This window comes from Vicia villosa, unplaced genomic scaffold (assembly GCF_029867415.1).
Source record: "Vicia villosa cultivar HV-30 ecotype Madison, WI unplaced genomic scaffold, Vvil1.0 ctg.001413F_1_1, whole genome shotgun sequence".
Classification (NCBI taxonomy): Eukaryota; Viridiplantae; Streptophyta; class Magnoliopsida; order Fabales; family Fabaceae; genus Vicia; species Vicia villosa.
The window spans coordinates 243664-315752 of record NW_026705608.1 but is presented as its reverse complement, the minus strand read 5'-3'; the positions used below and the strand labels follow the sequence as shown (position 1 = coordinate 315752).

Below are 72089 nucleotides of genomic sequence, written 5' to 3'. Positions count from 1 at the left end.
AAAGTCAAAGCTTAGTCCTCATTTTTTCAACTAATGAACACATAATTTCAAATGAAACAATCTTAGTTATTACACAGCCAAAATTGATGAAGTCAATAAACTAAAAGAATTAAGAGAATCCAAATACTCAACTTGATATTAAAAAATATCATTGTTTACCTGTAACTGATTTGTTAGATTTAGCAATAACAACCACCTTTTCAATTTCTATACCTTCAGGGAGTATATACTTCATCTGCGCTAGTTCAGCAAGTGAGAAATTTCTGTAAAAAAAAACACACTGCAGTCATTTTCTTAATCCATCAATCAAAATAAATGGATCATCTAGTCTAGAAGTTAGCTGCATACGGTGCACTTCAGTGCAGTCAACTATTCCACTACGCTATATGTGTGTTTGGTTTTGTGGGGAAAAAATTGATTATGAGTAAATTGAGTCTGGTAAATTCATTTATGTTTGGATAAAGTCATTTATGTTTGAAACTTACTTCTCTTTCAAACTTATATAAAGACCTTGAGGACAAATGAAGATGAATCCATATACCTGGTTTTCCAAGTATGCCTTGTGTCCATTTAGAGAAGCCTAAGTCACCAGAATTATTACTATCACCATTACTACCTATTTCCAAATCTGAAGCAAACAAACTTAACTAATAACGATCCATAAATTGCACGACAATCACACTCTCGCGCGCGATACAAACGAGGGGAAGGAAAGCCTCTGATACACTTAAACATGGCTTCTATAACACAGTATAATTAGTACTATTGATGAAATAGAAGACACTTTCTATGTGTTAGAAACTCAGCCAAAACACTCACCTCAAAATGTGATGCTAAAGATGCAGGGGTTGGTTGAAAGAAGAAGGAGCTTTAATCAAAATACAATTTGTTTGGACCTATACAATGAATCCGCACCATTTCAAACAAAATTGTAGTATTTCCTGCAGTAATATCATACATCAGTAATATCATACATAAGTAACATGAATAAAACAGATTGAACTAGGTGAAAAGAAAGAAGAAAAAATAGGAAAACTAAACCTTTCCAATGGCAGCAGTTGTGTTTCCTGCAGCATCAAGAGCATCGGTTCTCTCACGAATTCTGTGACTCATTCCAGCCATCTCACCAATACCTCCGGCATTGTTACTGATTGGACCGTATGCATCAATGGCTAATCTAGTTGCTATGGTACTCAACATTCCAAAAGCGGCAACAGCAACACCATACATGGCAGCAAAACTGAAACTAACAGAAATAATAATTGCAATGGCAAAAATTGGAATGATAACAGACTTGTATCCCAAGGCAAGGCCAAAGATAACATTGGTAGCAGCACCAGTCCTGCAGGAATCAGCAACATCTTGTACAGGGCTGCAAAAACCAGAAAGAAAATGCAAGTCCTGTTAGTATCTAACCAATTAGATGAATGAAGGTGAAATTGCAAAATATGATTCATAATTGCTTACCTATATGCATTACTGGTATAGTATTCAATAACAAATCCAATGATAAGACCTGCCCAAAGACCAACAGACACACACAAGAATAGCTGCCTGCAAAGCCAAAACCAATCCATTAAGTATCAAGACTGTTCAAAATTTATCATTTAAATCATTATTTAGTAAATAGACTGGGCCCTAACAATAAGTTATGAAACTAACCAGTTCTTGACAACTTTCTGCTCTCCAAAATCGAAGCTGGTGAAGGAAGATGGGAGTGTTATCCAACTAACAATTGCAATTCCAATAGTCATCAATACTGTTGAAATAACAAGCTGTTTTTTCAATGCTGACTCAATTTCCTTTACAAGCTTGATCTCAAAAAAGTCAGTTGCAAATAAGGTGGTGAGCAAACAAACAAGGAGGCCCACATAACTGATGATGAGAGGGAACAACATGGCAGTGAACTGATGATCGATCCCAAAAGAAGAGATGGAGGCAACAACAAGGGCAACACAAGATGCCTCTGCATATGAACCAAATAGATCGGATCCCATGCCAGCAATATCCCCAACATTGTCACCAGAATTATTACTATCACCCTTACTACCTATTTCCAAATCTGAAGCAAACAACAAACTTAACTAATAAGGATCCATAAATTGCACAACAATCACACTCTCGCGCGCGATACAAACGAGAGGAAGGAAAGCCTCTAATACACTTAAACATGGCTTCTATAACACAGTATAATTAGTACTATTGATGAAATAGAAGACACTTTCTATGTGTTAGAAACTTAGCCAAAACACTCACCTCAAAATGTGATGCTAAAGATGCAGGGGTTGGTTGAAAGAAGAAGGAGCTTTAATCGATACAATTTGTCTGGACCTAAACAATGAATCCGCACCATTTCAAACAAAATTCAGCAACCAATGTCATTTCAGATGTGTGAGTGTAAAATAAATTCATTTCAAACAAAATTACACATAGCAATAGGAACTAGTTTGTGAGTATAAAACCCTAATTCTTCAGCTACCAATGTGCTCAAAGTATAAAACCCTAATTCTTCCTTATCAACGTCGTCACTGTGAAATGGTTTCCTCTCAGCTTCGTTGTCGTCATTGCGGAATGGTTTCCTCTCAGCTTCGTTGTCGTCACTGCAATAGTTTCCTCTCAGCTTCGTTGTCGTAAATGTTTTGGTGAAATGAGAGTGAGCGAAGAAGAGATCTTCGTTTTTCAGTGAGCGAATGGTGTCGTCACAGCAAGGGTATTGTTCGACCGAGTGTGGTTTAGAGAAAGGATTTCGTGAAGCCCGAAATCAAACTTCGCAGAAATCCGAAATCAACCTCTTTTTCCAATCAAACTCGCTGAATCCCGAAATTGCCATGACCGCGCGTGAAATGCATGAGTGTAACAGAGTTAGATTGAAAAATGGGTTTTCTGAAAGAGTTGAAAATGAGTTTCGTGAAAGAGTTGAATAGAAAATAGAGAAAGTATTTTATTATGTTAATAAATTTAAAGAATTATGTTTAAAGGATAATGTTTCATCTAATAAAGAGTTTTTTAATAATGTTTAAACTATTTTATTCACCTAATAAATAAATTTAGACCCATTAATATTCATTCATTAATTTAATAATAATATTTAAATTATTTATTAATATGCTACATAGATTATATATTTTGAGTTATAAATTTAAACAATTTTTTTTCATATAAATTTACACCCGTTTTTTGTTTAAAGTGAGTAATTGAACTTTGATTATAATAATATTTTTAATTTAAACCCGTTTTTAGAAAATAGGGTGTATATTGTCACCTGATAATGTTTAAAATGATATGTTATTTACAAAATTGCCACCGCATTTCTGATTTACACCCGTTTTTAGTATATTGGGTGTAAATTTTAAAATTATATTGATGTTTTTGTACTAGTGATTATATATATATATATATATATATATATATATATATGTGTGTGTGTGTGTGTGTGTGTGTGTGTGTGTGTGTGTGTGTGTGTGTGTGTGTGCGCGTGTGTGTGTGCGTGTGCGTGTGCGTGTGTGTGTGTGTGTGTGTGTGTGCGCGCGCGTGTGCGTGTGTGTGTGTGTGTGTGTGTGTGTGAGAGAGAGAGAGAGAGAGAGAGAGAGAGAGAGAGAGAGAGAGAGAGAGAGAGAGAGAGAGAGAGAGAGAGAGATTTACTTCAAAAGTAAGTTATCATAACTTACTCCACATCTTGACCATTTATTCTTTTCAATATAATGATTAAAAATAATAAGTAATTAAATGTGAAAAGAGAAAAGTATTCTTTATTATTTTTAACCATTAGATTAAAAAGAATTAATGGTCAAGATGTGGAGTAAGTTATAATAACTTACTCTTGAAGTAAATATATCCCTCCACACACACGCACACGCACATATATAAGATAAGTGAAATGCTATTTTTATACTAAATATAACATCTACACGGTATAATAATACGGTTTTGTTTTTCTAAAATATTTAATAATTATTTTTTATTTTTGCTGACTCAAACAATTGCTTGGGGCAATGTGTATGGGATACGGTGTACACACATGGGTGTTATATTTTGGTGTAAGTATAGCACCTCCCAAAAGATAAATAGATTGTTTAGTGTTGTTAGGTAGGCACGTTGGTTTGTTAGGTAAGCCACATGCATTCTGAAGTATAGGGTGAATAACAGCTATAAATATGCCTCATTCTTATTCGTAAAACTTATCATTCACATTTCAATACTCCTTCTTATGATATTAATCCTTCTTCCAATATGACAAAAGCTTATTTCCTCTTTGTTATCACTTTTCTCCTATTTTCTTCCATGGCCTTGCTTGAAGCTGGTGGTGGATGTGTCTGTAACTGCCCATGTGTGCATCCTCCATGTGCTCCTCCTGCTTCAACTGCCGTTACCACCACCACCACCACTAATGCTGAAGCCACCGCTCCCATCATCGTTGTCGTCTTCGAAACTTCAATTGCTGTCACCACCATGGACGACAATTAAAATATGAATTTGTAATATGTATTATTAATATTGTACGTTCCTATAATGAGTACATTAATAAATAATATTTATTAATATGAGTTATTATTTTCATGCTTATCTTTTTATCCATCTCTGTACTCACTTGTATATACTTGTTCATATGACCATCCATTCTCACTTTAAAACATTGAAGAAAAAAACCGCATGATTCTCATTCACTTGATGGACTCCGTCTAAAAATATTTGCAGCACCATCTGAAATTTGATTTAACTAGTTACTAAAAGATTAAAGCTTTAACTATAATAACCAATAAAAATAAACTGGATTTGAAAGTTCATATGTTATTTTTTTGGCAGTTGTTCTCTTTAGTCTTTCTGATCTTGAGTTCATATTCACTTTTAGTTTTCCCATTTTTAATTGAACACTAAACCTTATATTTAAGTGCTATTAACCATGAATAATTGTTTTTTTATATAATATAACTTAAAATTTAAAGGAGAATTGTTTGTATTTTTCTGATTATTTTATCACATCTGGTCCCAAAATCAGCACAAGAAATCTTAAAAGATAGTCTGCAGGTTCCATAAAACAATTCTCATCATACGTTTTTTACATGGTTCATTAACTTCGTTTCAAATCTCTCCCTTGTACATGCAAACTGCAATTTCAATTTAATTCTCACCAAATTTATTCAAACAAAGGTACTTTATACGAAACTATGAGTAGCAAAAAGCTTAGTGAGAAAAAAATAAATATTTAATAAACTTTAAGTACTTTTTATAATTATTTATTTCCTACCCTTTGAATCAGACTTGAAATTAAGCGGAAAAAAAATTCTTTATAATTATAAAATAATGAATAATTATATTACTTTTTCATTCACATGGCCACTTTCTTCAACAATACACATATACTAGTAATTGTATAACTTTAATTACTTTTTCATTCACGTGATTGAACAAGACATATATCACTAAATGTATTTGGTTCATTTATAAGGTAAAGCAAAATATGTCTTCTTCTAAGAGAACAAGACCTTAATTTGAGTAAATTGTTAAAAGATCCCCAGACTTATTCAAACAAAGGTACTCTTTGGTATCATAAAAGTAAATGTACTATGCACTTATAAGGTAAGAATGAGAGTTACACAAACTCCATTATTTTTTACTCTCCATCGTTCTTCGTGAAACTAGCTACGCACTTTGAAATTAACAGTTATTTTTTATTTAATTATGTGAATTATTATTATTTTTTATCGATTTGTGTTTGTCCTTACCCATTTAGTTTAACGGTCAAATAAGTAAACTAGTAACAAATTCGTGCATACGCACGCATTCTGTTTGGTTACGCGCATTTGGATACATCATTTATTTTAAATAATATGTTTAAAAAAATATTTTGATAAATAAGTGATTATTACGTATATAAAAATATTTAAATCAATAATACATTTTTTCCCGTATACCATTTTTGGATCAAAAATATTTAATCATAAATATCATTTCTCATATATAAAAATATTTAGATCAATAATATATTTTTTTCCGTATGCAACTTTCATTTTTGTTTAGGTATCATTTACAAAAATATTTGGATCAATAGTAAATTTCGTATATAAAAATATTTAGATCAATAATAGAACTTTTTCTGTATACCATTTTTGAATAAAAAATATTTGGATCATAAATTCCATTTTTTTTGTAGATAATAGATTTTTTCCGTATACAAATATTATTTTTGTTTAGGTATCATTTACAAAAACATTTGGATCAATATTAAACTTTCGTATATAAAAATATTTAGATCGATAATAGATTTTTTCCCGTATACCATTTTTGAATAAAAAATATTTGATCATAAATACCATTTCTTATATATATAAATATTTAGATCAATAATGGATTTTTTCCCGTATACATACTTCATTTTTGTTTAGGTATCATTTACAAAAATATTTGGATCAATAGTAACTTTCGTATCTAAAAATATTTCGATCAATAGTAGAATTTTTTCCCGTATACCATTTTTGAATAAAAATATTTGGATCATAAATACCATTTTTCGTAAATAATAGATTTTTTTCCGTATATAAATATTATTTTTGTTTAGGTATCATTTACAAAAATATTTGGATCAGTATTAAATTTTCCTATTTAAAAATATTTAGATCAATAATATATTTTTTGGCCTATGCCATTTTTAAATAAAAAATTTTTGGATCATAAATAACATTTTTCGTATATAAAAATATTTAGATGAATAATTGATTTTTTTTCCGTATACAGACTTCGTTTTTGTTTAGGTATTATTTACAAAAATATTTGAATCAATAGCAAATTTCGTATATAAAAATATTTAGATCAATAGTAGATTTTTTCCCGTATACCATTTTTGAATAAAATATATTTGGATCATAAATTCCATTTTTCGTAAATAATATATTTTTTTCCGTATACAAATATTATTTTTATTTAGGTATCATTTACAGAAATATTTGGATCAATATTAAATTTTCGTATATAAAAATATTTAGATCAACAATAGATTTTTTCCGTATGCCATTTTTGGATAAAAAATATTTGATCATAAATACAATTTCTCGTATATAAAAATATTTAGATCAATAATAGATTTTTTTTCCATATACAAACTTCATTTTTGTTTAGGTATATCATTTAGAAAAATATTTGGATCAATAGTAAATTTCGTATATAAAAAAATTTAGATCAATAGTAGATTTTTTTCCTTATACTATTTTTGAATAAAATTATTTGGATCATAAATACCATTTTTCGTAAATAATAAATTTTTTTCCGTATTCAAATATTATTTTTATTTAGGTATCATTCACAAAAATATTTGGATCAATATTAAATTTTCGTATATAAAAATATTTAGATCAATAATAGATTTTTTAGCCTATGCCATTTTTGATAAAAAAATATTTGAATCATAAATAACATTTTTCGTATATAAAAATATTTATATCAATATTAGATTTTTTACCCATATACAGACTTCATTTTTTTTAGGTATCATTTACAAAAATATTTGGATCAACTGTAATACCCTACCAATATGTGTCTAGAATCATATCAGCGGAATACTAATAACTGGTACTGAGTACATACAAAGTCAGGAATAATAACATAAGATGTATACATTTCAAAATCATCTTGAAGATGGATACAATGAATATATCTACACAATGATAAAGTTTATAGCGGAAGAAAAGCTCATGCACGATCTTCACAACATCCGATCAAAAGCTCTTGATCCAAGCATCTGGTAAAACTCGATCTTACACGGTACCTAAAAAAATAAAATGAATGGGGTGAGAATACTAAATCTCAACGAGTTCCCCTATCTTATGAGTCCTCTCGGCTCTACAGGATACATAGAATAAACTACAGATCGATCTCAGATCCTAAGGTTTCCTCACTATCTAGTACAAGAAAGCCTATCAACTCGTAGCACCACGATTGAGTGTCCACTGACCACCCAATTGGATTCTTTGAGAACATATCACATGTTCGAATATTAGGTACATGTTTCCTCCAGAATAGGTCTTCCGAATTTACCTGCCAACCTTCTGTCGGGAGCTACCCTCAAGGTCTGGTCTTTCGGGTTTACCTGCCTATCTGCTCTCGAAACAAGACCCCAAAACATACCTTTTCAATCTACATGGTAAGTAACTCATATGACTGTAGAGAACCATGGAATCGACATTGAATCGCATCGCGTGATTCAACTCATCCAATATCCTAGGGTCTGAATCTCACATAGAAATTCACCCTCAAGGAGATAACAAAAGGAGAAGGTGTGGCCCACATCTCCAGGAGTTCATCCCCGAAGAATAGCTCCTGAACTACGGAGCACGGCCCATTCCTGAGATCACACACTCGAGGAATGCCTGCAATATATGTGGCACAAGGGCATCCTTGGAATTAATTCACAAGAAATAGCCAACATATATGTAACATGCCTACTTGCAGTTACTATCCTTATGTTTGTTCTCTAACCCCTCATCTCATACTTACTACACCATCAGATTGTAGGATTTTGAAAGTAGTCGTGTGATAGGAAAAGGAATATTAGGCTAGAATCCGTTCATATCTCTTGGTCTAGGTATCCTAAGGCTCACCTTACCCAATCCATATTTTGTTAATCGATGTACACAAGTTACACCAAGTTGTAAGACATTCTTGCCTCTAGGTTCACATGCTTAGCTTCACAAGCTATAAGACCTCAACATCTTTAGTGTACATGGATAACTTTGATTTCCATTACCACTCATTCCATGATCTGTACAACCCAGTTGAAGGAACACTTGGGCACCAAGGCATTTAGAATGATTAACAATACGATTATCCAAGCATTATCTTTTAGTAATCAAGGTAAAAGGATATTTATATGGATTTGATTAGTACTTAAGATTATGCTAAGGTTATGGAATCTCAAGCATCTCATATCTCTTTCCTTTAGCTTTCCAATGCCTCTGACGGCGCCAAATTCTGAGTTACGGAACTCCAGTTATGGTCGAAACAGTAAAGGGAAGATTTTTCGTCAGGTGCAATCGATTTGCACTGGTGTGCAATCGATTGCTCACTGAACCAGAAGCGTAGAATGTCAATTTTTCACAGTGCAATCGATCTGCACTAGTATGCAATCGATTGCTCACTGAACCAGAGCCAAAAATGACATTTTTCCCGCATAAGATCAATTCTAACACATTCTAATCCATCCAAATCTGAACCCTAACATATAATAACGATCCAATACATACATCATCATCACGGGAACACATGTTTCAGCAATTAATCAACATGCAAAGGATTTATCACAGTATAATCCCTTATTCCCAAATCATGTATTGTTCCCAAAATCCTACCCAAGGTTCTAGCTAATGGAACTCACCTTGAATTGAGAGAACTCCTGATCTTGCATGATTGAGTGATGAAGATGATAGTGATGATCAAAACAAGAACTTGCCCTTTGTTCTTCATCTAAAACCATTAGAGCTTCATGCATGCACACCCAAGGTTGATGAAGAAGATTAATTTTTCCTTATTCTCTTCTCTACTAGTGACATTATAAGGTGCTCACAAAGGAAAATCCATTTTTATCCTCCATCTTATATCCTTATTCCAATGAATGCCATCTTACTCACACCAAGACATAACTTCTAATTATGTCATTCTTGGTTAGTCAAAGTAATTAGAATCACTAACCCACCATTAACTCCTTTAGCATTGTAACTAATCAAAGCGACTTCTTCGAATTTCTAAAAAAAAGGTGATAAACAAGCTTTGGTGAAAAAGGGGTATTACATCAACAGTAAATTTCGTATATAAAAATATTTAGATCAATAGTAGATTTTTTCCCGTATACCATTTTTGAATAAAAAATATTTAAATTATAAATATCATTTTTTGTAAATAATATATTTTTTTCCGTATACAAATATTATTTTTATTTATGTATCATTTACAAAAATGTTTGAATCAATATTAAATTTTCGTATATAAAAATATTTAGATCAATAATAAATTTTTTGAATAAATTTTTCCCGTATACCATTTTTTTACTAAAAAATATTTCGATCATAAGTATCATTTTTCGTATATATATATATATATATATATATATATATATATATATATATATATATATATATATATATATATATATATATATATATATATATATATATATATATATATATATATATATATATATATATATATATATATAATTGATTTTTTTTTGTGGAAGAAAGAAGTGAAAAAGTGATGAAAGAGGAAAAAAACAGAGAATGGAGAGATATTTGGTAAGTTTGATAAAATATGAGAACTTTATGGTGCAAAGACCAAATAATCACAATTTTAATGTGGTGACAAAAAATCAAATAAGGATAATTTTGACTTTTCCACAACCATTAATTTTTTTATATTATTATAGATATAGATATGTGGAGAGGTTACATGTTTTCGTAATTGTCTGAATAAATTTAGACAATACAGTTAAGCTTATAATAAGTGTGGCATTTTTTTAATTGCCTAGCAGTTCTGTATGCCGACACAAAATTGGTTTTTTAAAGCTAGAGTGGATTTTTTTTTTGGTGAATTAGATAGACCATACAACCTATTGATGATTGGTATATATTTAGATAAATAATAATTATACTAATTAGCAGAAAAATATTTGTTTTTAATAATGAATTTTTTTATAGATATGTAAGTAAAAAATACCATCATCTTTATAATCTCTACTACATAATACAATTCATCAAGAATTTGTATGTTAATTGTCGACCCGAGACACATTATTTTTATTATATACGCGAAACAAATAAAATTAATGTAATTATTAATTGAAGGATAATTTTTCTTGTAATTCCATGCAATGAGTACCACCCATTTTAAACATAATTTTTATGAATAATCACCATGAGAAGTTTAAATGCTCTACTAAAGAAAATTAAAACAATGGGGGTGCATCTTTCCAATGCAATCTTTCTTCTTCTCTCCAAGTTCAATAAATCCACTGCTTCTCTTTCCTTACTTCTTCCAACCTATAAATATGGTGAAATCATAAATAAATCCAACAAAAAATTTGCACAATCATTTTTTTAATCCTCTGTGTTGTATGTTATTGATATAAAATCTTCTTATTTATTATATACACATCATTATTCATATCAAATCTTTTTATTTTTTATGTACATATCATTATTGATGTCAAATGTTCTTATTTCTTACGTACATATCGTAGATTAATTTGTGTTTTCTTCGTTTGAATTCAATTTTTTTAGGTTACTTCCTAATTCCAATGGCCAAACTTTTGTGTGTGTTAAAGACATCTGCGGCGACAAGAAATTGCTGTTAAAATTCATCATAAGTGGGATGTCAGCTCCAACACCATAGAGCACTTTGAGATGATGGTCGTTGAAAAGAAGTGAGTAGATACATGTTAACAATTTTTTGTGTTTAATTCTTTTGTGTCATCTCCATGAATTTTGCAACATACATACTCTTGGTAACTTCTCATTATCTGTACTCAATTTGTGTCTGGTCAAGATGACTTTCAGATTTGTTTGGCATTGATAATTGCGACTATGAAAACGATGCCATAAAATATGAATAGTCCTCCAAACCTTTTCATTTCCTGAACAGGTTGAGTGATCTAATGATGCTTCCTTTTGAAATGCTCGCAGACATATCTATGAGAAAAGAGGTTTGATTATTTTTTGACTTGTGTCTTTCATCTTATTCCTCACAAATCAAATTTTTTTATTTTGATTATACAAATTTTTTCATTTTGACATGGGAAAATATTTTCTATTTTGTTTTTATTGGGATAACACTACTACTGCAAATTAGCAATTATACTTTTTAGATAAGATTGTTTTCAATGACTTCGGAGTTTAGATTTATTAAGATTAGGCTAACAGGATTACTAAACAAATGGTGATGTTCTGGCCATTTTCACTGTTTGTTTAAAATTAATAATTTCTGACCATTTTTAATTTGTTATTGGTCGGTGAATTTGAGAATTATAAAAAGGTATTAGTAGAAGCAGATGACTTTAAATTGATGGCTATGTTCTTTTATACTATTTGTGTAGAATTTTTTGTTCTTTTCTAATGTTGGTTCAGATGTAATGTTGGTTCAGATTTATCAGTATAGTGGAAAAATTATCATAGTATGGAATATGTTTACAGACAATTTTTATCACATAAGATCTTATATGTAATGTTGGTTCAGATTTATCAGTATAATTATATACGGTTTACTGACTTACTCATACACCACCTTTAAACAACTAATCAATAGAGAAGAATATTTTTTTAAATGGTTTACTATAATTTTACAACTTATATTTTCCTCTTTTAATAATAATTATTTTTATTTCCTCTTCAAAAAATAATTTTTTTTTAATTTTTGTAAGAATAATTTCTAAAATTCGAGCTTATATTAAATTTATATTATTTTTATTCAGTATTTATTTATTTTTTTACTTCGTGGATATGAAACCGTGGATCTTAAGTTATAAGAGTAATTATGTCCTTTTAATGAAAATATCACTATCCTATTCGACTTCTACTATCTACCCAATATTAATAAATTGACCAAAGTGACCATTTAACCCTTCTATTAAAATAAACTACCACAGCCAAAAGGATGTTTCTGTAAATAACAAATTCAAAATTACATTTGGCCAAACGTGCTCTTTTGATTGGTCACACTTCCTATTTCTCTGTACTTTTCAACAACACTTTTTGTACTTCACTCAACCTTTTTCCCTCCTTCCAAATACATGCTTATACACGCTTATGCAAGTTTATAGAAGCACAACTTTCTCACTCTTCCTTCTCAACAATCTGCAGAACTCTCAAGCACCGTGGTCAACCGAACTCCATCGTTTTCAAACGCTCAGGTATCATTTTTCCACCTCCTATCTTCGCCGTATTTCAACTCACCCTAAACCGCTGAGCATGTCCTTCAAAATCTTGCGAAGTTAGCCGTATCTTTCTTCGTTTCCATACCGCAACATGTTATACCGTTTATTTGATTTGCTCTTCCTTCAAAGTCTTGCGAAGCATACCGTACCTTCAAAGTTGTGGTTTTTCTGAATGTTTGTGCTGTTGTAAAGTTGTTCGTTTCATGTTTACATTTGATTTCCTCTTCCTTTTCACTCTCAAACCTGTTTGGTGTCTTAAAGTTGTGGTTTTTCTGAAATATTTCTTGAATGTGTGTGTTGTTCCTTTCCACTCTCATACCGGTTTTCTGTCTTTAAAGTTGTGATTTTTATGTATTTTTTATGATAAGCCACACTTTCCATTTAACGCAGGAACCATGTCAAGGGCTCCGATCCTCATCAAAGATCTGGTCAAGGGAAACCAGATATGGAAAATGGCTATTAGGGTTGTTGATTTGTGGTTTGTTACTGAAAAAAATGGTTATCAGCACATTAAAATGGTCATTCAAAATGGTTATCAGCACATTAAAAGGGGCGTCGTTTGTTAATGTTGTTTATGGTTTTCTTTACTTCATACATTATACTGATTTGTGTGAAACTAATATATTACTTTGTTCATCCTTTTAACAGGGTGATAAGATTCATGTCACCACCAGGAACAGAGACTTCAACGATTGGGATTGGGTTCAACAGGTCAAGGAGCATGACACTTTTTTTCTTTATAATGGAGAACCTGTTGACAACGACCCCCCTTTGAAAGTTTGAGATGGAGTGATTCTTCTTATCACCGAGACTTGGATCAATGGGGATTCACCGAGTTTCGTCGACCGCCTGGTGAGTTTCTACTCCTCTTTGCCGTTTTGTGTCGTTATCTGTGATTGTTTAGTCTTTAAGGAAAATTAAGGGAATAACTCGATGAATTATTGCTAGGCTTTGCTTTTCTGTTTTTTTTAATTATATCGGGTTTCATCTTTAACTTCCTTCTTTGATTCATGGATTTACTCATCTACTGCATTTTTTCATTATATCGGGTTCAACATTCTTCTTTTTTATGGACTGCTTTTGAAATGTATTCCTTCTTTTTTGTGTTGTATTGACATGAAATAGTTTAATGGGAGTTTTTTCTGTGTTGTTTAGACATGAAATGGTTTTATGGGGTTTTTTCTGTCCAATGTACACAAGAAATGTGTTTCGAATGGACAGTTGCTTGTATTTCTTGAGTGTTTTATTTTTTGATTTCATAGGTTTCACATCAGTAAAACATTTACTGGACTTGGTTGCAGGTTATTCATTCGAATTTGATTTCTCACAACGGCAAGATTTGAAAGAATGTCTTGAAACACATGGTTTCACAATCATGTCATCCTTAACAAACCTAAAGACATGTTTGTTGATCTACAGATCACTGGCTGGTCTGCACATGATTCTTCCATTAGTTCTATTCTTTTTGGACCAAATGAGACTATCATTTTTATCTTCAGCTCAGATGGAAGGGCAAGTGCTATAAATTTGATGTTATTCTAGATTTTTAAACTGCACTTGGTTGCAATTAGTTCTTTGTTAACAGATTTCTGAGTGGAACTATGTTTAAGGCAGGAACTTTGTTTTGCTAACTATGGTTAATGTTCTACCTCCACAACTAATGGGAACTATTTTGCAAAGTACGCGACTAATGGATTTTGATGACACTTACCATTAAAATATTTTGCAAACTTGAAACTTCCAATCAAGCTTTGATAATTGTGTTGAAAGCTTATCTGCCAACTAATCACAATACAACTGTTGACCGACGGTGTTATCCATAAACTGCTGTGGGAACTACAACATATCAGACTTATTTTAATAGCTGCAGTAGAAGTACCGTGAAATGATTTCCTTTTCCAGCTACATCCAAAGTTTGCCATGCTACGGTACCGTAGGTTTCAAGTAAAAACTTATATTTCTCTATAACAAATGAATTGTCTGCATCGATAGTTACCCATTGGCAAATTGGTCTCTATCATCCTTCATGGCACTACCAACATAAAGTTTCTGTCATTACACCAAAATAGACATGGCATGTCATAATTTGATTTTTTTTGTAACTGATCTAACTACCAATTCAAATTGAACTGAGTTGGTTTTGTATTTAATTCCAAGTTTATGTTGTTAATTGAATTAAAAATAATGTCACATTTGAATTGACTTTTTTTGTTTCGAACATGAAAGTCGACGGTATTGTTCGTACTCTCATAACCAAACAAGGTGAATATCAACTGATAATGTCACATACTCTCATGTTTAGCATTAGAACCACTTTATTGCTTGGTATACGAATCAACCGTTCATGCATTCTTTTTAAAACATGGCTGGTGAATTTGAAATATATCAATAAATATGTTTATTGACTTTAACTTTATATGTATAACACAATGTTGGCTCTTCAAAACAATCTACTTCTAACTGTATATGACATCCTTCATATGACATAACATCCTTCATATGACATCCTTCATATGGCATTCTTTACATCCTTCATTTGAAAAAGAGTTACAAAAACAACTTTTATAATATGACACAAATTTCAGTTAGAGAAATGAATCATAAATAGATTTCATATGACATAACAATAAATTTCTTCTAAATGTATGTAGAAAGATTTACATCATAGTTTCTTATTTTGTAATTTTTTTACCAACTCATTTTATAATTTGTAATGCAACTTTTATGAATTTTATTAGTAAAACTAGCAATTTATTATTGTATTATAAAAAAACAATGAAAATGATATTTATAAATTTTATCAACACTTATGAATTTTATCACTGAAATTCACTATTTTCACGGATCACTATTACCATAAATCTTTTTTTATGTCTATTTTATCATTGAAACTCACTATTTTACGGGTCACTATCACCATAATACATTTTTTATTTTAATCAACAAAATATTTTTAGTTATTAATGATATTTGTAAATATTTATAATTATTAGACATATTAGATTTATCATGTTAGTGATTTATTACATATTTATTTTTAAATATTTATAATTATTTGTGATTTTATAATAACAATTATATATTAACAAGGAACAAACCTTATTCATGACAAAGACAAGGAACCTATGATCTCTACCACCAATGTTGTATTCAAGGAAGTCTTCCATAACATTTGAAAGGTGTGAATTTACCCTTAATACTTATCATGTCATAAACAATTATAATTGACCACTTTGAATTTACAAATGTCTAGAATATAATTTTGTTTATGTTATTTTGCTATTTCAAGATGATTTCATTCACTTCATTGAGGAACGTGTGCGATACATTAAAACTCCTTCACAAACCTTTTTGGAGAATTGTTTTTTTTGGTTTCGGTGTAACCCTTTGTAACACGTTTTGTATTGTACTACTAATTTAAAAATAATTTTTTTGATTCATACCTTAAATCTCCTTCATTTGTATGACATTTAACAATACTAATGATATATCATTTTGTCCGTTGATTTCTTGGTGTTGTACACAACATCAATAAAAAATTACCCGTGCGACAGCACGGGTCTCTGACTAGTAATGTGATGAAAATGTAATGGAATAAAGATTTTGAGATTATTTTAAAGGATTTGATGCTATAATAAATATGACGTTCGTAATTTATAAATATCAATTCAATAAATTTAATTTATGCATATTTTATCTTTATATTTATGTGCCTATTATAATTTTAATTTCTTTATATGTATTTTATTTTAAATTCCCTTCAATTCATTGAAAATAAAGATTTTATTTAATAGTTTTTAATATACGTGATTCATTCAATTATTATTAGTAAATAAATTTTAATCAATTATATTCATTAATTATTACTAATTGAAATATATAATTTGCTTGAATATTTCGTGTAAAAATGATCAAATTTATAATAATTTTTTATGTATTAATTATTATTACTAAATATCTTAGCAATAATCTTTTGTTTTCATGTTAAAAAATTATATAATATAAAATGACAATATTATTATTTTTAGTGATTCAACGCAATTAAAATATTAATAGACTTATTATGCAAATTAAATATATTTAATAATTAATTTAAAATATATTAACAAATATATTTGATATAATTGTAAAAAATAAATCACAAGAAAACATCACAGATATTTGAAGTTAATAGTATAAAGAAATACACTATACAAATACTTATGTTACTATTCCTTTTTACAAATGTAATTCATTTATGTAAATAAGAGAAACTATATATCTACAGGAATAATGTAATACTAATTCAAATATAAAAATATGTCTCTTATAAATTAGTTTAAAATATCTTCACCCCAATAGGTGAATCTTAGTTTGTTTTTATTATTTTGTAAATTTTGTGATGAAAAATAATGCAATTTCAATAGTGTTTGTCGTCTCAGTTAAAATTAGATTATCGTTTTTTGGGAAGTTGATACAACTTACATGTATATTAAATCGCACGGGAAAATGAGTTATTGGTCCAAACATAAAAAAAAAACGAGTTACTTAAAATGCATGTTACTAATATATAACTAAAACAATAATTGCATTAATGTATTTACGGGAAATTATTTGTCATTTATAAGCGAATTAAAAATATTTTTTATTAGAGTGAAAATGAAATTCTGATATCAGATATGTGATGTCGAATGAGATGTCACGATACAATATCTGTTGATAACGATTATGGAACAAGACGACAGCAGTAATGAAAATAGTGCAGAAAGATAAATAACACACGGAATTGTTAACCCAGTTCGGAACAACCTTCCTATTTTGAGGTCTACCAAGCCAGGGATGAAATCAACATCCCATAGTATCAATTCAAAGCTAAACTTCACCGTTTACAACTTCTCACTTAATCACTACCCTTCCTATGACTTCTACCTAAGACTCACCTAGGTATGACTCCTCAAACCCCTTCAATCACAACACCCTGTGACAAAACAACACAAACATTAAATCATAGAAGGCACTCTTCCAAGACACACAATTCTCAATGCTTAAAAGCTTATGAGAACGAAACTACTCTCCTTACTTAACAGCTTCGGAGATCACACAACATTCAACACCTACAGGTTTGTGAATGCACACATATGGAACTTACAACAAATAAGGATTCCCATAACCCTAAAAACACAAATATCAGTTCCACCTAAAACTAGTTTACAACCCTTCTATTTATAAGTTTAATATCAACTGGACTAGGCTTCAAAACGTAGCAAAGAGGCTGCCAAAAACCTGCTACTTGTTCTCCTAGAAAATAGGTCTTCAATCCAAACTTTCATATAATATCTCCAATTATAGAAAGTGTGGAAATCTATTGATTGAATCAATCTTGGATAACATATCAGTTAATTGATTATTCCCGAATATTCTATAGCTGAAACATGAGATTCCTGTAGCAATAAAAACACCTGATTCACTTGACAGATCAGCTTCTGTAGTTAGGATATCATACTAGACAAGTTATGACATCTTGTTTGACATGTTAAAATCTGAACGCTAGGACATCTTGCATTTCTTTCAACATGTTCTTGCTAAGATTGTTTTACCAAAATGCATGCCAACCTCAGGGAAACTACAATCTCCCTCTTTGGTACATTTTGGCTAAAACAACCAAATAAACCTATCATCAGAAATACAACAGCGAAAAAAATTTCAACTAGCAGGGGTTAGCACAACATATAGAATCTTCATATCAGCTCCCCTCAAAACCATCACACACACCAGAAAGAGAGAACATAGAATTCTCCCCCTCAACACAAGCACCTCCTGTATACTTAACTTCTACTCCCACTTTTTAGCCACAAAATGACAAAGGTAGTAGAACCAAGAAAGGTACATGTTCAACATTTTTTTGTTTTGTTTTTTTGTTTTTTTTCAGCCAAGAAAACTAAAGAGAATATCCTGTGCATTTAACCCTTACAAAATCATAAACTAAAATAAACAAAATCAAAATGCAAAGCAAAATAAAATCACAGGACCAACAGTCACGCACCATCAACCACAATAGAAGCTCCATTATTTTTAGCTCTTCCACTTGCAGATGCCACTCTTGAAGTGATTGATATAACTCTTCATGAATACCTATCCCAAGATTTTCCTCAAGATGAGTATTGTTCAATCCTTTTGAGAGATTAATAGCAAGCTTCCTTTCATTATCCCCATACTCCAGAGTCACAATCCTTATTTCCCCAGTATTTTTGTTGAGATGACTATAATCCTTGAAAATATTGAGGACATTAGAGTTGTCACATGATGATGTCATGAGATTTAGAGAAGCATCATCGTTGGTCACCATCTGCTGAGTATCACCAGTTTCATCCATGGGCAAGGTGACACAATCATGCTCATCACTAGACCAGGAGACATTATCTTCCAAGAGACAAACTTCTTCAAAAGCGTTGTTTCTATCAGCATTGTTAGGCTGATCTTTAACACAACATTTTAGCAGATTCTGATAACTACTTGTTCCTTCTTCATCTTTAGAATCTTTGTGGTGATAGAAGATGGAAATTCCTCCATGACTGGTATTTTCCAGAGTGAGTCCTCACTCAACATTCTTTGCACACTTGCTTTGACAAAGGAGAATTGAGTATTCCATCTGTTTCGCTTTTGCTCCTAGAAACTTTTCTATCCTCAATTGTATATGAGTTTCTCCATCTTCAACATTTGCTCTAGATTCTTCAATGTTGGTATCAGATGTTAAAACATCTTCAGTAAAGCTTACTTCAGTTGGTGTTGCAATTGTCTTGACAGTGTTCTCTTTTCTGATAGGGTCGCTTATGATCACATCAGTAGAGTCCATTATCTCCTTGAATTTGGTCAGGTCACAGTTTTCTTCCCTGCAATATATGCCTTTGAAATTCGCATACTTCTTTCTGTCAGAACTCACCATTTTGGCCTTAGAGAGATTATTACTCATGACACCTGCATCTTTCCTTCCTATTGAGCATTCAGTCTTCAATGACTTGGATTTTCTTCCATGCATAACATGGCTTGTGTCTCGAGACACAATTTTCACACATGTCTCATGAATGGAAACTTTCGTTGGCTCCAGATTTTTCTTTGTATGTTTCCTTTGCTAAGACAACATTCGTTTGGGATATCTAGTCAAATTGTAGTATGTAACCTTTGAATGACCAACCCTTCTACAATGATCGCATTTAAGATATTTATGATGAGAGTTATCATACCCCTTTCTGTGCTACCTTCAGATACTATGACAAGGATTTCGACATCTTCTGTTTCTCCTTCTGAGGGACCTGCATAATTTTCATCCCAACTTGGCTTTTAGAGTCAAGATTTCTTGTTTTCTCAGGAACTTTTCCACTTAGGAGATTCTCATATTTCATTCCAGTACTTGACCTTCTTGTTACTTGAGTCATGTTATGTCCATTTGATTTTAACAACACACTTTCTCCTTTAAGATCCTCAATCATTGTCAAGAGCTTCTCTTTCTCACCCTGTAGCAGAGCAGCAACATTTCTGTGCTCTATTACTCTCTTACGAAGTTTTTCATTTTCCAAACATGTCTCTGAGAATCCTGCTGCAAGTTCACACATAGTAAGTTCTCCCACATATGACTCAGTATCCGACTCTTCATCATATTCACATGCTTCGGTCATGATATCTCCTTGTTTGACTGCTTTATTTTTGTTTTTGAGTCTTTCCCCTGACCAAGATAATGTCGATCCCCTCTCATGTCTCTTGAGGTATATGATTTGTTTTCCTTGTTCATATCCTTCATGATTTAACCTGGACTACCTTGATATGTTGTAGAACTGCTTTCTCAGCAGAGTCAGGTTGTCGAATGAACTTTCATGGGTAACCTCTTCTTTGGTTCTTGAGGCCGAGGCAAAAGCCATACTCTTCTTGTCTAAATGTTGAGACATATGATTTGACATCTTTGATTCGGCCTGGAAATGACTAGAATCTAGAGCTGACTTCTTTTTCTCATTTAGCCCTAGGCTACTCACGCCTTCTGTCATTCTACCCGCTCGAGGAACGTTGTAGAGCGAGTCACGTCTGTTGTTGAGCATTCTGACAGACATTTGAACTTTGTCAAGTTCAGACTTTAGAAGGCTCACCTTTTCTTCAAGACCATAATTTGTTCTCAGTTGTTCTTTCTTTTCTTTATTTAGTTGGCGCATCAGACACTTTTGTTTCTCCCTTTCTTCACACATCTCAGCATTTATGGGACACAATTCCCTATATGAAGTAGCTATATCATCATACGCTGAATCATCATCATCGGACGCCCATATGCTTGTTAAAGCATTTACATGTTTGGCAGACTCTTCTTTCAGGTCGCTGTTAGAGTCTTCTTCAGACCAAGTTACAGATAGGCCCTTCTTCTGTCTCTTAAGGTATGTAGGACACTCAGGTTTAATGTGTCCAAAGCTACCACATTCATATCACTGTATGCCTTTTTCTTGAGATGACTTTTCTTCATATTTTCTTCTTCCCGCCTCATTTGAATTCTGAGAGTCAGATGAGTTGTTCTGGACATTTGATCTTGAATTCCTACCTATCTATTTTACCACCCTGTTAAATTGTCTTCCAAGCAGTATTATGGCCTTGGATATTCCTTCGTCTGAATCAAAGTTACATTCCTCCATACCAACTTCAGTTTTGGCAGCAAAAGTTATGCTTGTGTTCTTCTTATCGGCTCTATCATTGATGCCTAACTCAAACATCTGAAGAGATCCTACTAGATCATCCAATCTCATCCGGTTAATGTCTTGAGCTTCTTCGATAGCAGTCACCTTCATGTTAAATCTCTTGGGAAGGGACCTAAGCATCTTTCTCACAAGTTTCTCTTTTGGTATCTTTTCTCTTAATGCACTGGATGCATTAGCTATCTCAAGAACATTCGTATGAAAGTCATGAATACTTTCATCATCTTTCATCCTTAGATTATCAAATTGAGTGGTTAGCAGCTGAAGTCTTGACATCTTCACTTTGGATGTGCCTTCATGAGCAGTTTTGTGAATTTCCCATGCATCCTTGGCTACTTCACACGTGTTCACCAACCTAAAGATGTTCTTGTCAATTGCATTAAAGATGACATTCAGGGCTTTAGAATTGCCAAGAACAACTTCATCCTCTTCTTTGTGTCAGTATTCCTCATGCTTTAGCATTGTCGTGGGTTGTTTGTCTGCTCCTATAACAACAGGATACTTCCATCCTTTCGAGCCTGCCTTCTAAGCCTGATTGTCTGTGGATTTCAGGAAAGCCAACACACGAGGTTTCTAGTAGTCATAATTGCTTCCATCCAGAACAGGTGGTCTGTTCAAAAATCCTCCTTCCTTGTCCATCGTACCAGAAAGTAACCTCCCTAGATCTCACCCAGATGCAGAGCAGGATGCCTGCTTCGATACCAATTGAAATTCTGGTATCAGATATGTGATGTCGAATAAGATATCACGACACAATATCTGTTGATAACGATTATGGAACAAGATGGCAGAAGTAATGAAAATAGTGCAGAAAGATAAATAACACATGAAATTGTTAACCTAGTTCAGAACAACCTTCCTACTCTAGGGGCTACCAAGCCAGGGATGAAATCAATATCCGATAGTATCAATTCGAAGCTAAACTTCCCCGTTTACAACTTCTCACTTAAACACTAACCTTCCTATGGCTTATACCTAAGACTCACCTAGGTATGTGGCCCTCCTCAAATTCCTTCATTCACAACACCCTATGACAAAACAACACAAACAGTAAATTGTAGAAGACACTCTTCCAGACACACAATTCTCAATGCTTAAAAGCTTATGAGAACGACACTACTCTCCTTACTTAACAACTTCAGAGATCACACAACATTCAACACCTACGGGTTTGTGAATGCATACATATGGAACTTACAGCAAATAAGGATTCCTATAACCCTAAAAACACAAATATCAGTTCCACCTAAAACTAGGTTACAACCCTTCTATTTATAAGTTTAATATCGACTGGACTGGATTTCAAAATGCAACAAAGAGGTTGCCAAAAATCTGCTATTTGTTCTCCAAGAAAATAGGTCTTCAATCCAAACTTTCCCATATTGTCTCCAATTGTATAGTTTTTTAATGATTTATGTTACTAAATTTTTTAAGAGAATATAAGTAAAACAATTTTGTTTTTCTTTAAAAATTATGACTTTTTTTCAAAAATAGTAAAAAAAATTGGTAAAACATTTTTGTTATTCTTATTTACATTTTTATTATATGTTGAAAATAAAACTGTGCATACCACTTCTGTACTTGTGCGAATGCACGAATATTCAGACCAAAATTCGTGTGAACATACAGATTCAATATTTTATGTACATTTAAAAAAACTAAAAGTAAATATATTTCAAATCATATATGAATCCAAACACGGCAAAAATGAATTCTTTTTTTTTATTATTTATGTTACTAATATTTTTATTTTATTCATTTTTTAATTTAAGATACAATATTTTGTGAGATAATATATAAAAATTGAAATATATATTATTGATGCAAACTAATTTTTGTAAAACACGGGAAATATGAATTATTTTTTTTTAAAATTATTTATGTTATTAATATTTTTATTTTAATTATTTTTTAATTTAAAATACAAAATATGAGATAATATATAAAAAAATTGAAATATATATTATTGATGTAAACTAAAATTTGGTAAAACAATTTTGTTTTATTTCAAAAATATGTCATTATTTTAAAAATAATAAACTATTTTGATAGAACAATTTAGTTTTTCTTATTTATATTTTTATATTTTAAAAACAATACCTGCATACCACGCACGGGTAACACCAGTACCGTATAAATGAACGGATAACCATACCAAAATCTGTGCAGACATATAAGCAAAATTAATAATATATTCATTAGTAATGTTAAAATAATATATTATAATTTTGAAGAGAGTGTTCATTGTGTATGAAAAATCGAAATTAAATTGAAGTTTAAACCAAAGTATGGTATTTGAGTCATACAATTTTTTTAACCTAGACAAAAATTGAATCAAACTCATAAAATTTGGTGCTAATTGGTTCGAACATCAAATTTTTAAAAATTGTCTACCTGAATCGCTCATACTTAATTAGTATAATATATATATATATATATATATATATATATATAGGGTATATCATATGAGAATGCCATATTTATATGAGAATGTGAGAATGAATCTGAACCATTGGATTTTAAAATAAATGGTGGAGATTATGGGTGAATCTTTTTTTCTCTCTCCTACGTCATTTATTTCAAAATGTAGGAGAGAGAAAAAAAAGATTCACACATAATATCCACCATTTATTTTAAAATCCAATGGTTCAGATTCATTCTCGCATTCTCATATAAATATGTCATTCTCATATGATATGCCCTATATATATATATATATATATATATATATATATATATATATATATATATATATATATATATATATATATATATATATATATATATATATATATATATATATTCATGAAAATTAGTATCAAATATTCAACTTCAATAAATAAAATAAAACCTAAATCAATCTTGATTATCAATTTAGTTTGATTTGGGCTTTATTCTAAAAATGTGCAAATTCAATTCAAATTAATTCTTATATTTTTATCGATTTAGATATCAGATTCTTTCAAAACCAAATAAATCGGCCCAAGGAACAGTACTAATTTGTTTAGAACATCAATACCAAAAATTTTAATCTATACATGTGTATGATTAATTTTTATAATTTTTTCATAAAAATAAAATAAAAAAACCACAATATATCAGTCTCTCGTGTTTGATCCTGATGTTTACACACACACCCTGAGAGCCCCCAAACCCTCACCTTATTCTCGCTCCTTCTCTCTCTTCTTCTGAGTCTCCTCTTCTTCTATCTATCTTATACCCTGCAATTCGCAAACCCTACCCTCTCTCTCTCTCTCTGAATCTTCAATCGCACTTTCACCTTCGCATTCGCATTCCTCAATCGAATCCCTTCCCTTTCCTTCCCTTTCCCGATCTATTCGTTCCCAATTCCACCAATCTCGAACTCCATGGCGATGAGCGACGGCAAGATGAATCTCCCCGACGATCTCTTCTCCTCCAAACTCTCCGATTCGCACTCCTCTCTCAAAGGTGAATTGATTTGATTTGATTCGATTCGATTTGATTCATCTTTTCATGTTTTTCGAATTCAATTATTTTTAGGGCTTTTTATTTGTTCGTGTCTAATTCGTTTTTCCTTTTCGCAATTGTTAGTTGCTTTATCTGTATGGATCCGTTATGAATCTCAATCTCTGATTCGTTCGGTGTGTGTTAATTGAATGCTTGTTCATGTTTTGGTTTTGTGTTTGCGTAAATTTTTTTCTTCTCATCTTTTAGGTTGACTTTTAGTTTAGATTCACCGTTGAGATCTATGTTTGTTTAGTTCTCTTTTTTTGTTTTGTTTATTCAAATGCTTTAGTGAGTGTGATTTGTGAACTCGTGTGGTTCTCTTTTTCCTTTTGTGTTACTATTTGTTTGATATGAATGAGTGAAGTTCAGTATGCTGTTCTTGTTAATCTGAATCTGGATATGTTTTTTAATTTTCCTTTTGAATGTTAGTTTGTTTTTTTATACAATTTGATTTGACGATGTGTGTTTTTAATTGGTGGTGAGAAGAATCAAAATTGCTACTGTTACTTTTTTATTTTTCTCAAGAGAAAGACCTAATTAATTAGGTTATAATGTGTTTGAAATTTTTTATTGAATGGTAATTTGAATTGTATAACAGCTAATGTTTGCTTTTTGGTTGTTCTAGATGAAGCTTCCGGAGGAAATGGGGAGAAAGGGATTGCAGCACTACTTGATGATTCAAAAGGTATCTTGTGTATGTGTGTACAAATGAAGATGAAACTGAGATTTAGTTTTTTTTTTTTTTTTTTCATTTTTTTTGGATATATTGTGACGGTTAGTTGATGAAAGCTGGTTTTATTTTCAGATCAAGTATCATCTGACAGCAGCATACCCTTATCTCCACAGTGGCTTTATTCCAAACCAGTTGATGCAAAGCAAACTGCTAACCCAGTGGGGGTAATTTTTGCCTTCTTTTTATACTTGTCGCGTTATAAGTGTTTTTGTTTACTTATCAATAAATCAATTAATATGATGGTTTGGGCTCTTTTTTGCTATTGTTTATCATTCTGGAAACTAGAGTTTAACATGGCATTGATGACATTCCTGTACTCATAAGCTTATTGAGTCATGAGTGTGTTGGATTTTCCAATAAGGCTTTTGTCTTTTAAGAAGCAAGTTGAGAGAAACTCTTAGGGTCACATAACCTTTGAGTTTTGTTTGCAGTTTAAGACTTGATGCTATTGTTATACATCATAGCAGTCACGATTTGTCGTATGTTATTCTATCTGAGTCACAGCTGATTCCTTTGATTTTGAAGATTCTGCCAAAATTATGAATGTCTTTCTTGATACAGTTGCTTTTGATAATTATGGGATTGTTAAGATTATGGTCCTTCTAACTAGTTCCTTCAGGGAATTAGGTTAAGCAATAAAAAAGTATTTTATTGACATGTACGATAATCAATACATTAGTAATACTAAGTACATCGGTGCCTCTAAGGGCATTGGGCAGAATTTTCCCAAAACTATTAATGATGATCTAGGTGTTCAATTAGCATAATAAAAATACCGTGAAAGATTGAAAATTTTATAATGCAAAAAATTGTAAAAAAGATTAGTCAGGTTCCTTCTAAAAATTGGTTATGCACATGTTCTTGTTTTGATGTCTGAATGAATTGTTCTTATGTTTTCTAATGTAATGCTGGTTAGTTTTATCTCTTTGATTTTTGTGTGATAATGGGAAAGTGATAGCATATCAATATATTTTGCTCTATGCCTCAGGCAAATTCCAATGATCCTGTACTGAAGGATAATTGGCGTCTGGAAGGGTCCCTGGACAAGAAAGATTGGAGAAAGACTGCTCCCGATGTTGACATCAGTCGCCGGTGGCGTGAAGAGGAGAGAGAAACAAGTTTGCTTGGCAGAAGGGATCGTAGAAAAGAAGATCGTCGGTTGGAGAACACCTCAACCTCTGATAATAGAGCCTTGCCTGCTGATCGCTGGAGTGATAACCGGGGTTCTGGCCATGACTCTCGAAGAGAGAATAAGTGGTCATCAAGATGGGGTCCTGAAGAAAAAGAGAAGGACTCTAGAAGTGAGAAAAGGAATGATGTGGAGAAGGAAGATGGCCATGCAGAAAAACAATCTACCGTTGCTAGCAACCGCGCCGTTTCTGACCGGGACACTGATTCCCGTGATAAATGGAGGCCACGACATCGCCTGGAATCTCAAGCAGCTGGTGTGGCCACATACCGTGCTGCACCTGGATTTGGGCTGGAGAAAGGACGCACAGAGGGACCCAATGTGCGATTTTCACCTGGAAGAGGTAGGGCAAATTTCAATGGAAACTTACAAATTGGAAGGCCTCCCATAGGCTCTAGTGTTGGATCTGTACTCATGGATAAGAATAAAACTATACCGGGGAAGTCTAGCCTTGGTGCTGATTCATATTGCTACCCAAGGGGTAAGCTTCTTGATATATATCGTAAGCAAAAGGTCGATCCAACTTTCGAGAACGTGCCTTCTGAGGTTGATCTCACTTCACCAGCAACTCAAATTGATCCTGTAGCGCCATTAGCATTTGTTGCTCCTGCAGATGAGGAGGAGGTATGTAGAATGTATAAGATGAGGAAACAATTTTATTATGCCTTAATGATGCGATGTTTTGTTTTTTGTGTTCTTGAATGGCCACTTGCTCTTTAGCATTATTATTTAGTTTTGCGTCTTTCTTTCAGGCTGTCCTTAGAGATATATGGAAGGGAAAAGTTACCAGCAGTGAAGTTTCAGACTACTCCTTTAGAGGAAAGGATGGAGGGTCAATTGATGATATTTCTGGTGATAAATCTTGCATGTATTTTTGTAGTTCCTGTGAAATAATCTATCTTTCTCTCTCTGATCGGTCTCCCTTGGCTTATTCCAGGTTCTGGTGTTGCTTTAACTGAAGGAAAACAACCTTCAATCGGCAGCGGTGGAATGGTTATATCGGGAAATGAAATCTTAAACGAGTCTGATAAATTTTTTATTGGATCAGCATCAACTACTGGAGGTTCGTTGACAAATGAGGCTGAGGGTGAGAATACTATTTTTCTTTATTTAGGTTGCTCTTATCAATAAAAAAATAATTTTCGATACTTATAATGGTTCATTTTCAGAGGTTGCAAGTTTTCAAGAAGGCAAGCAGAAACATGGGCCAATTATTGGTATGCATTGGAAAGATGATAGCTTCGATAGCAGCATTAGGGAGGGAATCATTCACAGGAAAAAGGTTGTCGAATCTGAAGCTTTTGGTTACCACCAGGGACAACTTTCTGCTTTTGAGGAACATGCAAATCAGGATGGGATTAAGTCAATGGCTTCAGATATAAATACAAGCCATCCTGATGATTCTCGTTCCCGCTTTGATTATTCATCTCTTCGACAAAGTCCAAACATTAATCCGCATGACTTGAAAATGAATGAAAAAATGTATCCATCTGAAAGTGTCACTGCTCCTGAGGAGTTGAGTTTGTGCTATTTGGATCCTCAAGGATTGATTCAAGGACCCTTTCTTGGGATTGACATCATTTTGTGGTTTGAACAAGGGTTTTTTGGGATTGATTTGCCTGTTCGCTTGTCGGACGCCCCGGAATCATCTCCATTTCAAGAACTTGGTGACATCATGCCTCACCTGAGAGCCAACACAGGGTTAGGTTCTGACAGTAACATGGTTATTCAGTCAGAACCATCTGATGCCGTTGGAAGGAACCTGAAAGTTGATGTAAATACATTTGACTATAATGGGTCTTTTGATGACGATCAGCCGTGGTCTTCATCCCGACCTGATTCTACATCCAGTGTTGGTATTCCGATCCAATTACCTAATCAAAGTTATCGCCCTGAAATCAATTTCTCTGATGAGCAGTGCTTCGATAATGTTGCACAAGATGAGGGTAAGTTATTGTTTTCTCATTTTATTATTTATCTACTTTTATTTTGCTTATTGATAGTACAATTCATGCTGTTTGTATCTCGGTTCAAAATGAAATCAAACACACCAAACAGTTTATGTATTCTTCTGGCTTACACTCAGTGCTTTGCGCTGGCCCTTCTCCTATTCTTCTATATTTTTTGGGCCCCCAATTCTTGTTCAAAGACACTTCTCTCTCGCTCTCTCCTTAGAACCCACTTGCTCTCTTTTTTAACTTGCTGCTCTATTGTGTGACTGCTGCTTTCCCTTTAATTTATGATGACTTGAATCTTGAAGTACTTTAAGGTTCATTTATGATGTCAGTTTATTTTTTCTTGCTTATGCCATCTGTTTATTATGTAAAAAGTCCTATTATATATATAATTTTATTTTATTATGTTTTATATGGCTAATAAGATTCAATTTTTGACACAGTGAATGTCTTCCTTATCACTACTATTCTAATCACAATTTGATTACCTTAATTTGTATGTCTTTATTTATTTGTGTTGGTAAATGCATTTGACTATAATATGTCTTAATTTGATTACCTTAATTTGAATGTCTTCCTTATCACTCTGTTTATATATTTGTAGGTATCTCATTATCAAAATTGGCTGGGAGCAACAATGACAACCCTTTGATGAGGCCTGGGGATGCCAATGCCTCATATTCCCATCATACTGGAAAACCTTCAAATGAAGTTACTGGGAATGATGCTCTTAACAGTGAGGCTGATAAGTTGCATCCCTTTGGCTTACTAATGTCTGAACTCAGAGATGGCTCTCATTTAAGGCGTGCACAATCATCTAATAGCTCTCTGAGATTGGGTGACCAGGGCCATTTTACTGATCCATTAAATGATAGAGATGCTCATTTTACTGATCAGAGTTCTATGGGTGGTGTGGTAAATCCGTCTTTCAGGGATACATGGACCGATGAATTTGGGATAAATAGGCATTATAATTCTAATCAGCGTGTAGGTTCACTAGAAGATCAGTTCTTGTCTCGAATGGGACAAAACTTTAATAATTTTGATGTGGCAGACCATCTAATGTTGCAGAAGCTGCAGAAGGAACGACTTCAGCAGCAGCAGCAGGCTGAACGACTTCAGCAGCAGCAGCAGGCTGAACGACTTCATCAGCAGCAGCAGGCTGAACGACTTCATCAGCAGCTGCAGGCTGAGCGGCTTCATCAACAGCAGCAGGCTGAGCGGCTTCATCAGCAGCAGGCGGAACAATTTCAGCAGCAGCAAGCGGAACGGCTTCAGCAGCAGACTAATATACCTAATCATTTCCCCTCACACCTTAATGGGTCAGATTTAGATAGATTTCCTGGTTTCTCTCCATCTCAAAGTAATAACTCTGGTATCCAGCAAATGATGCAGAATCCTGGGTCAGATTTGGAACGTCTTTTCGAACTGCAGGCTCAACAACGCCAGCTTGAGCTTCAACAACAGCAAGATATTCACCATCAACAACTACTTCACCAACAATTGAAACTACAGCCTCAACAACAGTCTCAAGCTCAGTTAATGCATCAAGATATTCTTGAACAGTTAATGCATCACCAAATACCTGATCCGAATTTTGGACAGTCAAAACATGATCCTTCTAGAGATAACTTGTTAGATCAGGTACAATTGAGGAGATATCTGTATGACTTGCAGCAGAATTCACATTCTTCAGGGCACCTTGATCCATCGACAGAGCAGTTTATCCAAGCAAATATGGCCCTTAATGCCGCGCAAGGAAGGCAGGCTGATTTGTCAGAGCTCTTGTTGCAAGCAAGGCATGGAAATATATTGCCATCAGATCATGTTCGTTTTCAGCAAGAGCAGGCGCAAGCTCAGCAGTTATCTATGGCTCTTAGACAGCAGTTAGGGCTTGATGGAGAAAGACATTTTGGTAGGTCGTGGCCACTTAATGAGACTGGACAGTTAGTTAGAAATCCATCAAACCACCAACTGGGTCATTCAGCTGGATTTAATGTCTCCGAAATCCACAAACAACAACAGAGGCTTGTGGCACAAGATGAGCAATTAAATTTTCTGGGAAGGAATCATCTTGAGCAGAACCAAAGAGGGTTCCATGATCCTAGTTCTATGATGTTCGAGAGGTCTTCACCTGTTTCTGTGCAAGGAAGAGAATTACTTGAACGCCGTCGATACATGCACCCAACTGATCAACTGGGTTCTTTGTCTTCTCACCACAACCTACAATCATCTGATGATCTTTTTGGCCATCATTCCCTCTCAGGGAACAACGGCCATGTGGATAATAACTGGATTGATCCACGGTTGCATCTTCAACAACTTGAATCTATGAGGCAGAGAAGAGAGTTAGGAGAGAGCATTACATCAGCAGATCTGAGCATATCTGCATCTGCTGGAGGTCATGAAGAGAGTTCAGGACGAGGTTTTGTGGACCTTCTTCATCAAAAACTGGGTCTTCAATCTGCACAATCATCAACTGTTGATAAGTGGCATCCCCTTTCGTCAAGAAGTCACGATAAATCTTGGCATGTTCCTGAGGCTAACACATCAAGTCATCCTTTTGAGCTTCCTCTGGATCAGCAATCCCATCTGAATGATCCCTTTCTAGAAAGGACTCAAAGTGGGAATTCCAGTGGGCTAATGCATGATAATTTAACTAACATACATATAAATGATCATTTCAACAATCTAGGGAATGCTGAAAGAGTGCCTCTCCGGTCCAGATCTGGTTCATTACTTGAAGAGCAATCACTGTTATCTACGAATAAGGATACTTTGCCTCCCAATTACAGAATTCCTTTTCAGATTGGTAAGTCATCTCTGGAAAAAGACTTGCATGAATTGGATACAAATAAGGGACACAGGCATGAATTTTTGGGCACAATGGGCAAGTTTGTTCCTGGGATGTCAGACTTGTCAGAACAAGTGGAAAGCGCCATGCCTTCAATGGAAATGCCTGCTATTGCTCACAGTAGACATAGCTCACTAAGCAGTGCAGGTAATATAATCCATATAACGGCTATCCTTAATTACTTTGTGCTTCTATATAATGGTAGAATATGATTATAATGAATGAGATTATGTAGGTGGCGATGGTGTTTCTTTTGGTCGTGAGATGGGTTTGAATAGTTCACGTGGAGATGAGGTTTCTAGTGATAGGTAACATTATTTTTGGCACACCCTTTTCAACTAAAAATTGTTATCTTTTATACACTTACCCTTGACATTTGATTGTGTCTTTTATTGACAGGATTCCTCCTTCAACAAAAGGGTTTGATCATGCTTTCAATAAACGGCCTCATGTATCTCGGGTTTTGTCCTCCCCGGACGTGCAGTCAGACCAACCATCTGCAACCCATGTCAATCAGAGTCAGTTATTAAACCTTACATCCAGTGAAGGTATGTGCTTTTTTAATTACGTGCTTTACCCTTTGTTAACATCTTAATGGTTGGTTAATTATAAGATTGATTGATGTGATGCTAGGGAGGAGAGAGCCGTCTGGAAATTTGTCAACTACCAGCATGACCGATGCTCAATCTGCAGGGAAGAAAGAGGCTCGGTTTAGATCTTCATCCTTCAGTGAAGGTGCTATGTCAGAGGCATCATTCATAGATATGCTTAAAAAGCCTGTTCTTCCTGAGGCAGATGTGCATCCAACCGGTGGAGCTGGGGCAGAGTCGGTTGATGGTGGCCAAGCAGGGCGAGGTGGTAAAAAGAAGGGAAAGAAAGGGAAACAGATAGATCCTTCTCTTCTTGGTTTCAAGGTCTCCAGTAACCGGATCATGATGGGTGAGATTCAACGCCCTGAAGATTAATTTTTGATGCTTGTAGATTGGCTGTAAAATTTTTCCATTCTTATTTTTCATATTTTTTGGGGTATGGGGGTAACTAGTGTATAGTCCACTAGGGCATAGCCAAAGTATTCCAATACAGCAGTTTTATACAATAGGTGTAGTATGTTTAGCCCTTTTGGTGTTTGACTAGTGTGTACAGTCACTGATGAGTGTTTGTATATACGGCGAAGCTAAGCTTTTTAATGATTTTTTATTGGTTAAAAAGGATGTGAAGAGATTTAAATTGTCATTGTCTTTATAATTGCTGTTGATTGGTTAGCCTCGGAAAAAGTTGTCTTGCTCGATAAAAATGTGATTAAGGGTGGCAATGGTGGTCATGCTTTCAAATCCTTTTGGAACTTGGAAATTGATTGACTTCTCTTCTCTCTTGCTGACATTCGGGGTCAAATTTATGATTATCCAACGTAGTTGTAATCATCTACAGAACCGGAAAATGAATGACTATATATTGGAATTAATGTTGGTAGACGACATTAACTTATTTAATGTTTTTTTAATCAATTAATTTATAAGAGATGGTATATTCTTTTATTCACGCCATTTGTTTGATTATTATTTGTTTATTGATGTGTTGAATTTTATTCTAGTGTTAAATTTCATCCTCAGTTCTTTTGGGTCTGTCTCTAGCCAAGAGTGTTACTATAATATGCATCATCATTCCGTCCCACAATGGGTGAATGAGTGATTCAGTAACCATTTTGGGTTAGGAAGTATAATGAGTGAACGAGTGATTCAGTAACCATTTTCCATATTTATTCCAAATGGGTTAGGAAGTATATTATACGTGGAACATAAATGAGAAATAAAAGAATTAAGTAAAAGAAAATGAAAGCGGGACTAATAATTATTTTATAGTGAACCTAAAAAGAATTACTTATTAGATTATTAGATTACAGACTTAGAAGTTACTTAACTTATTTATTTGGACTGTAATTAATGTATGATATTTAGTTTGGTGCAATATAAATATGATACAGCCTGTACCTTAAAAATGCAGAACTATTCAAGATGAGCAGGCTAAAAATGTATTGCACGTTAAAGTAGATTAAATTAATTTAGATTATTAACAGAGGGTGCTTTCCTGAATCCTGATTGAAAACTAGCAGAGTGCTTAGAGATGGATGTTCTTCTCTTCATGTTGTGTATTCCTGCAAGTGCTTAGAATGGGTGAGTAGTATGAATTGTCGGTTGTAGTAAGTTTCCCTTCTCTTTTGTGTTCAGGTCTGTTTGTTTCCCAAAAGGTTTTAGGTTTTAATAGGTTTTGTGTTCTCTAATGTGTGAGCTAAAGGTTTGATCTGGTTTGTATCTTCTAGTTTTCTTCTGTTATGGGGGTAGAGAAAAGTGTCAGTCTAGTATCAAGGATACTTAAAGACAACATTAGGGAGGGAAAACTTGATGTTGAAGTAACAAACTTTGTTTAGATTTGGAAGGTGCCAAGGAAACAAAGAAGTACACAGTGGAGTTTCGACAAGTGGAGATGAATATGAAAGTTAAGGAAATCCTTTAAGAAATAAAGATGAGGTAACTTAATCTTAAAATATTTGAAACGTTTTGACAAGTGACCTTAAAAGTTGTTGTAACTTTATCTATAAAGTTATAGCAAAGATCACGGTCAAAGGGCTCAAAGACAATATGGATAGAATCATCACACACCTAACCAAAGTGCTTTTATGAGAGGAAGACTCATCTAGGATAATCTCATTGTAGCCCATGAAGTCTTCCATAATATCAAGAAAAGAAATATTATTGGGTTAGATAGCGTGGGTGTTAAATTGGATATGAGCAAAGAGTTGAATTTTATGACCTTTGGGTTAAGCAGGTTATGAGTCTAGTCACTTCAGTTTCGTATAAATTCAATATCAATGGTCAACCTAGTCCCAAGCTTATGCCTTCGAGGGGTTTATAGCAGAGATCCCCTCTCACCATTTTTGTTCATTTTAGCTTTTGATTCCATAAAGGCATCAAATTAGCACAAGATACCCCTTCCGTTTCTCATATCATGTTTGCAGATAATGCTCTTTTGTTTGCTATGACTTCCACTGGGCAATTTTACCAGTTGAAAGTTCTTAGGGAGACAAAAACTTGGAAATAATTGAAAATACCAACGAACGTCCAATGCTCCAGAATCACATGCTCCAGAATCACAAGAGAGGTAAACACCACGTCTTCACTAAACACCTTAAGGCATTAATATATATATATATATATATATATATATATATATATATATATATATATATATATATAATTTAATCACTTACACTTAAATTCAACAATATCCCTCATCTTCATTTTTAGTCGATGTGTGATTCAGTCACTTCCCCTTGAATTCAATAATGTCTCTCACAAGTGTAAGTCACCCACATCACTAGTTTTGATCCATATTAGGATCCCACTTTTGCTCCTTCACCGAATTTAACCATGGTTCTAATACCACTTGTTGGAGAGACCGGAGGAGACGGGAGCACCAACGAGCGCTCAGTGTTCTAGGACCATAAGAGAGGGAGACGTCACATTTCCACCCAAAACCTTAAGAGAGGGAGACATCACATTTCCACCCAAAACCATAAGACATTATGTATTTCATGTATAAGTCCTATCTCTTATATATCCAACATATCTTTCATTTCTAATTTATTCCTAGTTGATGTGAAACTTAATCACTCACACTTGAATTCAATAACAATCATCCTCAGGAAGTAATATGCTGATTAGAGTCAAAGGGGGTTTAGTATTTGGCAAGTTTATCTCTAATAAGCTGAAGGAGGCATATTTCAACTATCTCTAGGATGAGAATTTGAAAATTGAAATGGACAATTTTTTTTCCCACTCTTATGGTGTGGATGACACCTTTGAAAATTCAAAATTTTCCTAAAATATTCAGAGATGCATTTCTGAGCGTACCATGAATAATTTTTGCCAAAATTTAGTTTGGAGATGCATCTTAGAATATTTCTGAGGTGAATTCGATGATACATCTTAAAAAACTTTCCTACATGTATTATGGGCAGAAACATTGTCTAACTTTGTATTTTTTTTTGAATATGAGGTTATTTTAATCCTGTTAGCACTGCCATAATCTATAATTTGATTTTAACATATAAAATAAATAAATTAATGCATTAATTAAAAAAACTCAAAATATTACAAACATAGTTCTCAAAGTATGGAAAATACTAGTAAAACATCCGAAAATACAAAAAAATGAACAACCTACTATGTATGCCTAATACTAACCCCTGACTCCTCCTCTGTCATCGGTAACCCAAGGAATTCTATGCTTCAGTAAGAATGGAACATACTAAGGCAACCACATTAACTCCACCCCTCTCAAACAACTCAAACTTTATGCCTTCATATGTAATCCACATGATATTTTGAGAGATCGACAACACATCAACGACATGGTCATCCATAGCCTGCTAATTCTCCAAGATCTCTTCATGAACAAGCCTAGGTGGATGTCCAGGAGCGTCTGGTGTCATGACAAGGTGTGACATAAAATAGAACCAAGTCATGTGTTAGCTCCATAAGGTTTGAGGTTGGTTGACATTAATTTTGCTAAAACATGCCTCTGGTGAAGATGTCAGACAGAATGTAATAACATCCTAACTGATACAACATAATTGGACTTCGAGCAAAACTATTTTGGTACAACAGAATTTGTCATTCTTAGAATGACAGATGCTCTAACAGATGTCGTAACATCATAACCCAGAACACTAGTGCAAAGTTGTTTTAAATCTTGGTAGATTTAGTTGTATCCTGTGAGATTTATTCCACATATATCTCAGTAAATTTCGCAGGTCTAGATGATTTTATCTAGAACAAGGAAATCAAATCTCCTACGAAATTAATATTTATATATTGAAGATTGAAGATTTGTTGCAAGATTTATGGAAAGTTTATTACAAGATTGGTACAACTACAAGCGTGTGGATCAAGCATTTGTGGATAAAGATTTCGAAACCCAAAGGCTTTTGATGACTATATATAGACAACCATAGACCTAATATTTTGCATCTGTTTCTTTTATCTTTCTTAGTTTGTAAATTAGGATTTAAGACTTAAGGATTTTGAGAGTCTCTCGTGTAACTTGAGGTGTACGTCACCCTTGTATATTTTGATACTTGTGGTAGACATTGTTGTTCTCTCTCAAAAGCCTTTAGGTAATGAGTTGAGTGTTTGTTCTCACTCTTTAAGCTTTTAAGCATGAGAGTTGAGTTTTGTTATTGATCAAAGCTTTTAAGCAAGATCAAGTTCTGTTCTTAATCGAAGTTGTGAAGCAAGACTAAGTATATTTTACTAGAAGTGTAGTCTTCCCTTGTCACTAGTTTGTGACTTGATTTTTAAAGCGTGATCTTCAGTTATGTGAAAGGCCGTTGATACAATAACTGAAACTGAGACTGTTAGACATTGCTCCGGTGATTGGAAGTGAGATGGGATTTCTCATATTTAGGATGGTCTTAGGTAGAGGTAGCACATGATAATGATTAGGATGGAAATTTGTAAGCATGAGACTTGTTTAGGCTTTGAACTAATACTATAGTGGACTTCCTTCCTGGCTTGGTAGCCCCGAGAGTAGGTGACGTTGCACTGAACTGGGTTAACAATTATGTGTGTTATTTATGTTTCTTCATATTTATTTTATGCATAATCACACAGTTTCAAAAGTCTGTTCAGGATATCATAACAGATATCGGAATATCTGTCTTGACATTAGATCTGTTATTAAGATATCAGTATGAACATGCATTGTCTGTACCATAGAAATTTCAATTGATATTAGAGAAGGCGCCCTAGTCCTTGGGTGAGCTTCAAGGAGTATTTTTTTCTGGTACTACTGTTCTTTATGAAGACCGAAATGACAGAATTCTTGGGCAGCAGATCTTGAAGAATAATCAAGATAGGAGAATCTTGGTCCTGAAGAGATTGAAGGGAAGAATATGAGTTGGTTCTATGTAACCTGTTATCAATACCATGTTATAAGGGTAAAATGAGCATTTTCCATAGAAGAATGCAAGTATTCGTGAATAATGATGGGGATTAGTAATATCATCTATTTCAAGTTTAAAATGCCATAATTTTCAGTTGGCAAGGAAAGTGTGTTAATCATATAACACCAAATGAGATGTACTTAAAAAAAAAAAAAGTACTCCGACAACCATGTTATCATATATTTTTACTAAGATAATGGTAGGGAGATCAACTTTTTCTAAGTGCTTCATGCCAACACTCCAGTATAGCGTGTAGGTGAATTTGTCAGTTATTTCATCTACGAATGTTCTCTTTCATAGTTCCTGCCAACATACATAACCTTATGTAATCTTCAGTACCCATTAGAAACACCAACCAGTAAACTTGTTGTTTTTGATGTCTCTTGGAATGGATCCATCTAGGCACACCTACTGACCACTGGAATCATTTGTCACTCGAACTACAGTTTCATCCTTAGCATTATGTGTCCTTTGTCCACATCTCGCTCGCAGCCACCACATTAGGGTGAAGTTCAGTGAGAAATGCAGAGATTTTGAAAGTCTGTCTATGTAGTAAGTTCAATTATGATGTGCTCTTCTGTAGGTTCAACCTCAAGTCAGGATTGTTTTCATTTTTCAAGTCTGCAGAGTTCAAAAGAAAGAAAATCAGAAACTACAAGATTTTTCACAGTATCATTCAGAGATAGTAATAACACATATGATAACTTACCATCCATGAACCACACCCCATCAGAGGAGATGTAGGCCTTTATTACAAGGTTCATATGTGAAATAACTTAACAGTATCCAGGAGAATTCTCTGTCTGTAGCATTGTCAACCTGCAAAGATATTTCCACCGTTTATCAAAATTTTACACTCATGGTCAGAAATGGCATTATTGGCCGTTGTCCCAATGAATAAAATGAAATCATAACACACCTTGAATTCTTTGAAGAAACTGTAATATTGGCTCTGGGCATTTAGAAACAGAAAGGGAAGCTAAAAGTCCGGTACATATATCTTGTAGCATTGAAGGCGACTTGTCCTGAACCCACCTCAAATGCTCAATAGCAATTGGAATTTCTCTTGCATCTGCCAAACATTTCAACAAAACTACGTGGGATTCTGCGTGTCCTATATTATGACTGAGACTGCAAAGTAACTTGGAAGCAGCTGTTAGATGTCCTGCATAGAAAACATACATCATGACATGTTGTGCTGCTAAATCTCGCACCACGCTGACAAGTATTTGACAAAGTAAAAAACAACCTAACATATAATGCGGGAGTAATAATACCTTTCTTGCTGAGTGATAATATAAACGAGCTCAATATGTCTCTTGCAATGGTAATATCCTGTTTGACAGACTTGTTATAGAGCTCAAAAGCTTGTTCAAGTCTGTCTTCTTGGCAGAGCCCTTGTAAAAGAAAATTGTAACTCGCACTATCCGGTTCGACTCCCTTGTCCAGCATCCGGTTAAACAACATCTCAGCCTCGTCAATCTGCCCCTCTTCCGAAAACTTATGAATCAGAATATTATATGTTTTCAAGTTCCCACAACAACCACTCGCAAACATCTCATCCCAAAGCTTCCTAGCAGGGCGAAGCAAATCCTCCTTACAACACGCTTCCATCACATAATTGTAAGACGTTACATCAGGATTCAACCCTTTCTTTTTCATTTCCTGTAGAACAGCATATCCTTCTTTCACTCTCCTAGCTTCGCACAGCCACAACAACATCACATTGTAACCCTCCACATCCTTGAAATAATTCCGACAATCCAAAACACGAAACACCTCCAACAATTCATCCACCTTTCCCACCCTACACAAATTCCAACTCAATCTATTCAAACTCGTAACACTCAAAAACCTTTCCCTCTCAACAACATAATTAAAAAACACAATCGCCCCAATAGGATCAACATCCGACACAGATTCAATCAAAACATTAAAAACATCATCCTCAACAACAAAATTACCTCCAACAATAACCTCCCCAATCATCTTAGCTTCACGAATCCGCTTCTCCGAAACCAATTCAAATATAATCTCTTTATAATCACTACTTCTCGGAGCCACACCTAACTTCCTCTTCATCTTCAAAACCTTAATCTCATCAACCACATTCCCCATTTCCCTAAACCCCTTCGCCACAATCCAATAAGCCATAAAATCAGGCTTCCACCCTCTATTCCTCAATTCAGACAACATCACCATAGCTTCACTCACCTTCCCAGCAAAACACAAACCATTAACAATCATAACCGCCACAACAGACCCGTTAATCTCCGAACCACATTCTCCCACCTCATTCAACAAACCCAACACTTTCCTTAAATCACCCTCTTTACAAACCCACCAAACAAAAACCCCAAACCCTAATGTACTAAAAGAAACACCCTTTACAATCATTTCATCAAACACCTTATATGCATTATCATTATGGTTAGAACTAAGTGCAGCCAGAAGTGAGTTACAAGTGGGTGCACCAATTTCATTGATCAACGAAGCAACCTCATTGAAAATGGAGAGAGCTTGAAGTAAGTAATTACGTGAAATATGCATGGCTATAACCGAACGGTAAACGCAAGGGTGAATTGGGAAATGAAAAGACTGAGCTTTTTTGAGAAGTGAAAGAAGAGAGTGGTAATTAGACTGAGAGTGGTTTTGTGTGAGGGAGAGAGATTTGAGAATGGAGTGAAAGGTAGAAGAAGTATGAGTAAACCCTGGTTGTTGACAAGCCCAATGGAAAAAGCCCAAAGCGAGGGAATGGTGATGGAGGAGGAAAGGGTCGATGATGGAGGAAACAAGGGATGGGGTTAGATTTTGGTTGAGGTTGTTGTGAAGGGTTTGTTCGATTTGTGAGGTCCATGGGTGATGATGATGAGGTTTGCTTTTTGTGTGGTTCTTTGAGGCTGAGATTATTGTTCTGCTGATTCTCTGTGCTAGTTCTAGTGATGCGGGTTTCATGTTGAAGTTGTTTTGTTTTTCTGTTACGTGCTATGCATGTACTACTGTTACTGTACTTCGTTGTTCTATGTAAGTGTTTGAGGAGAAAAGGTGAAAATATCAAAATTTCACGACCTCTCCCATACTTCTCCAAATGCCTTACCACCACGACAAGATTATTGTTTTGTCAAAGAATCCATTTAAATGTATTAGATATATGGCCGGTGCGATGTAAGTAGGAATGACAAAAATATTCATGCTAGCAGATATTTGTGGATAAAATCCGTCATGGGTACGGGGCGGGTAGTTTAATAGATATTCACGGATAAAATAAATGGATATTTAAATATCCGTTTATTAATAAATATGGATATGGGTTTAAGGTTACCGTGCCTAGGGTTATATTTGGGAATGCGGATCCGAGATCCGGACCGGTGGAACTGGTCCAATGGACCGACCGAAACAGTGAATGGGATGGTAATGGATAAAAAAATTATCCGAATCTAGAATGAAGAATCGGACCAAATATCCAATGAGTAACCGAAAATAAAAATATAAATAGCCTTGTCATTTCATTTCCTCACTTTTTCCCACTCCCCCTCTCTCATTCACTCTCAGACTCCTTCGGTCCTCCCTCTCTCACTCACGTCTCTCTTCCTCTCCTCCCATGTCTCTACCTCAGCCACCTCCGACGGCCTCCTCTTCCCCTCCTTGTCTCCGATGATAACTCCTCACACACTAGTTATTGTTTTTACTTCTTCTTGAATCGTGATTTCGTGTATCTGTTTCAAAGAGATTTCTTGGAGTATCTTCTTCGTATAACTGTAATGTATTCAAACTTTTTGTATTGTTATATTTCACATAAATTTCATGCTATTTACCATGTTTGCATGTTAGGTTTGATGCTTCGTTCTATAGTATGTTGCTGTTTTGCCCTAATTTGTTTTGACCTAATTTGTTTTGCCCTAATTTGTTTTGACCTAAACTTTTTATAAATGAAATGCATGTTACAATTTTGACCTAAGTTTTGCCTATTTCAGTTTTCAAGTTTGATTAAGATTAATAAAGCGTTAGGGTTTTTTTATACTGAGTTTTTTTGATTCATAAATCATAATAAAGCTCGATTAGGGTTTTGATCAAATTTTTGGGTCTGTTCTAAATAAAGTCGGGCTTCTGTTGTTGAGTTTTGTTACAGTTTACTATTATATTATTGTTTAATTCTTTGTATTTTCTTCCATGTCGTTTCAAGATTCATCATTGACTCCTCCAACAATGGTGGATGATCTTATTGATATTGAGTTGTTGCTTGGTGACATCGGGGAAGAGGAGACAACAGATGGAGGTAATTTAGAGCTTGGTGAGATGATGGATATGGAGGTTCCAGTTCCGAGTGATACAACTACTCAAACCAACCCCACTGATAATACTACTACTCAGACCCCCACTCAAAATACTGCAAACACAAACACTGATGCTTCAACCCCTCAAGTTGCCCAAGCTCAGAGTTCCCAGAGTCAGAGAAATGCTGATGGTAGAGCTCCACGTCCCAAAAAATCTGATGTTCATTCTGAAATGGTGCTTATTGTAGGTCTAGATGGCATTAAGAAGTGGAAGTGTAGATGGTGTGGAAAGCTTTACACATATGATGCAAAGTGGAAGAGTACCTCTAATGGTAAGAAACATTTAGATGCTTGTATTCAGAGAAGGTTAAGGTTGAAAGGAAATAATGAGAAAGAGTTTGCTCAGTCTAGATTAAACATAAGTGATAATACTCCTAGTTTAGCTACTTGGACATATAATCATGCTAGGGTTAGAGAAATTGCAGCACACATGATTCTAGGTCATGAATTTCCCTTTTCTGTTATGGAAGGTGTTATTTTTAATGAGTTTCTAAAAGAGATTTATCCATGGTACAAAAAGATTACTAGGCAACAGGTTAAGTTTGATTGTGAGACATTTTATGAGGCTGAGAGAATTAAAATGAAAAGGTCTATGGCTTTGATTAACAGGGTCAGTCTCACCACTGACTTGTGGTGGTCTGGTGAACAGAGGATAGGCTATATGACTGTGACTGGTCATTTTATTGACTCAAAATGGAAGCTTCATAAAAGAGTTTTTTCTTTTAAGAATGTTCCACCACCACATTTTGGAGAGGTTTTGTGCAGGGAACTGATAAAGGTAATGGATGATTGGGGAATAAGGGATAAGGTAGCATCTATTTCTGTTGATAATGCCAGTGCCAATGATAATTGCATTGCTAGGTTGAAGAGAGATTATTCTGGTAGGAGAAATAAGTTATTTCATGTAAGGTGTTGTGCACACATCTTAAATTTGTTGGTTCAGGATGGGCTTGATATGATTAAGGTGTCTGTTGATAAGATAAGAAATGGTGTCAAATACTTGCTCAATTCTGAAACAAGATGCAAATCATTCAAAAAGATTGTTGATGAGTTGCAACTTGAAGGCAGAATGCAAGTGTTGGATACAAAGACTAGGTGTAACTCAACTTGGTTGATGTTGTCTACTGCATACCATTACAGAGAAGTGTGGCCTAGATATGCTGAGGAAAATGGTGCATTTCTCAGTTTTTTGCCTGATGCAATCATAACCGCCACAACAGACCCGTTAATCTCCGAACCACATTCCCCAATCTCATCCAATAAACCCAACACTTTCCTTAAATCACCATTTTTACAAACTCACCAAACAAAAACCCCAAACCCCAATGTACTAAAAGAAACACCCTTTACAATCATTTCGTCAAACACCTTATATGCATTATCATTATTGTTAGAACTAAGTGCAGCCATAAGTGAGTTACAAGTGGGTGCACCAATTTCATTGATCAACAAAGCAACCTCGTTGAAAATGGAGAGAGCTTGAAGTAAGTAATTACGTGAAATATGCATGGCTATAACCGAACGGTAAACAGAAGGGTGAATTGGGAAATGAAAGGATTGAGCTTTTTTGAGAAGTGAAAGAAGAGAGTGGTAATGAGACTGGTTTTGTGTGAGGGAGAGGGATTTGAGAATGGAGTGAAAGGTTGAATCAGTATGGGTAAAGCCTGGTTGTTGAGAAGCCCAATGGAAAAAGCCCAAAGCGAGGGAATGGTGATGGAGGAGGAAAGGGTCGATGATGGAGGAAACAAGGGATGGAGTTAGATTTTGGTTGAGGTTGTTGTGAAGAGTTTGTTCGATTTGTGAGGTCCATGGGTGATGATGATGGTGTTTGGTTTTTTTGTGGTTCTTTGAGGTTGAGATTATTGTTCTGCTGATTCTCTGTGCTAGTTCTAGTGATGCGGGTTTCATGTTGAAGTTGTTTTGTTTTTCTGTTACGTGCAATGCATGTACTACTGTTATGTACTTCGTTGTTCTATGTAAGTGTTTGAGTAGAAAAGGTGAAAATATCAAAATTTCATGACCTATCCATACTTCTCCAAGTGCCTTACCACTAGCTAGGGGTGGCAAAACGGGCCGTGGCCCGCACACCCGCCGAAAAGTAGCGGGTTGGGTTGGGATTTTAGGCCCGCCGCTCGTCAAAGTCCGCCCCGCAGAAACCCGCCGCCCACCATAGCCTGCCCCACAAATGTCCACCGCCCGCCAAAGTCCGCCCCTCCTCCAAAATTCCCTCTTTTTTAGTTAATTATAGTAATTTCAATTCTTGATGGTTTATTTTATATATTTATTTCTACATATATGTAATATTTTTTTTACTAAAATTTGTTAAAAAGGTGCTTTTATAAAAAAATTATTTTTAAAAATAAGTGAAAAATTTAATTAAAAGGTAAAAAAAAACTATTAATCTTTTAAAAAAATGAAAAAAATATAAATAAAAATAGGCGGGCAAGCCCGCCGCCCGCCATCCCGTCATCTTGGCGGGGCGGGCATGATTTTTATGCCCATTTCACTTGGCGGGCATGCCCGCCCCGCTCATTTTTTGGCGGGCTTAAGGCGAGGCGGGCGGGGCGGACGGTCCGTTTTGCCACCACTACCACTAGCGGTGGACAACGGTTCGGTTCGGTTTGGATTCAGGCCCAATGCCTAGAACCGGACCAACCCTCGGATGAGTTATCCTGGCCCAACTTCTGACCGTTGGGCCTTTCGGTTTAGTCGGATCCGTTTTAGTTCGGATCGGTTAGGCATATCGGTTTAATTCGGTTATGAATGAAGTTGGGTCATATAATCTTTTAACTTATTTTTTTAATTTTTTTTGCTGATATATAATCACTGGGCTATGTTAAATTTTGGCCAATCTTAAATCAGGATCTTTTTTATATCCGTTCTAAAATTAGGAAATTTAATTATTTTTAAATAATTTTTAATTAAAAAATAAATATCTTGTTTTTTTGTTATTTCTTAAAACTATTAAAATTGAAACATTTAAAATAACAGTAAATAACATAATTTATGTTTGTCCAAATGTCCATATGTTCATATTTGTGTTATGTTGATGCTTTCTGTAACATCCCGATTTTTATTAATTATATTAGTAATTATATATTATTTGATGTTTTTAATAATTATTTGCTTAATTTTGTCATTTGTGATGTTTATTGAAATTTTTGAGTTTTGGGACGATTTAGTCGGTATTAGTTCGGGATAGCGGATCAATATTTAATCGAAAAATTTTAATATTTTTAGTATTAGAAATATTAATGAGTTAATATTTAGAGTTTTGGGAATTTTCCGAGTAATTAAGATTAGACCGGAAATATGAGACATTGAGTTATTAGAGGATTTTATTAGTATTTATTTTACTATATTATTTTATATTATTTGATGTGTTAATTATTTATTTAATTATTTGATGTGTTAATTATTCATTTAATTATTTGGTGATATAATAATTAATTTAATTAATTGACTATGTGTATATTTGTATTGGTTTAGTTTATTGAGCTAAATAGAGATATTAAGATATTATGACTATTGGGCCTATTATTTAGAGTGATAAGCAATTAGGGGGTGTTAGTAATTTTAAAGCCCAAAATAAATAAAGATAGTAAGAGAGGAAATAAGGGGTAGAGACATCATTTTGTCATTTTGCTGGTTTTGAAGAATAGAAGTGGAGGAGAGGAGCAAGAAGAGGAGCTAGGGTTTTGGAGGAGAAATCAAGAGGTAAGGGGGAGAATCCCAAATCATTGTGGGCTAGTATAATGGGGTAATTGGTAGATTAATATAGTTATATTTGTTCATAGTGAATCTTATAAAATACTCCCTCCGTCCCAAATTATAAGAGAAAAAAAGACATTTTTCTTGTCCCAAAATATAAGAGAAAAAAATTAACTTTCATCTTTTCAAGGTGGAATTAAATGCAAATTGCATTTAATTTATTTTCTCTCTCATTTTTTCTATAAGCAACCACCAATTAGAATTGTTTTTACATATTCCCAAGACAATTATTACAAGAAAATTACAAAAAATCATTATCTAAATTATTGTGTTTTTATTTTTTCTTAATAAGTGTGTTTTTTGTTTTTTCTCTTATATTTTGGGACGGAGGGAGTATGTGTTTAATCTCTATTAACCTACTTGAGTTTTAGAACCAAAATTAATGCTGGAAGGGAACACCCTGTGTTCACATACTATGTAAACGAAATGGAAATGTAGTATAGAATTACCGAATGACGTCATCACATGGTGTTGATGACCGACGGCTGTGTGGTTGTAGGCGACACTGTATATCGCATAGTGCTGTACCGTGTTCTAGCTTTTATTGTTTTTTCTTTATTTTCATTACTTGGCTGTTAGTGTTTTATCTTCCTCTCTTGGCAAATTAGAACGTGGGCCATACTATCTTTGACTAAGGAACATGCTGCTATGTTAACTAATGATCCAAGTAAAATATTAGTCACTAATATATTTTATTGATGGAAAAGGCCTCTTTAATAGCCATTGGTTCAATGAGAAACATGAGCCATAGTATATATTATTGAATGGAGATGCTGCAGTGGAATTGCTATTGGCCAATTAAAACATGAGACACCAATATATTTTATGGATAGAAAAGGCTCCTGTTAGTAGTCATTGCCCCAATTAAAAACGTGAAAACACAGCATTTATAAATGGGAATGCTACTATTAGTACCTTAGTCATCTAAAGAAAACAAACACCACTTGTTTTTTTTAAAATGAACATGACACTCTTGTATACATATAGCCAACATGAGATGTAATATATATGTATATATACTTATAGTAATTAATAAGTGTGAGATAAAGTTTATCTTGATTACTAATATATATAATTGATAGATTTCATAGATTAATTAGTAAATAATTATAGTTTAGTAAAATCAATTATTATATTAAAATAGTAGACTTCTAATAGAAATGACACATAGATATGGTTCTATTATTGTTCTAAGGTAGAATCTTTTATGAATAATTAAGTAGCATAAATCCTAATGGCTTATTGGTTTAATATGAAAGTGAATAAACCATATGAAATTGACAAAAATGTGAGTTAGCATATGATAGTGATAATTACTAGTGTTAATTGGAATGGTGAATTGAAATTTGTGTGTTGACTATTATATGAGAATAATGCTTATGTGAGGAGAATGTAGTGTACAATATTGTGAATAATTCATAGAGTGGATTATTGTGATATGCTAAATATTAAGATGGTAGAGATGATCTTAATTGCATATGTTGATTTGCATTGTACATACATTCATATCATGGTTGCCTTGAAACAAAGGTGGTTTGCTTTGAAACAAAAGCGAGGCTTAGATTCTAGAGTGAATCGGAGGCGGTAAACTATATGTTTACGTTTGGTGGGCTTTGGTCTTGTCCGGATCGGAAGCGTGGCTTGGATTCTAGATATTGAATCGGAAAGCGGTGAAACCTTGGGTTCACAATTCGGTACCACATGCATAGCGTCACATATCTTGCATTGAGTCACATTAAAAATTACGCGATAATTGAGTATGTGAAGTTGATGTAGTTGTGATATGTGTATGAGTTTGATAATTGAAACGAGTGAAGTTTGAATACATATTTGATTAGATGTGTGAATATGTGAGAATTATGATTGTGTACGTAATTGAGAATATAATAGTAAAATTGAGATATTATACTATTTAAGCTTGTTGTATACTCGATAACATGTGAAATATGTGTTGATTACTATTATCTATTCTGTTTTACATAGTATGACTAATTACTTGAAGTGTTGATTTAACCATTGCATTCTGTTATACTTTCTTCATAATGGTTCGTATTCTCACCCTTCTGTTTTAATGTTGCCCTCGTTTGGCGACATGCAGGTTCTGGAGTTTAGTAGCCGCGTGTGACCTAGTCGGAGGTCCTTCCTTGGTTATTGGAGACTAGGTAGTGAGTCGATGCTCTGGTCATGTAACACTGGGTAGATTAGGAGTATTGAACTCATGTTATATTTGCTCATGTATTATGCTATGACTTGTGAACTTTTGTTGGTTGCTTGTCGTTTTGAGAGGCTTATAAGCCAAACATTCTGAGTTTATCTTATGTTGAATTGAGACCATTAGTCGATGTATGATCATGGTATGGGACATGAATCATTATGAAATCACATGAGTATCATATTTCCGCTGTAAATGCATATCCAGGTTAAATTGTGAATTTATATTAAGTGTTATTAAAATGACCAGGTGTATTGTGTTGTATAGATAAATGCTGTCAGTTTTTTTTAAGGCTTTTATTTATTTAATTTTTTTTTTTAAAACATCGATGTGACGCCCTTTTGAATTATATGCATGCTATTCTCTGATTATATGTTAAATATTTTGGGGTATAAAAAGGGGTGTTACATTAGTGGTATCAGAGCATGGTCGACCAGTTGGTCAAGGTTATTAATGTCTTTTATCCTGTTGTATTTGATTCGTGTATCTGACACGATCGATACTGTTTTGTCTGGTTGTTTGGTTGTTTAGGACGATGGCTGCGGGAAGGAATATTGACATTAATGTTGAAGCAATGATGAGGTGGACATGTGTGATTGGACAAGAGCCGCAAGAGAATGTCGGTTATGGAAGAAAGGATGAGTTTCGTGCTTTTGGAGACTTTCAAAGGTGCAAACCACCGATCTTTGAAGGAGGGTATGGACCGGACAAAGCGCAAGCATGGATGAGAGAAATTGAGAATATCCTTCAAGTCGTGAGTTGTACTGATGTACAGAAGGTACAGTTTGGTACTCACATGCTGACAAAAGAAGCTGACGTTTGGTGGAGTAATACTGTGCGGAGATTTGAAATAGAAGGTATTGAAGTTACTTGGACTCTTTTCCGTGATGCATTTTTGGGAAACTATTTTCCAAAAGATGTGCGTGGAAAGAAAGAAGTGAGGTTTCTACAGTTGAAACGAGGAGGAGAACAGTTTCGTGGGAAATCGTATGATGACATGAGGGAACAATCTGGTCTGGACAAGAAGCCAAGTGGGGGAGGAGCTTCTACTCTGATTAAGTGCTACAGGTGTGGCGAGACGGGTCACAAAACTGTTGATTGTGGAGTTGGTTCGAGTAGGATTTGCTACAGTTGTGGTGAGCAAGGACACAATTGTGCCATGTGCGATAAGCCAAAGAAGGAGCAAGCGAAAGGAAAAGTGTCTGCGTTGTCTGTTGCTGAGACTAATACTAAGGATAAGTTAATCTGAGGTACGTGCTTTATTATTGATAATGATGCGATGCATTCTTTCATTCTTTGGATTGTGCTATGAGATTGGATCTTGTTTTATCTGTTATGCATAGAAGTATGGTTATTGATACAACTACTGTAGTTTCTGTAAGTATAAGAGTGCGCCTAAGAGGGGGGGTGAATTAGGTTTTCAAAAATTTAATCGGTTTTATGAGAATACTTCTAATAATTTTTGGTTAAGTGTTTGAAGGTTTTTGTAAGGTTCTTTTCTTTTCTTTGGTAATGGTGATGAATGCAATAAAGTGCGGAAAAGTAAAGAACGCAACGATATATACTGGTTCCCCTCACAATCCGAGAGTACTCCAGTCCCCTTTCAAACACGAAAGAGATTTCACTATAGTTAGAATTATTGTACAAGCCTATGCCTACTATCTAACCTATAGGGTGATCAAAGGTTCTTAACACCTTTAAGATCAATCAACACTAATGTGTATGAAGAACAATCCTCTTCAAACACACCACTTACTTCCAACAATCCTGGATAGTAAGGAGATAATTTTCTTTGAATTTTTACAAGAGATTTAGATGAAGTTTGTATAGCACTATCAATCTTGGATTGATCTTCTTCTTCAAATAAACAATTCTAACAATGAATATAAATGTTCACAATGTATGCATGAAACTTTGAATAGATTTCTCAATGAAAATGTGTATGGAAAGTTTCACTTGAAAATGAGAATTTATGAACACTTGAGAATATTGAAAGATGAAGAATATGGTTTATGAATTGTTAATGAAGAAGGTGATTTTTGAATATGAAAGATGTGTAATATATAGTGTGTAAAACACCTCTTCAAAAGGTTATTTTTCCATGAAGCAATGCAATGTTTAAAAGGTATAAAGACAATTTCGTTTGAGTGTAAAATGCAATGGAAAAACACACTGGTTCAGTAGGAACCGGTTCCTGTATAGGACAACCCGGTTCCTGCTGAACGTTACAGCAGAAATATTCAAATTTTGAACTGAGGAACCGGTTCCTGCCTAGGGACAACCCGGTTCCCCATAGTAAAACACAGAGAGGTGAAAATATAGAATGCTGGGAACCGGTTCCCCTGTAGGGACAACCCGGTTCCTAAAACCTTTACTTTGAAATTTATCTTTGAAAAAGGTTTTGAAAGAACTCTTTGATATATGAGACTTGTTCATGATTATGATATGCATGAGAGTATATTTTGTGAACAATTATATGTCAAAGTGAGTATTGTTTATACCTTTGCCATTTATTGCTTGATTCTTGAATCTTTATTATTTCTTCAAGACTTTGAAATTGTGTGTTCTTTGCTTAAGACTTGAGATTCTTTTTGCACATCCTTTATGAAAGCTTGATGTCCATATTGTCTTCATCAAAACAAACTATGCTTGAGATGCTTTGCAATTACAGTTTCGTTTCTACTTTTGCGTGTTTGAATTATCCGTCGAGTATCTCAGGTAGAGATTTTGGGAATTGATTTAGTTTGTTTTCCATTAGAACAAGTTAATGAGAATTTTGGTATGAACTGTTTGGAGTTGGAGCAAGTAATTGTAATCTTAAGAGGGATTTTGGATCTTGGAGTTTTAGGTGATTTCGAGTACAAGTTCTGAAGGAACACTATTATGGTTTAGTAACAGTGGTTTATGTTTCATTATGATTGTCGACTGTCTATTGACAAATTGAGGACTTGATCACCCTTAATCTATTGTTGATAGGATACAAGATCGTATTGGACGAGATAAACTTGTCTTACTAATTTGGTAGTGTGTAAAACGACTAGGAAGAAGTTGAAGGGTCAAGTTGAGGAGTTATATGAGAAGAGATTCAATTGTCTGAGTGTATAGTCATAAAGTCGCGCCTGTTTTGTCGAGTAAGAAGAAAATAAGGTTCTATGAGGTAATATTTTTTTTTAGGATGTTTTGATTCTAAGAGTGACGATGAACATGCCGCATATTAAGGATTGCGTTATCGATGTTGAAAGAGAAGATATTATATGCGCTGTTTTCTGAATGTGAGCTTTGGTTAAAGGAAGAGAGTTTCTTTAGGTTTGTGATTTTGAGCTAAAGTGTATTGATGCAGAATCGACAAGTGGTGGCTTATGCTTCAAGGTATCTGAGACTTCGTGAGAGGAATTATTCGATGTATGAATGGATGTCATCCGCCGTTGGGTTGTTTTGGAAACTTAAGAGGCATTATTGTTTGGATCAAGATTTGAGGTGTGTAGTGACTACAAGAGTTGAATATGAAGTAAACAAGATGAGTAGACTTTTGAAGGATTGTGATTTTCGTTGAACTACTATCCTGGAAAAGTGAATGTTGTAGCCGATGCATTGAATAGGAAATCATTGCATAAGTTTATGTTGAGGATTCGAGAATTGGAATTGTTGGAACAATTTAGAGGGTTGAGTTTGGTTGTGAAGCGACGTCTTCGTGTGTTAAGTTGGTATGTTGAAGCCTACTTGGAATATTTTGACAAGATTTGAGAAGGTTAGAAATTGGATTTTTTTCAATTGGTTGACAAGATGATATTGATTAATAAAAAAAATAGTAACTTTTGGATTGTCGAGAATGGTGTCATGAGATGTTGTGATCGAGTTTGTATTCCTGATGGTTAGAATTCGGACAAAGAGAATTTTGGATGAGGAACATCGTAATGATTTGAGTATTAATCATGGTGTTAATGATGTATCGAGATTTGAGGAAATGTGTAGTGGTAAAGTATGAAGAGGAGTATATCGGAATTGCGTATTTGAGTTGGATTTGTCAGGAACAGTTTCATTTGGTGCAACAGTTATCTATTTTGGAGTGGAAGTGAGATAGTATCTCTATGGATTTTGTTTCGAGATTGTCGAGGCATCGAGTAATTGTGCAGTGAGTTAGGTCAGTGTGGATAGTTGGCGAAATGTGCTCGTTTTATTCCGATAAAGATGGATTAGTCGATGAAGAGACTTGCTAAGTTGTGCATCGAAAGGATTGTGTATTTGCATGGTATCTTCTTCAAATATTGGAATGACATCTTTTGAAGCTTTGTGTGGTCGTAAGTGTAGAGCCTTTTGTATCGGTATGAATCGAGAGAGAGTAAGTGTGGTTTCGGTGTCGAAATGGTTGTGTCGATTGAATTTTCGAGGACGAAAATCTTCTAAGTGGGGGAGAGTTGTAACATCCCGATTTTTATTAATTATATTAGTAATTATATATTATTTGATGTTTTTAATAATTATTTGCTTAATTTTGTCATTTGTGATGTTTATTGAAATTTTTGAGTTTTGGGACGATTTAGTCGGTATTAGTTCGGGATAGCGGATCAATATTTAATCGAAAAATTTTAATATTTTTAGTATTAGAAATATTAATGAGTTAATATTTAAAGTTTTGGGAATTTTCCGAGTAATTAAGATTAGACCGGAAATATGAGACATTGAGTTATTAGAGGATTTTATTAGTATTTATTTTACTATATTATTTTATATTATTTGATGTGTTAATTATTTATTTAATTATTTGATGTGTTAATTATTCATTTAATTATTTGGTGATATAATAATTAATTTAATTAATTGACTATGTGTATATTTGTATTGGTTTAGTTTATTGAGCTAAATAGAGATATTAAGATATTATGACTATTGGGCCTATTATTTAGAGTGATAAGCAATTAGGGGGTGTTAGTAATTTTAAAGCCCAAAATAAATAAAGATAGTAAGAGAGGAAATAAGGGGTAGAGACATCATTTTGTCATTTTGCTGGTTTTGAAGAATAGAAGTGGAGGAGAGGAGCAAGAAGAGGAGCTAGGGTTTTGGAGGAGAAATCAAGAGGTAAGGGGGAGAATCCCAAATCATTGTGGGCTAGTATAATGGGGTAATTGGTAGATTAATATAGTTATATTTGTTCATAGTGAATCTTATAAAATACTCCCTCCGTCCCAAATTATAAGAGAAAAAAAGACATTTTTCTTGTCCCAAAATATAAGAGAAAAAAATTAACTTTCATCTTTTCAAGGTGGAATTAAATGCAAATTGCATTTAATTTATTTTCTCTCTCATTTTTTCTATAAGCAACCACCAATTAGAATTGTTTTTACATATTCCCAAGACAATTATTACAAGAAAATTACAAAAAATCATTATCTAAATTATTGTGTTTTTATTTTTTCTTAATAAGTGTGTTTTTTGTTTTTTCTCTTATATTTTGGGACGGAGGGAGTATGTGTTTAATCTCTATTAGCCTACTTGAGTTTTAGAACCAAAATTAATGCTGGAAGGGAACACCCTGTGTTCACATACTATGTAAACGAAATGGAAATGTAGTATAGAATTACCGAATGACGTCATCACATGGTGTTGATGACCGACGGCTGTGTGGTTGTAGGCGACACTGTATATCGCATAGTGCTGTACCGTGTTCTAGCTTTTATTGTTTTTTCTTTCTTTTCATTACTTGGCTGTTAGTGTTTTATCTTCCTCTCTTGGCAAATTAGAACGTGGGCCATACTATCTTTGACTAAGGAACATGCTGCTATGTTAACTAATGATCCAAGTAAAATATTAGTCACTAATATATTTTATTGATGGAAAAGGCCTCTTTAATAGCCATTGGTTCAATGAGAAACATGAGCCATAGTATATATTATTGAATGGAGATGCTGCAGTGGAATTGCTATTGGCCAATTAAAACATGAGACACCAATATATTTTATGGATAGAAAAGGCTCCTGTTAGTAGTCATTGCCCCAATTAAAAACGTGAAAACACAGCATTTATAAATGGGAATGCTACTATTAGTACCTTAGTCATCTAAAGAAAACAAACACCACTTGTTTTTTTTAAAATGAACATGACACTCTTGTATACATATAGCCAACATGAGATGTAATATATATGTATATATACTTATAGTAATTAATAAGTGTGAGATAAAGTTTATCTTGATTACTAATATATATAATTGATAGATTTCATAGATTAATTAGTAAATAATTATAGTTTAGTAAAATCAATTATTATATTAAAATAGTAGACTTCTAATAGAAATGACACATAGATATGGTTCTATTATTGTTCTAAGGTAGAATCTTTTATGAATAATTAAGTAGCATAAATCCTAATGGCTTATTGGTTTAATATGAAAGTGAATAAACCATATGAAATTGACAAAAATGTGAGTTAGCATATGATAGTGATAATTACTAGTGTTAATTGGAATGGTGAATTGAAATTTGTGTGTTGACTATTATATGAGAATAATGCTTATGTGAGGAGAATGTAGTGTACAATATTGTGAATAATTCATAGAGTGGATTATTGTGATATGCTAAATATTAAGATGGTAGAGATGATCTTAATTGCATATGTTGATTTGCATTGTACATACATTCATATCATGGTTGCCTTGAAACAAAGGTGGTTTGCTTTGAAACAAAAGCGAGGCTTAGATTCTAGAGTGAATCGGAGGCGGTAAACTATATGTTTACGTTTGGTGGGCTTTGGTCTTGTCCGGATCGGAAGCGTGGCTTGGATTCTAGATATTGAATCGGAAAGCGGTGAAACCTTGGGTTCACAATTCGGTACCACATGCATAGCGTCACATATCTTGCATTGAGTCACATTAAAAATTACGCGATAATTGAGTATGTGAAGTTGATGTAGTTGTGATATGTGTATGAGTTTGATAATTGAAACGAGTGAAGTTTGAATACATATTTGATTAGATGTGTGAATATGTGAGAATTATGATTGTGTACGTAATTGAGAATATAATAGTAAAATTGAGATATTATACTATTTAAGCTTGTTGTATACTCGATAACATGTGAAATATGTGTTGATTACTATTATCTATTCTGTTTTACATAGTATGACTAATTACTTGAAGTGTTGATTTAACCATTGCATTCTGTTATACTTTCTTCATAATGGTTCGTATTCTCACCCTTCTGTTTTAATGTTGCCCTCGTTTGGCGACATGCAGGTTCTGGAGTTTAGTAGCCGCGTGTGACCTAGTCGGAGGTCCTTCCTTGGTTATTGGAGACTAGGTAGTGAGTCGATGCTCTGGTCATGTAACACTGGGTAGATTAGGAGTATTGAACTCATGTTATATTTGCTCATGTATTATGCTATGACTTGTGAACTTTTGTTGGTTGCTTGTCGTTTTGAGAGGCTTATAAGCCAAACATTCTGAGTTTATCTTATGTTGAATTGAGACCATTAGTCGATGTATGATCATGGTATGGGACATGAATCATTATGAAATCACATGAGTATCATATTTCCGCTGTAAATGCATATCCAGGTTAAATTGTGAATTTATATTAAGTGTTATTAAAATGACCAGGTGTATTGTGTTGTATAGATAAATGCTGTCAGTTTTTTTTAAGGCTTTTATTTATTTAATTTTTTTTTTAAAACATCGATGTGACGCCCTTTTGAATTATATGCATGCTATTCTCTGATTATATGTTAAATATTTTGGGGTATAAAAAGGGGTGTTACACTTTCTCCACAGCTGAGGCAAAAATTTGTCTTCTATTTCTTGATTATAATCTTTTCAATTTTTCCCATCAATTTCTATGTTGATATTAATGGACTTGAAGGAGACACAAGACAAAGCAATTTCCTCCTTTATCATGCTATAATAATCCATACACAACAAGATCCTACGTAGAAAAAATAAAACTGATATTAGAAAAATTTCAAAAAATTAAAAAGTTTGATGAAATAAATCTAATGAATTAGTTATATAAAAACAAAACTCAACTAAATATAGTATCATACCTCTCCAAAACTCCCAAAGGAGTATCTTAATTAAGAGAGTTCTAAATTCAAAATTTAGAGTTAGTTCCACAAATGAGTTCCAAAGAGTTCTAAATTCAGAGTTTGTTTCAAATTCACAGAGTTAGTTTCAAATTCAAACATTCAGAGTTTCAAAGATTAAGATTATTTAACAATTAATTCTAAACTCACCATCTCAAACACTTTTTGCTCCAATTGCCTTTGAAACTCCATTGATGCTGAAAACAAAAAATACATGTTACTAACACTTAAACAAGAGTAAATAAAAAGACTTCTAGCATGACATAACAAAAAAGAAATAGGACTTGTTAAACTTATCCTTTCATTAAGAGGTCCACCATCAATTTTCTCAGGTTATTTACAATATATTATATATACATATATTATATAGATATATAAATTATTAAAGGATAAGACATTCAATTTCTCTTAAATATGATAGAAAAAAAATGTGTTTCTTGAAATACCTCGTAGATCTAATAACAAAATCAAATTTGTTACTTGAAACAATATATATAATGCATTATTTAAGGTTTAAAAGATATAACCTTCTCGATGCATCAAGTTTGTAGAACAAATTACACAAGTTAGATGCATTATTTTAAGGTTTCCATTGCTAATGATTATATATTGAATTTACTGTGTCAGTTTTTGATGACAAGATAGTGAGTTGTGCAGCGAACCATTAGAGAGTCCAGATCTGAATCTCCTTTCCAAAAGCTTTTTCAACCAAAGACAAGTGGTGTTTTGAGTCTTTCTTCACCGGATTCATAAATCAAAACCATTCCAAAAAATATAAAGTCAAAAATCACTTAATTAAAACCTCAGGTCAAAAATCACTTAGATGTAAACCTAAACTTAAATCAAAGCCATACAATGTTGCAGCAAACAAAAAAATTGAAAAGTTAAGTAAGATGTAGTTCTTTAAAAAAATGGGATAAACTAACCTCCTCAAGAGTATGAAGATGACATGGGTGGCTATAAAAAATCACAAAACACATGTTAGTGAAACAAATCAAACCCTAATAGAATACATCTATGAGATTAACAAACCACAACATATTATACCTTTCAAACAAACACTAGTTGGTCGTCTTTCTTCTAGTATTGAGACGATATTGTTTAAAGTTCGATTGGGGTTGGGTCAGATTTCAAGATGAACCTTGTATTTTGAAGTATCGTAATGTTGGTAGTGACAACTACGAAGGGGAGAGACGTGATAAGAAACAACGAGAGGAATAAAGTGATGGTTCATTGTTGTTGATGGTAGCAACAGAGAAGATGAAGGAATGAAGGAGAGTGGCGGCGGATTGATTTCTGAAAGAATGAATGAGATTAGGGTTACAAAGTGGTTTTATCAAATTGGTCTGGGCCTAATTGGGCTGTGTTGTTTAGATAAAACTGAGTAACAAACGAATAGAATAATAAAACTATCGATCGGGTTCGGGGTCCGACGGGTTCAATAAATCCATCCGAACCCTACCACACTTACCCCTTTAAATCCTTTATTTTCACCCGCACAAATCGCAGAACCGAATAAGCCCGACCGAAGGCTAAAATATGCATACGGGTCGGTCGGTTTTTCTCGGTTGGTTCCATGATGTCCACCCTACTTACTGTAACACCCTTCTAAAACCCCGCGGAAATTATATATTTATTCAGAGTACATGAAAACAAGGGTGCCACAATTCAATAATTAATTAAACATCGTACAACTATGTCATGCATTCACTGAGGCAACCATCATAAAAATTAAAACACTTCATGTTAACACAACGGAAATTAAATCACATGGATTAAGTTTAACGTCTCTAAAACTTTATCCTTCAACATCAAATAACAACCAGAGTTATAAAACAAAAACTCTAAAACATCGCGTCCCCAGTGTTACAATATCAGAGCATGACACTTGACGCTAAACTAACACACTGACTCATGAGCTAATCCTCACCGAGTCAAACAACCGCTATCCCCAATCTGAAAATTACAACACGTAAGGGTGAGTCTCATCATAATTAACCAATTTTATGGAGTTATAAAACAATAACACATCATAGTCGCATCATTCACCCAATCGTATCATAAACAGACATTCAGACAAGTTTCATCGTCACAAACAACCAACATATCATCAATATTTATAACACTGGAAATACATCCAATCATGTTATAAAATCATGCATATAAATGAACTGACACTATGCATGTGGTACCAACATCATCAATGAGAATACCCATGACCGATCCAACATCATCAAGATACGGCCCTGCCAGCACAAATTCCACACAATGGGAATCATGCCCTTCACTGATCCAACACATCATCATGGATACAGCCTCAACAACGAATATGAATGAATGAAAACATACATGAACATACTTATACCATCGTCAAGTCTATGAGTAACATCCTCAAATACTCAATTCATCATAATCATCATCATCATCATCATCAAAGCATGTTTATATATATATATATATATATATATATATATATATATCATTCAATCATAATCACATCATTAATCATCACAAATATTATTTCACAAGGTTCATTTAGCTCGAAACGACACACAAAACAGACCAACGATTCAAAAGTTATGAGTTTTACAAAATACTTCATTTTTCAAAAACCATCAGTGGTAATCAGTTACCCAAAGACCAGTAACCGGTTACCGTATTTTACGAAACTCATATTTCTGTTTTTTGTATGGGTAATCGGTTACCCCCCTTTCAGTAACCAATTACTGACTCCTAGGCAACAATCCTTACCTTTTCACACAGCGGTAATCGGTTACTCTATCCTCAGTAACCAATTACTGCGTACCTGCAACCCCAAAAATGCAGATTTACAGCATTTCAAGCATCTCAATTCCATTCTAATTCTACCAGAACGATTTTAAGAAACCAAAACTTATATACAACGTGAAATACACATTATAATACACATACCCGACATCAATTAACATCATAACAACACTAACATCTTAGATTTCAACAAAATGATCAATTATCATCCAATTGTTCCAAATCCCTAAATCTATAGTATGATCCAATCGACACGAACTATACACCTATTTTGTACTATCATCCCATAACCCGATAATAGAAGTTAACCAGATAAGTCCCCCTTACCTTAGCCAATTTCTTGATTTGGTCCTCTTCCTCTTTGGTTCCTCTTTCACGTTCTTCAGTTCTTCCTCTCACAACTTCTTTTTTCACGTTCTGACTCCCTTTCTCTTATTTTCCTTTATTTTATGAAAACATAAATTAATTAGTAATGGGCTCCCTCACTTAGCACCCCCCACATTACTAACGCCACCATTTGGCCCAACAACTAACATTTTATAATTTCCAAATAATTCCAATAAAATGCTAATTTCTAATAATTAATTTAAAATTTAATTAAATTAATAAATAAGAATTTACGGGATGTTACACTTACCACCATGACAAGATTATTGTTTTGTCAAAGAATCCATTTAAATGTATTAGATATATGGCCGGTGCGTTGCACGTAGGGATGACAAAAATATCCATACTCGCGGTTATCCGTGGATAAAATCCGTCACGAGTACGGGGCGGGTAGTTTAATAGATATCCACGGATAAAATAAATGGATATTTAAATATCCGTTTACTAATGGATATGGATATGGGTTTAAGGTTACCGTGCCCGTGGAAATTCATATCCGTTAATAAGTTATAAAAATTACTTAAATATTATTAAAATATTTATGTTCTATACAAAAATTATTGGTCATTTCATATTTAAGCTTCTTTCATACTTCATACCTCATTTCAACAATTCCACCGTTCATCCAAACAATATCGCGCTTTTCCTTTCCAACTAGAGTCATCCTGATCCTTTCTACTCCTCCGTCGTCCTCTCTTCCACCATAACTCACAATCACAATATCATTTTTTTTTTGTTAAAAATGAAGTGTATGGAATATTATGCTTTGGTGAAAATGAAGGAAATTAATTTCATAAAATTTTGTTGTTAAAATAAGAGAGATTTGTATGAATGATAACAATCTTGTTTAAATTTCTACCTACTTTCTACTTACTCTACAGAAACCCTAATCCTTTCTTTAAATTTCCTTTCTTATTTTCATCATTATTGTGTGAGTGATAACAATCTTGTTCATCAAGATTGATAGAAATTCATCGTAGATATTGGTGAATTTCCAACAGCAAAGACATATATTGTATTTTACATGAAAATAGAATAAATGAGTATGAAGTTTAACAATAAGATAAACAAATTTACAAATAGTTATTAGAAAAAAATTCTTACTGATTGAAGTTGTTATGAGACATGAAAATCCTAGAAAAGAACAAATAGGTGAAAAATGGTAGCAAATGAAATTGAAAAAAAATCTTACTCATTGAAGTTGTTATGAGACATGAAAATCATAGAAAAGAACAAATAGGTGAAAAATAGTAGCAAATGAAATTTGTAAATAATGAAGGTAGGATTAAGAGTGGTTATAAAGGTGTGTAAGAGTACAAAAAAACACTATTTTATAACCGTTTTTATAGACTATTATTAATACTATTATTATGACCTCTCATTTTTTAGAAGTTAATTATTTTACCAATTAATAAAATATTGGACTAAAATAATTAACTTCCAAAAATAAAGTATTGGACTAAATTAGAAATTTTACGACCTACACTTTTATTATTTACAAAATTAGTCATGAAAAGTAACTTAACACCATGGTTTTTAAAATACCGAGGGGTAAATTTATTTGCATATGGGTTCGAACTCCATCACTTACACTTTTATTATTTACAAAACTAGCGCCTCATACATCCCGGGTAACCAATAAAACTGAGGGGTAAGATATATATATATATATATATATATATATATATATATATATATATATATATATATATATATATATATATATATATATATATATATATATATATATATACACACACACACACACACACACACATTTTTGAATTAAAACTTGTTACATTGTTTACACAGAATGTTAATAAATTTTTTTGTTTATGTTTACCCAGAATATTACATTGTTTACATAGAATATTAAGATAAAAATTACATTGTCCATGAAGATCATATGTTGGATTTTCGAATCCTTGATATTTGGAAAAAATCAAATGATGAGCACCACTATAATATTCTCAATTGTTTTTTTATGCATGTGTTTCTGATATAAACAAAAAAGGGTTAGATAAATAAATGATTTTGTGCTCAAATAAATATTTAAGAACACAAACCTTTAACCCAAATAATTTTCTGCTCTTGCAATCTATCATAACGCTTTAGATATCAGAATGCTTTTATAATGAAAGTTTTTGGGGATCCTCTGTCTCCGTTTCTTTTTGTTCTTGTCATGGAAGGATTAACCGCCCTTTCAAATTAGAGAAGAGGACTTAGTGGATATTCTTCAATTCGCGGACGATACCGTTATTTTAGGGGAGCCTTCTTGTGATAATCTTTGGAGCTTGAAAGTGTTGCTGAGAGGTTTTGAACTTGTGTCGGGGTTAAAAATCAACTTCACTAAAAGTAACATTTTTGGTGTTAATGTGGGAGATTGGTTGATGCATACAACAACATCGTTCCTTTCTTGCAAAAAAGGGAACTTTCCTTTCAAATTTCTTGGTATTTGGGTGGACGCTAATCCTAGAAGCAAGAAGACGTGGAAGAAACTTTTAAACAACATTAAGAGTAGACTATCGTCTTGGAAGGGGTAGAACATTTCAATTGGGGGAAGGTTGACACTCATTAATGAGGTACTTAATGCTATACCTACTTTCACTCTTTCTTTTTATAAAGCTCTGAAGAAAATCATACAAGAGATAAGAGAGCTTCAAAGCAACTTTTTGTGGAGTGGTAATGTGAATAAAAGGAGTATACATTGGGTGAAGTGGGAGATCATGTGCAAACCAAAAGATAAAGGCAGATTGGGGGTTAGGGATGTTAGAGAGATGAATACGACTCTTCTTAAATGGAAATGGCAGATTCTAACGGAGAAAGATGCAATATGAAGGAGATTCATTGATTTGAGGTATCACAATCCAAAACTCAAGGCGCAAGTGACTAATGGGGATATCATAAATCATGATGATTCCATATGGTGGAGGGATGTCATGATAAATAATGTGAAATTGGAATTTTTTGAGGAAGGCTTCTCTAGTTGTGTTGACTTTCATTTAAAGAATGGTAAAAACATTCTTTTCTGGGATAGTATTTGGTTGGGAAATCAAACTCTTCGTGACAAATTTCCAGATTTGTATGATCTATCAACCAAAAAACTGTGCTCGGTAGCAGATATTTTACACAGGCAGGACGACACTGTTCATTGGTCTACGAACAACCTATTCGGACAGAATTCCTCTACTGTCCAGGGGCCGGAACTTGATATGGCAGTTGCGGGTGCTGCTTCTGTCCAGCAACAGTGGCGGGATTTGCATACTACCTTGTAGCCTCTCTTGTTGAATAACTTGGAGGAAGATCATTTTGAATGGAATTTGAATTCTAATGGTGAGTTTTCGGTATCTAGTGTTTCGAAATTGGCGGAGGAATCAAAAGAGCTAGCGTGGCCGTTTTCAACTGTATGTTTGATGAAAGTTATACGGTCCTTGAAATTACCTATTATAATAAAGGTGTTTTCATGGAGGTTCTTGTCCGAAAAACTTCCTTTAAAAGACCTTTTGATTCAAATGGGAGTTTCAAATATTTCTTCGGCTAATTGTCTTTTTTGCGAGGCTCATCCGGAGTATTTGAATCATATGTTCTTTGATTGCTTGGTGGCGAAATCGGTTTGGAGAAGAATTTATGTTTGGTTGGGAGATGATCCTATACTTTCATTTGTCGAGTTCTTGAATTTTGGTTCCATCCAAGAGAAGGTGATGATAGTCAACTACAAGAACAAGATTAACATCATTTGGATATCAATTATTTGGAGTTTATGGCTCATGAGAAATGCCATAATTTTTGAGAACAAGCCTTATAGTTTTGATGTGGTTCTTTCTAACGTAATCTTTTTTCCTGGAGATGGTTGGATTTAAGCCATCCTTTGTCCAATTGTAGTTTTTATGATTAGTACAAGTTACCCCTGTCTTGCTTCAGCTCTAATTAGATTTGTTTGTTGTAAGGGTTGCGCACCCCTAGTGCGATTTCTTATATATCAATTGCTTATTGAAAAAAAAATAATGAAAGTTTTTTTATGTTTCACGCGGATACTAATGGTAATGTCTTGAGCGTTGATACTATTAAAATGGACGCAACATATTTGTTTAAGGACGATAATCAATATCCTTAATTATCACGTTAAATTATCCCCTCGGTTTTGTTAAAAACCGAGGTGATTTATTTTACATTACAATATTTACACATAATATTAAAATACTATATTATAATAAATCCAGAATCTTGAAGAACAACAAATCTTTGTTGTAAGGAGTTATCTAATCCAAACATGGAAAATATTATATGGATTGCATGCATCCAACTTTTAAATGAGTTATCTGTTCCAACCATTGGAAAATGTTTTTCTGCACTTGCAATCCATCATAGAGAACTTTTTCAAGCGTCTTTAAGTTCCAAGATTTCATTATCTTGAGCTAATGTGTTCATTGCCAGATTCTATTTTTGGGAATAAATTTCTCAAACGTTGTCAACAGAGGAAAACAAAGATGTTTTCTTTGAAAATTACCAATTAATAAAGAAAAAACGGAAAAAATTAACTAAGAAAAAAGGGAAGCAGGAAAGGCGCCAAGTGATAAATCATTGAAAAAAACTTTAAATGTAGTAACAAGATTTTGAAGCGAGTTCCTTTATAGTTATATTCCTTTAGTTTTATAAAAAACAAGGGGATAGGTTTATTATTTTTTTATGGATAAAATATGGCACTCACTTATAGATATGTCACCTCGGTTTTTGAGAAAAATGAGGAAAAATGTTGTTTATTTAAAATAAAAAAATCAAACACGGTGCTCCCAAAATCTATACTCTCGATTTTTAATATGTTCGAGATGAAATCTTCGTTATAAAAAGTGTTATTTGTAGTAGTGAATATTTCCCACGCTTGGTTTGACAATTCACAGTCACCGACCTTTTCGAAATTATCACTATCCACACATTGATGAACAACGCTTTGAAGTCTTCTTTGAATTCTGTCTTGCTTATGCGTTGTTCGTTGTGCATCTGTTGCACATTCGATAGGGGTTTCACCCCATTCTTGATCCCTTCAAGAACATCTTGGTAGCAAATTAAACACCTTCATTTGCTTGTACTATTTGTCGTAGTTCTTCGCATCAAGGGTTGGTAGGTTTGTAGGGACTCTATCATTGAAGACATAATTCATGTTGCACATTAGGTGATTGTGGATCAGAACCAGGCTCTTGATGCTATTTGTTGGGGAAATTTGGGGGGGGGGGGTCAACACGATAAAGCATTTATAACTTTCAGAAATTTCTTTTTATTAGCATCACACTTTTGTGAGAGACACACCACATACTCATCCAAAATCTTAAGGTGATAGATGTGTAGATTCTCCCACTTATAAATATGCTCAAGTCTCCACATTCTTAACCAAAGTAAAACTTCTCCACTCTACTCACACTTATAATTCTTTCCAATACAATTTAGTCATAATAAAAGAAAGGGTCACGCTAACATGTCCCTTAAGGGCACATATTAAAGATACTATAATTAGAAAAAGTTAAATATAATTAAATGTAATAAAGTCATATTTAAAGTTTCGACAAATTGAATGCACGCGTTTCAAGAAAATATTTTTATAAATAATTTATTAACTTGTGCCCTTGGGGCATATGTTAACTTTTTCCTATAAGAAAATACTAGATAAGAAATGTCAACATTAATGAAGATCAAACAAATCTATTCAATTCCCACCTTGAAAACGTGACTAATGATGCATGCATATAAATGTCAATAATGAAGATGAAACAAATCTATTCAATTCTCACCTTGAAATGTGACTAATGATGCATGCTATACTAATGAGGCGCCACCCATCTCCAAACAATCAGTGTCGATCCAACACATATCGAGGCCTAAGGCAAAATTTTAAATTAAATATTTTAATATAATAAAAATATTTTTAATAAAAGCATTAACTTGTTCTATTAATTTTATTTAATTTTTTTTTCAATTGGTATATAAAATCAACACATCTAAACACACTTCTCATCTTTAAAAAAAAAATTATAATTGAGAAACATTACCAAAGTTCTTTAAAAAAACCTTAAATTTTAAGTATTCTTTTACGTAAGAGAATTTAAAGTGCAAAGAGGACTACCGCTCAAGTCTCAAAATATTTTACAATAAAATCGTGGTAAAAAAGAGCCTAAAAAAATATTAACTAAGATTAAATAATAATAAAATAGGACCTTTATTTTTTTTCCATAGTTAAACCATCATAAACTTACATACAACTTTCGAAAACTTAAAACGACCTTGATTTTTAAATTAATCGTACAATACAAATTCTAAAGGATTGTTATTATGATAAATTCTTAATAGGTGCTATTTTTTTAAATAGAAAAAATCATTTAAATTTTTCTAATAAAAAATTCAATTAAATTGAACCATATAAATATTAAAAAAAATGAGGCCATAGGCGGTAGTCTTGGTAGCCTATCCTTAGAGCCGGCCCTGCAAACAATTGTCGGCACATACAAACTTGTACACAACTAGAATTGTTTATGGTACCGTTCGTGAGAAAACTGAACCAAATCGAATTAAATCATAGTTAAAATTTTCTCGGACAAAATCGAACCTTTTTAATTTATTAAGAGTCGAACCGAATCAGAATCATTGGTTTGATATATCGTTTTGAAATTCCAAACCGTACTGAACTGTTAGAAGACAATTTTTTTCAAACTGAACTCTATATTAAAGAAATGAGTCGTTAAGTTATTTTTCAATTTTTTTTAAAAAAATATAACTTGTTTTAAGTTTTTTTTTTTCCGATTTTGATTCAATTCAAGTGTTTCAATTCAGTTTGGTTTCAAGTCGGTTCTAAAACTATTTATGCACTATAATTTGGTTTATTAACCAAATATTTAATTATTTTAATTTCAGATCGATTCCGATCGATGATTTGATTTAATTATTAGATTTTTTGAATAACCTATCCACAACCCTTGTTTAATCTTCCACCAGCAGTTCCATAACAAAGATTCTCATTTTTTGATTGTGTTGGCTCCCGGCCAGGCCTTCCAAATGACACTGGTATACTCAGTTGCTACTGTATGTGTTTGTTTCATGGATACAAAATATATTCCTGGAAACTTAAGGTTGGAAATAAAAATACCTACGTTTGTTAGAAGGGAATAAAAAATTGTTCCTAGGAAAGAATTTCTCCCATGTTTAATAGATTTCTAATTTCCTCTCATAAGTGTGAGAATCTTTTATTCCCAGCGGTTACCACCAAAATAATAGTTACCTCCACTACTACTTATTATTTTATTTATAATTATTATTTTCTATCTATAATTGTAATATATTATTATTTAAAAATAATTTAAAAATAAAAGATTCCTAGACTTTTTAAAATACTTTCCAAACACATTTTATAAAAATTTATTCCTTAGAATGTTATGCCTGGAAAAATTATTCCTGAGATTAATTTTTTATACCGTGAAACAAACGCCCCCTAAAGTTTGAGAAAGTCCAAAACAATTTATTACATAAAAGTTTCGGATAAAAACAAATTTTTACTTTAAAATAATTTTTAATTTGAAACGAAGGTAGTATATCTCAACTCACTTAATCAAATGACAAGAATGGAACAACAACAATTCAATTCATCAATAGTAACACCTTTCCCAGGTTATCTATAAATACAATAATAATATTTGGAGAATAAAATACAACACCTTTGATAATTGGAGATTCACTCAATTGAGCATCTAAACAAAAAAATAAAATACAATACTTAACATATTATTTTATAAAATGGATAATAGTAAGCTGATAGTTGCAAGGAGTGTGCCATATCACATGCTGATATATCCAACTTATTCATATTAATTATTAAGACATGCAACTTATTATTTAAATAATATTCAACCTATTAAAATAACACACAATTTTTTTTAATAAACAATTTGTATCTAGCAGATTTTGAATCCGAGACATTGAGAGGAACACACTCTCAGAACTCAAGCGTTTCATCGCTAGACCACACGCGCACATGACAGCACACAATTAACATCCAAGATTTTGAAGCAGTTCCCTACATTCAACCCTTTCCACAGGAACACAAACCAAATCATTAGCCCTAGGAGCAGTCAACCCTGGCCTTTCATTCCCATCAATAACAATATCATCACCCTTCATAATCTCACCATTACAACCCACCACATGAAAATCAAAACACTGTATTATAGCACCAAACAAAGCTGGTAACGCTTGCATGGCATAACCAACACTAGGGCACATCCTTCTTCCTGACCCAAACGGCAATATCTGGAAATTTTGTCCCTTCACATCAACCCCCTCATTGGACTTTCCTAAAAACCTCTCAGGGTTAAACTCTAATGGTTTGTCCCAATATTCTGGATTTCTTCCCATAGACCAGTTATTCACAATGACTAAACTGTTTTCTGGGATCACGTAGTTTTCGATGTTGCATGTTGTTACGCATCTTCTGGCGATCATAGGTACCGGGGGATGGAGACGGAATGTTTCCTTCATTATGGCATTGAGATAAGGAAGATTTATGCAATCAGATTCATCTACTAGTCTGGTTTTTCCTACTACTGTGTCTATCTCTTCACGAGCTTTTTGGAGCAATGAAGGGTTGTTCATGAGTTCTGCTAAAACCCATTCTGTTGCAATTGCTGTTGTGTCTATTCCAGCTGAGAAAAAATCCTGTGGAAACATATCACATTTAAAGAAATTAAATTTATCATTAGATATACTATGATTGTATGTGATTTATATGCTCTGCAACACCGACACTTCTAAAAAAAAAGTATGTCTGGTCTGGTGTCTGAAACCTACATAGATACTTTTGATTATATTTTATTTATTTATATTTTAAAATTATTATTGATTTAGACGTGTCAGTATCACCTGATGTGTTTCTGATGTCTGTGCTTCAAGATTTTATATAGATATCTTAAGAAAAGAAAGAAGTAGGGATGAATTTAATTACCATAACCAAGCCTTTAAGGTGAATCCTTTCAATTTTAACTTCACAATTCACATCCTCAGCACAATCTAGCAAGATATCAAGAAAGTCTCTAAATTCAACACCTTCCTCATTCTTATTTTTCACTCTTTCTTTGTTCTTCCTCACTTCCTCGCGTTTACTAATAATACTTTCCACCAACGTATCAAATCTTACAAACAAATCCTCAATCCTTTTCCCAAACTCTTGTAAATCAAGTTTTTTAAGTAGCCAGATAAAATCGGACGCATTAAACTCGCCGAAAATTTGTGTCACGTCACGCACAACATCCCGAGCTTCTTCAGCTTCTCCCAACATCATTTTAGAAATGATGTTGTTTGACAACTTAAGTAACTCTTGAGCCACGTTCACAGTCTCATAGCTTTTCGCTTTGTTAGCGAAAAGCTTAAGGAGACTATGTGTCTCACGTAATCGTAAGTATTTAAAGTTGTTAACGCTACGAGCACCTAGAAGCTCGCTCATAGCAAGCTTCTTAATGAATCTCCAATAGTCACCATAAGGTGCAAAAGCTAGAGATGACTCGTAGGTGAGACGCTTAATAGCGGCCGAATGATCGCGATTATGAAAGGCGTGTTCGTTGATTTGAAGGATTTGTTTCGCGAAGTGAGGAGTGGATGCGACAACGACGAGAACAGAACCCAAATTAAGAGAGAATAAGGGTCCATATTTATGGAAGAGGTTGTCAAACGATTTGTGGAGAATGGGACTTAGCATATGCATGTGGCCTATGATTGGAAGCTTAAATAGAGGAGATGGAGGGAGTTTTTTGCGACGGTTTAAAAGTGGCCGGAAAATTATGTAGTAAATGAATGATGAGAGAAAGATAGTGAAGGCTAATAGAAATTTTTCCATGATTTGTAGTTGAATAATATGTATATGAGACTATGGTAGTGAAGACTATATATAGTGAGTGTGGCGATGAGCCACTAGCAATAAATAAATATGAAGGGTGGGAAGGAAACGTAATGGGGACCTCACACATGAAAAATTAAAGAAATATGAAGACTATTCGCATTAAGTAGGGGACCTCACACATGAAAAAATAAAGAAATATGAAGACTATTCGCATTAAGTAGTATACTAGTATGTAACGTGGAAAAAAATCTGTTTACTAGTCTTGATTTTTGACTTAGAATAAATAAAAAGTTGAATAACTTTTTTTAATAGGTTAAATAAATTAAATTAATATAATAGTGTATAAATTTAACTTTGTATATTAGTGGGATCCCCAGGCCGGCCTTGTGCCAGGGTCTCAAAAAGTCGGGGGCCTCAAAGTCGATTAAAAAATTTAATAGATAACATATATTAAATACTACTTTTGCGAATTATACATCATAATAAATTTTTGGCCTAGCGCAGGGCTGACCCAACCCGTTTACAGGCCTAAAGCAAATTTAAAGTGAGGCCTTTAAAATGTATCTTAAAATATTAATTTTGTGGTTGTTAAGAGTTGAACTAAATATCAAAAGGAAAAGAGGCCTATATTTTACCAATTCAACTACAATAATATATGTAATTCAAATGTCATTATATATTTTTATATCTAAATAAAAAAAATTTGAGGCCTTTTTTATTTTTTTTTTGTAAGCAAGTTTCATTAAAGGGAACAAAGTTCACGGAACAAGATTACAAAAGAAACGGGCTAAGCCGCAGAGGGAAAATTACCCACCAATTGAGACCTAACTTAAGTAAAACAAAGGGTTTTTGTCAAACTCATAAAAATTACAATTGGTATGGGGAATATTCCCAATAAAAGACCACCTCCAAAGAAGCGTTTTACAACTCCAAACGACATCCCGGGTATTCCACGCCGCATTCTTGAAAATAATGCCATTCCTAGTAAGCCAAATGCTCCAAATAATAGCCATCCAAATGCACCCCTTTTTTATGCCCGAACTTTTGAGGCCTAAAACCCTAGCTTTAGCAGCTTGGTCCTTGGGCCGGCCCTTGGGCCGACCCTGACCTAGCGTAAGCTTTCTTTCTGTGTGTAAATATGTTGTGTCTGCATAATAATTTTTATAATTTTATATTTTGATTTACACATATAACTGCTTACATTACTACGACACATAATGTATTAACTACTTTCAGTATGAATATAACTATAAAAGCCTGCATCCCATGACATATAAATTAAAACTTCTTTCACATATAAATTAAAACTTCTTTCAGTAATATTTTTTAAGTCAATATAATTATTTTGATAGTAAATTAAATTATTAAAGTTTAGTTTTTTTTTTTACACTTAATCTAAATAGATGTAATATTTATAAAATTTACACTTAATCCCTTTATTTTTATATCAATTTTAATAAAATTTTGAGACTCTTAATCTTATATCTGACTCTATCAAAATACTTAAAATTATTTTTTAATTTTTAACGTTGTTTATAATTTTTAAATTTTATTTATAATTAAAATTTAAAAATTTATCATACAACCATATGATTTATTATCAAATTTTTATGATTAAATATAACTTTGTGAAATTGTATATTCAATAATTTGATTTGATTTCATCGATGATAATATACATTTACATTTTCACTTATATATCTCTCTTTTAGTTATTCACCGTCGAACTTTTGCCTCTCACGTGTAAGCCACCACACAACCCGCCATCAACTCTGGTGACAACCACGGCCACCACCCTTCTCTTTGAATCTAACACAATGACCTTCTTCTTTCTAAAACGAAAGGAAAAAATAAAATCTAATAAAAGAAAATAAAAATTCAAGATTAATTATCTAATTTTTTATTAGGAGTTCAATTTTTAATATTTGTCCAGGGCCTCTACAAAATCAGGACCGGCCCCTGGAGATACCCGTGCTTCCGCACGGGTACTGGTGTAAGTTGGACCAGTTGCACTAGATAAGGTGTATTGTTTGCCAAAATAAAAGGGTAAAAAATATCTGAAGGTGTCCGAAATTTTTAAAAAGATAATATTGAAACTATAATTGAAAACTACATTTGAATATTATAATTGTATAACCAAGTCCATATGCCAAAATCACTTGTTTGAAAAATAAAATAGTAGTTTCTCAAAACAGGACATGAAAAAATAAGTAATGTACATTAAGATAATATCATATTTAACTAAAATATTATTATAAAATAATGTAAAAATTTGGAACGTTAATTGAATTAAAAGTAGTATTTTGGTAACCCAAAAAGGTGGTAAGTAATGAACGCAAGCATAGGAACGTCCAAAAGTATTCAAGTGCCATAAAATACTTTGTATCCACCATTTCCACTTAGACTTCACTGTCATCGCAAAGAGAAGCCGACGATTCATTCTTGCAACAATGGCATCTGACATCATGCGCGAAGAACATCAAGTTCTGGCCATGGACGATCAACGTTCACGGTAAGTTGTATTCTGATCTCGACTGCGTTGGTGTTTTACGTATTTCTTCCACCGTCCCTTCTGTCGTGAAAGATTTTAGTTAAAATTAGTTTGTTCATGGATCAATGTCATCCTTTAATAAGTTATATTTCCACACTCTACCGCGATTCATCTAATCCGGTCGCAGATTCGTGGGCTGTTTAGAAATACAATTTAGGGTGTAGTATAAATTTGAAGTAGATTTCCATGTTGATACCTTATTTAGCCTTCCCGGATGCCGATTGTTTGGATATTAGAAGAAATAGTTAGTGTTTATGGTAAATTTTGTGG

General features: G+C 33.5%; 3 protein-coding genes across 3 annotated transcripts; 1 reads left to right on the top strand and 2 right to left on the bottom strand.

Annotated features, from left to right (window-relative positions):
• The first annotated feature begins 24733 nt into the window (after positions 1 to 24733).
• LOC131635029 (uncharacterized) lies at positions 24734 to 33062 on the top strand. The gene is made up of 11 exons (XM_058905632.1): positions 24734 to 25065; positions 25730 to 25789; positions 25910 to 26001; positions 26826 to 27650; positions 27779 to 27878; positions 27964 to 28113; positions 28196 to 28972; positions 29586 to 31982; positions 32071 to 32143; positions 32235 to 32383; positions 32469 to 33062. Exons 1-11 carry the CDS (start codon positions 24984 to 24986, stop codon positions 32798 to 32800), a joined length of 5037 nt encoding a protein of 1678 aa, XP_058761615.1. The 5' UTR covers positions 24734 to 24983; the 3' UTR covers positions 32801 to 33062.
• A 4576-nt stretch (positions 33063 to 37638) lies between these two features.
• Positions 37639 to 40929, bottom strand: LOC131635033 (pentatricopeptide repeat-containing protein At5g14080-like). Its single transcript, XM_058905635.1, has 4 exons — positions 39114 to 40929; positions 38756 to 39001; positions 38546 to 38655; positions 37639 to 38457 (listed from the first exon to the last, which is right to left on the bottom strand). The coding sequence occupies exons 1-3, from the start codon at positions 40789 to 40791 to the stop codon at positions 38651 to 38653; spliced, it is 1929 nt and encodes a 642-aa protein (XP_058761618.1). The 5' UTR covers positions 40792 to 40929; the 3' UTR covers positions 37639 to 38457; positions 38546 to 38650.
• A 26143-nt stretch (positions 40930 to 67072) lies between these two features.
• On the bottom strand, positions 67073 to 69302 carry LOC131635034 (licodione synthase-like). The gene is made up of 2 exons (XM_058905636.1): positions 68378 to 69302; positions 67073 to 68091 (listed from the first exon to the last, which is right to left on the bottom strand). The coding sequence occupies exons 1-2, from the start codon at positions 69263 to 69265 to the stop codon at positions 67426 to 67428; spliced, it is 1554 nt and encodes a 517-aa protein (XP_058761619.1). The 5' UTR covers positions 69266 to 69302; the 3' UTR covers positions 67073 to 67425.
• Between the last annotated feature and the right edge of the window lie 2787 nt (positions 69303 to 72089).

What these genes read in the sequence shown, in the direction of transcription:
- LOC131635034 (XM_058905636.1), bottom strand. Translation starts at nt 69,265, where the DNA reads ATGGAAAAATTTCTATTAGCCTTCACTATCTTTCTCTCATCATTCATT. An exon ending in ACCTTAAAGGCTTGGTTATG is followed by an intron (nt 68,092 to 68,377) that starts GTAATTAAATTC and finishes ATGTTTCCACAG; the next exon opens with GATTTTTTCTCAGCTGGAAT.
- LOC131635029 (XM_058905632.1), top strand. Translation starts at nt 24,984, where the DNA reads ATGGCGATGAGCGACGGCAAGATGAATCTCCCCGACGATCTCTTCTCC. An exon ending in CTCCTGCAGATGAGGAGGAG is followed by an intron (nt 27,651 to 27,778) that starts GTATGTAGAATG and finishes TCTTTCTTTCAG; the next exon opens with GCTGTCCTTAGAGATATATG. An exon ending in AAACCTTACATCCAGTGAAG is followed by an intron (nt 32,384 to 32,468) that starts GTATGTGCTTTT and finishes ATGTGATGCTAG; the next exon opens with GGAGGAGAGAGCCGTCTGGA.
- LOC131635033 (XM_058905635.1), bottom strand. Translation starts at nt 40,791, where the DNA reads ATGAAACCCGCATCACTAGAACTAGCACAGAGAATCAGCAGAACAATA. An exon ending in ATTATCACTCAGCAAGAAAG is followed by an intron (nt 39,002 to 39,113) that starts GTATTATTACTC and finishes TTTTCTATGCAG; the next exon opens with GACATCTAACAGCTGCTTCC.